Source organism: Chlamydotis macqueenii, chromosome 4, assembly GCF_036417535.1.
Source record: "Chlamydotis macqueenii isolate bChlMac1 chromosome 4, bChlMac1.mat, whole genome shotgun sequence".
Classification (NCBI taxonomy): Eukaryota; Metazoa; Chordata; class Aves; order Otidiformes; family Otididae; genus Chlamydotis; species Chlamydotis macqueenii.
The window spans coordinates 13,664,982-13,737,070 of NC_141559.1; the positions used below are offsets into that span (position 1 = coordinate 13,664,982).

The 72,089-nt window shown below is 40.1% G+C and overlaps 1 protein-coding gene across 4 annotated transcripts; it reads right to left on the reverse strand.

The window, feature by feature from the left end:
- Window positions 1-3,850: 3,850 nt before the first annotated feature.
- On the reverse strand, window positions 3,851-55,120 carry TBC1D9 (TBC1 domain family member 9). 4 transcript variants are annotated; one of them, XM_086747194.1, is made up of 21 exons: window positions 54,913-55,120; window positions 40,418-40,528; window positions 35,168-35,286; window positions 33,295-33,523; window positions 31,936-32,197; window positions 30,611-30,818; window positions 27,861-28,067; window positions 25,981-26,151; window positions 25,371-25,521; window positions 23,319-23,533; window positions 21,296-21,413; window positions 20,033-20,318; window positions 18,842-18,971; window positions 16,963-17,061; window positions 16,774-16,842; window positions 15,222-15,462; window positions 10,450-10,515; window positions 8,290-8,376; window positions 7,308-7,382; window positions 7,067-7,167; window positions 3,851-6,129 (listed from the first exon to the last, which is right to left on the reverse strand). In XM_086747194.1, the coding sequence occupies exons 1-21, from the start codon at window positions 55,037-55,039 to the stop codon at window positions 5,404-5,406; spliced, it is 3,798 nt and encodes a 1,265-aa protein (XP_086603320.1). In that variant the 5' UTR covers window positions 55,040-55,120; the 3' UTR covers window positions 3,851-5,403. The 4 variants fall into 4 exon arrangements, with proteins under 4 accessions (XP_086603320.1, XP_086603319.1, XP_086603322.1 ...); XM_086747193.1 differs by having other exon boundaries at window positions 7,067-7,170; window positions 54,913-55,119; XM_086747196.1 differs by lacking the exon at window positions 7,308-7,382.
- Between the last annotated feature and the right edge of the window lie 16,969 nt (window positions 55,121-72,089).

Here is a 72,089-nt window from a genome sequence, read left to right on the forward strand (position 1 = left end):
GCTTAGATAGCTGCATACTAATAGACATTTCCGTTTACCACAGTACAAAAGCAATAACGTAAACTGTGATGTCTGTGTAATAGAAAGATGTTTACAGTTGTAGCAAATAAAGAACGAATTATTCCAAAATATTGTTAACATTAGTGTGTTGTGGCCTGCTAGAAAATGTAGCCATTTCCAGTTAGCTGGGCTTTCAAATTCATGCACGTGCACTGTGATGTAAAAGAAACCTTTATCCTAGCTTTTTTTTTTTTTTTTTTTTTTTTTGGTTCTCCTTCCTCTCCAGTTCTGAGAATTTGTTTAGCCTTCTCTGTGGTTCTTGTACTGGGCTTGCGTTTGTGCCTAGGAAAGGCATAGTGGGAAACAACACTATAGCACAAACTGCAGAACATCCGTGTGTATGGAAGCTGAACCGGAAAACATGACAGCTGGAACAAAGGCTGGCTGGCTCACATTTTCTAGTTTTTAAATCATCATCCAAGAGATGTGCCTTGATACAAACACCAGAAGAAAGGAATACGATTTAAATCTGATGCTGAGATCCATACAAAAAGTGTGGTTTTTAACTCTAAGAGTAGTCTGATACCACGCAAGTCCACTCGAAATCTTTCGTCTGTTGTAACAGGATATCGCGCAGAGGGACAGTTCAACACACATTAGGAGTTTGTGTGTATTATGGCCTTTAACGCTCTCTCACTCCCCTGACCTCCGTCAGCCTGTCGCTCCGGACTGAAGTCACAGCTACCGTGTATCGCACAGACCGAAGGCGAAGCCAGAGGAAAGGCTTCCTGCTTTATGAGCCAAGGGGCTTCTCTGGCTGTCAGCTCCCTTTGTTCTACACCTGACATGAAAGGTCGCAGCATCCCTTTTTTCAAATTCCTTTGGTCCAAACCACAGGAAGCAGACATCACTTCCTCGATATATAACATATACAAAACACATGTTGGGCTGGAAGGGGGCAGACAGTAGTTTTGCCGAGTTTCTTTAGCTAGAGCGCTGCATCACTCTCTTCAGCAATGGACTAGAATTTTGGTTATGGAATGTAAAATATTACACAGGTAGGCTACCATACTCTGCTGCAAATGGTAGAGATTTCTCACTGCTTTATTTCAGTTGCTCTTGAAGTCCTCCCTTTAAAAGAAGCTCTGTTTTAAGCTTTAAAATCAAAACAAAAAAAGCCCCAACCACACACACAGCCAACACAAAAAAACCAACCAAACCCAAAAAACCAAGAATTTTGTTTCTAGGACCTGAACATGAACTCTTGGAGTTAACTCAAAGTGCAAAGTTCTCCCAGTTTGGGAGGGCAAAACTCCAGGAACAAAATTGAGAGCTGGAGAACACCGTAGAACTCTTCTGAAGAAAGAAAAGAATTCTGATGTGTTTTCATTTTTTTTTTTAAACCAAGAAAATATTTTTACCTCCATCTTCCACCATGCCTTCATCTCCATAGAAGCAATGATAAATAATTCACTTGTTTTTTCAATTCTATTTGTATTTCTCAGGTAGTCTTTATTTCTGTTCCTGAGTTTTGGAGACCAAACACTTCTATTAATGTACCAAAGTGCCACTACACGTAAACTACAAGATCTCAGTGGTAGCAATTTTTATTCAGAAGCATAGAACAAGCCCCGCACTACAGAAGCATCTCACTCCTCCAAACCCCACGCTGGTCAGTTATGCAAATACCAGTTATTTAGAAAATGGGATAAAGAAGTAGCTACTCCTCAGCAAATTTAAATTGAGATATTGAGTACTGCAGAAAAGAGAACCGGAGTTCCATTCTGATGTGACATGCTTTGAGGCGTTACCTGCCAGCATTTATTGGGAGCATCTTGCCCTGCAGTTAAGGCCAACAACCTGTATTTCATCTCTTGTATTCCCAGCACTGAAACTGTCTTACACAGCGCCGCCGCCAGTACCACCACGTGTCACACGTTCCTATTATTAGCCATATTCCTATGTAACCTTCACTGCCACAGATTTGTTTTAATTATTTGCTGTTGGACTAATTTATATTTTCACTATTGAATAAATCAGCATTTTAAATAAGTACTAAAAGTCACAGTTGCCTCTTGAAGTACATAACATTTGACTCAAGACTCCAGTGTAAAAAATAGAAATAGAAAAAGAAATGTTTTCTTCCAGCCAGAGGACAAGGCTCAGCAACAGACGCGACTGCTTCACTTTCATTCTTGCTGTAACGTTACCCCTGGCCGTGTATCTAGACTGGTGAGCTCTAGGCACGGACCAGCCCTCTCCCACAGCATTGGGCGTTGATGCCAGGCTGTGACAGAAGCTGCTGGATGCTGGAACCTTGTGCTGCAGCTAAGCAAAAGGCCAGGATCTAAAGTACGCTCCACCATAGGCTGAGCTAATCTACTGACCCATACACTATTCCTCAGTATTTTCTCATTTTTTCCAGACGTTTTAGTCTAAGCCCAACTAGTCCATTTTTCTTACAAAAAGAGAATACAACAGCATCAAGTATGGTTTACAGTCCATACCTCATTTCTCATAAAAGGCATCTTCTAGATATGGTGTACCTCATTATTACCAAATTACCAGGAAGAGACAAGAGATTACATTTAAGTCACTCACAAGGTTGCCAGAAGCTTGCAGAGTAGCAGCACCAGATCTCCTCAACATGCCTACGACCCAAACCGGTGGAGACCTGGTGAGCCGTGCTCCCTACCTGGAACGCACTGGTACAGCCACAGGTGCCTTCTCTGACCTGTGGCTTTTTCACTTAGTCACACTGCAGGCTGATGGTGCTTACGCACCAGCTTCCTTTTGTTTCTCTAAGCATCCCGATGGAATTAGAACTCTTCACAACAGTTCTTGTTGGTTTCTCTCTCACACCTACTGTTGATACCCAGTTACCACAGTTTCAAAATGCTGCTGCAAGATTAAAGATTAGCAACGAACACCCTGTGACAGGAGGGACCCAGAAGCTTGGAAAGCACCCAGCTGAGGAACCAGACCCAGCTCCACAGCTTTCCAAGCGAAGGCACTATCTCTTTGCTTGACCAACTGCTTTCAGGCTATTCCCTTTCTCTCCCACAGACCCCCTACATACCACACCATATATACCATACCAGCCTCTGCCACCTTAATTTATGACACAACACCTGATACGTGACATCTACTATAAAACAACCTCCAGCACCGCTGTGTAAGAACCCCTAAGGTGCTCTTCTCTTTACAACAGTTTCGATGTCAAATTTTCAGTAGGTTTAATAAATCCCATAATGAGCTTTCTATCTGCTTGCCCAAAATTAATGCAAGACAAATATTTACAAGTGTCAAACACAACCCTCAGGTCTAACACCTAGAATTCAGGAGCTGAAAGATGCTACAATGAAGAAAACAAGTACCATTGAACTTTTACGTGCTATCAGCAGCTGAAAGACAAATTGGAAGAAAACTTGAAAAGAATATTTCTTTAAGTCTTTCTTTCTTTTTTTTTTTTTTTTTTAAAATAGAAAGCTCTGTAAAATAACCTCCCACTCCTCTATAATCTGCTGTTTGTCTCTTGGCTGGCTGGCAACACCAGTGCCTTAAAAGCACGCCTAGTGAGCTATGGCAAAGCATAGATGGGGCATAAAATATCTGGGAGTCTTAAAAAGTAGTGACAACTCTTGTCACCAAACATGAGCAAAGTAGGGAAAACTTTAATGAAACTGGGGACCGTGAGAGAAGCCTGCATGGGTTGCTGGTTGCAGATGGAATTAAACACCTTCAAGTGTTAAAAAAAAAAAAACAGGTATGGAAACAGCAAATGGTTTTGTTCGGAAACCTGGTGTTGAGGATCCAAAGTCATCTGTCTGTGTAATAAAACACAACCACGTACTTTTCCCTCTAGCATGACTTTAATAGTTAAAAATCAAATCTGTGCAGAGTGTACTTTATTTGTTCACATTACCTATTTGTGGTTAAAAACCACTTCATCTGACAGTTTAAAAGCATTCTTTTAAAAGAAAAGAATTAAACATAGCTTCTGCTAAAAAATCTGCAAGTTACATGGATGGAATATACAGGAGTATAAAAAAACCAACAGTATTCTACAGAAAATATTCTCAAAACAGCAAATAAAGATTAGGCATGTAGGTATGATCCTGAACAGAACAAATAAAAGTTAAAAACCAGCTAACAAAATTTAAAAAAAAAGTCCTGAATATCTGTATAAAAGAAGCAAGGATTCAAAGTGCAGGTGCTCCAGTTTTCATTTTAACATATTATTCAGTAAGTTGATACAGGATACTATTCATTTTATATAAAGTGACAGTGTTCTCAGTAAGACTTAAATATTCAGTTACATTATCTTGCAGATTTTTTTCATTACTGCTACTTTACACTGCTGTAAATGAAGACTTACGCAATACAGGTTTTTATTTTCTTAATCTAACAAGGATATAATAGGTTGGTGGTAAAGGTTAGTTTTAAGAGCTAAGCTATATATGCTGTAGATCCAGCCTTAGAAGTATATATGTATTTTTTTAGCTTTTAAAAACAGCTTTCAATTTTTAAAAAGAGACTCTGCCAATCTGTTCTGGGACCTGCACACACTGTCTTTTGCTGGAGCACACCAGCAAAGCTTCCAAGTCCGCAGGCACGGTCATGCTGGAGATCTTTCCTTGGTGGCCACAGCTGGGAGCTTTCTCTCTGCTGGGTGTGGGGCAGAGAGAAGCCGCTGAACGGAGGGAAAGGGAAATGAGCTCTGCCTTCTGTCGGAGCAGAAATCGTCACATTTAACTGCATTCGCCTGATGTGCCAGCTAGGTTTGGGATGGACTTCTCAATTTTATTTGAGCATACCAGTCTCAAGCAGAGGAAGTTAGGAGCCAGGCAAGTGTCACTGAAGTGATCTTTCATAGATTAAAAAAAAAAAAAGGCAGCATATATTAAGTTGCATTATCCTCTTTGAAAAAAAGTTATATGAAATAAAATTATCCTTCAGGAATGTTGCCTGGAACTTAATTTCACCTGAGGTCCTATTCAGGTTGACAGTGTCCTTTTACATTTTAGCTGCTTCCTGTTTTGTTCAATTTTTTCCCCAAGAAGCAGATCTCCATATATGTCTATTTTAAAAATGCACATAAATATTGGCATTAAATTTACATTTAGAAATTAAGAACTAATCTTTACCATCTTATATTGACAGCAAGGTTAATAATACACACACTTCACTGACAACTGTTATTTTTTTTTTCTGCATTTTGAATAAAATTTGCATTTGTGTAACATTTCCCACAGAAAGAGTGATTATACTTCAATATAGTTAAGTTTGCAGCCCCAACATTTTCATGTTAGTGAAAACAATCATATTTTGAAAATACCAGGGCCTGTGCCAGGTACTAATAAATACAGAATAAAAAAAATAAATAAAAAAACCAACTGCCTTTTATCCCGACATAGTAGAGATTTCATAGTCACTGGCCGAGGTTATCGGTTTACCCATCATCCTTACGTTTTTAGCATTGGTAATCCTAGCCATCATGGACACAGGCTTGTCGAAGTACCTAACCAGCGCTGGCTCAGTCAAAAGGGAGGCTAGAAATTGTTCAAAGGTAATGGCCCAGTCTCTGTCAATGCTAGTGCTTCTACAAAGAGAAGTGGCGTGGTTGCTCCGTACCAAAACGGTGTCTTCACCGATGTCCTCGCAGTGGAGCTTTTCTTCCTCATGCGAACCCGCACTCAGTACTGAGTAGGAGGACATCGAACTATCATCTTTTGTGTCATCATCAGATATGAGCATGGAAGAACAGGCTCCGTTGTCCCTGGGAGAAGAGTCTTCCAGCTTAATGTCTTCCATCTGCATGCCCAGGGTGCTGTCGGTGCAAACGGCCTCCTCATCGTTGGTGACGAGGCTGCTTTGGAACGGCTTGTGCTGTTCGAGGGGGTACTGCTGGTGCTCCTTCTTCTGAAACAGCTCACTCTGAATAGCTTTGCTGCAATTGTTACTGCTGCTGTCTGTCTCTTTCATGGGCTGCACACTGAAGAGCTTACCAACTTCACCTATCTCCAAAAGCAAGCTTGTCACAGCAGCGGTGGCGTGGTACAGATCTTGTTCATTGGGGTCTTCACTGAACATATTGTACATTGTCTTGCACAGTTCAATGAACTGTCCCTAAACACCAAGGGAGGAAACGTTACTGAGAGAGCAGGAAACAGATCAGGCTGAGATCTACTAAATCAGTTTTAAAAGTCTGGAATGGAGGTATGACACAATAGTTTATGTGATTAAACTGAAATTGGAAATAATCGAGGTGCAGTCTAGAAAGCATTGTCTGTGACTGGGCACCCAGATGTGTTGCCTCTCTCAAAGCTATTCAGAATAAACTGTTGGATGTTTCTTCCAACATATGACGACTTTATTTCTCTGCAGCCACAGGAGGGCAACAGAGGGTGCACAGTGAGACACTTAACATTCATTTTGGTGGACTTTCTTGTAGGAGTAATGCCAAGTATAACTAGGGGTCTGACAAAACTAATGAGAAGTAATGAAAAATGAAATAAGAGAGCTGCAGCACTCTCTCAGTTAACAGGGGGAACTTAGTTGGATGCCAGCCTTCTGCAACTCAACACTCACGAACTAAATAGGAAGGAGATTTGCTTAGGGCTAGCTTAAGTAAGAAGCATTGTTCTACAGGGAATAAACCTTTCCTACATGCTCTGGAGGAAACAGCTGTCCCAATGGGTCTCCTCCTCCTTAGTGGCTATGGATCGAAGGGGAATGAGACAGACAGTACAAATCACAAATCGTAAAATGCTTCTTCCAGGTAATGTGTATTGGACATTATGAACTAGCTGGTGATATTCAGTATCGTATCACCCTTTTTCTAGAGATCAAAACAATACGTCATCACTCCTATATGTGCGTATGCCATTTTTAGGGTGTTTCAAGAGCTGAATGCCAGTTACAGTATGTTGAAAACAACTAACTTCTGTAATCGTAGTAAAAAAAAGTATCTGCCTCAAAATAAAACCTTTATTCAGTGTTAATGAATTGAATATTTATAGGTATGTGAAGAAAGTTAATGAAAAAAAAGCATCAGTAGAAGTACCTGATTCAGTTTGGGCAACTCCTTTGCGTTTTTTGCTTTGGATTTACTCTCTTGGCTCCACATTCTCAGATAATTTCGATTCTCTTGTGAGCTCTTCTTGCCTACTGTCAACAAATTACCCAGAGATGCAGGAAAAGTCCATGAAGCAACCTTAAATTAATACTTTTTTTTTTTCCATTTTCAAAAGGAGCATCTTTACAAGACATGAAAGATGTAATTGAAATGGAGACACTATGCATACCTTTGTCTGTTTTCAGACTCACTGTAACAAACCCATCATCTACTCCTTGTTTGTTCCTGCTGTCTAGGCCAACAACTAGGAAGTGGAGGGGCAGGGGGAGAGAGAGATCAGTGTGGTTTTAGATACATACATACTTTTGATGTGTACAGTGCAAAATAAAGAAAATGCTTACACTGCAGAAAATGCAGAGTAAAAAGGACAGGACTAAATGACGATTTTTGCTTATTCTTAAATCTAATGACAAATTCCATATAATTAATAATGTAAATACTAAGACAGGGACCATCTTAGGTTTTGTTTGTGTAGTACGATGCTTAGCCTGTGTTACCACAACACAAACATCTTCTAGCATGATATATGTTTGGTGATTATATCAGCGCACCTTCTTTTGTCTATCAGGGCTTAAAATTGCCATCTCTAGTCTATTAGTTCTCATCTGTATTCTCAAAGAACCTTCCTTCCCCCTGTAATCTGAAGGGCAGACAATATTTTTCACAAATGGGAGAGAAACATCAAATATCTCAAGAAAGATATTTAACGCCATTTAAGACAACAGCGATGAGACCCACGTTCTCATTAGGGCACGAAAAAGATTTCCAACCGCTGAACTACATTTTAATATACATTTTGGCTTCAGTTTTTTTAGAATCTTTTAAGTTTTGATCCAAACATCTTGAAAGCCAATATATTTATTTTCACTCTCCATCAAAGTATATATTCTGCACTTATCACAAAATTACTTATACTGCAACACACTGATGGCATCATTCTGAAAGTACTTCTGCAATGCACAACCCAGGGGAGTTCTCAGTGTACATACATCTGCACCTCTAAGGATATTAAAATATCTACAAAGACTACATACCTCTTTTTACAGAGAATACTTCACTTACAAAGTTTAATCCAATAAAAAAGTAGCTTCCTACATGTTGTTTGAAATGCATTACCTCATCTTTTCATGCCCAAGACAAAAGATGCCTACCGTGTGTACACTCTGGTGTGATGTCTTCAAAAAAGTACTGAGTAGCTTCAAAAGCAGAGTCTGGCTCTTCTTGCTCAGGGGATGGATCTAAGCAATATAATAAAATTATTTCATTAACAAGTCGCTGTTTGCCTTCCGAGGCTGCCCTGCCCATCTTCCCATGTCTACTTCCCTTACTTTACTCTGTGCAGCTCAGCATGTCCTAAGCAGGTATGATCTCTTCTGTTACAATTCAATAAAATTAACTCTTTTTCCAGTTAAACTAGTGAATCACTCAAGCCTACCTTCAGCAAAGCCAGCTGGGAGCAATCAGAGACACATGTTCAAAGCACATGAGGTGAACGTCCTCTCAAAGCTTTTAGGTATCTTTACCAGAGGATGCAAACGTGCACAAGAATTAAACTACCCAAACAGCTGCAACATACTTAAATTGCAGATTCAGTGAGGACAGGTTCTTTATAGCACACTGTTCTGGTTTTGTTAGTGAGGGGGGGCCTAAGGTGGTAGCTTCCGTAGGAAGCTGCTAGAAGTCGCTCCCCTCTGTTTAGTGGGGACTTCGTCCGGGCCTGATAACACCTCTGTGATAATGTATTTAAGTAGGGGAAAACCGGAAAAAAAAAAAAAAAAGAGAAGGAGAGAAGATGTGAAGCAGCTGAGCAGGGGGCAGAGAGGGGGAGGCGCAAGCCTTGCAGGCCTCACCCTCTGGCCTCTCGCCAGGCAGCTGACTGGGCCTAACTCAGCCCAGCCTGGCTGCAAGGAGTGGAGAGGAGATGAGAAGTGAATAAGATGTAAAAAGGATCCTGAGAGGCATCTACCAGCCTGTTGTGAGAAACGGCTGCAGACGCCAAGGTCAGTTCAGAAGGAGGGGGAGGAGTAATGCGGCTCCTGGCCAAGATTCCCCTGCAGCCTGTGGTGCAGCCCATGGTGGAGCAGGTTGTCCCCCTGCAGGCCACGGAGGCCCACGGAGGAGCAGAGATCCACCTGCAGCCCGTGGAGGACCCCACGCTGGAGCAGGTGGAGGCCTGAAGGAGGCTGTGGCCCGTGGAGGGCCCTCTGGGACAGCTTTTCTGGAGAGACTGCACCCCATGGAGGAGATGACCCACGCCGGAGCAGTTTCACAAAGGACTGTGGCCCGTGGGAGGGACCCCACGCTGGAGCAGAGGAGGAATGCGAGGAGTTCTTCCCTCGACCATGATACAGCGGCATAAAACAACGCGTGATGAACTGACCGTGACCCCCATTCCCTTTTCCCCCACCCTGTGCCGCTCAGGAGGGGAGGTAGTAGAGATAATGTTAAGCCTGGGCAGAGGGAGGGGTGGGGGGAGGCTATCTTGTTCCCTTTTCTCATTCTCCTGCTAATTTTAGAAATAAATGAGTGTTTTTTCCCCAAGTCGAGTCTATTTTGCCCATAACGGTAACTTTAAGGATTTCTCCCTGTCCTTATCTCAAACCTTGAGCTGTTTTTCTTATATCATCTCCTCCTATTCTCTCGGAGGGTGGGGGGAGCGAGAGAGAGACTGCGTAGGCTGGTCCCGATCGGGGCTGAACTACGACACACACGTGTGACAAGCCAGGGAAGATGTAGTTCCAGGACACCATGTCCTTCAGTGGAAAAACTGTTTTGAGATGTTGCCATCCGCTTCCCACCCTAAACTGCCATTCTCACTTAGCTGAGTCCAACAGTTTGTACAGCTCCCTGGAAAACACATCTATGAAACAATCTGGAGCTTCCCTCTGCAAACAGTTGTACCAGCCCAGAACGGAAACCAAGAAGAAAGCCTGGGGACAGAAAGCAGTAGCCAGGGCATGCAGAAACGTTTTAAGCTAGCTTCACTGTAAAACAAAGTGCATTATGGTAACAAACGCTGAAGAACACTGCATTTGTTAGGCATGGGGGATGACACCAACCCCAGCTAACCAGGCAAGAGACACATAGAAATGGCCTGTTTGTGGCTGGAGCAATACAGGGCTGCATGAGTGCTTTCAGACCTTCCAAATCTTGTTATGGTAGAAGCTCTCTTATTTTACTGCTGCACAGACTGCTACAATAGTCCCCAAAAATTAATTTTTAATTGGGAAAGTTAGTCATAAACAACTCTGCTCCAAATTTCCGTTCTCAACAAGACAACAGGTCTTTTAACTTTAACATCATTCACTTACCAGGCAAAACATGCATTTTATACAGCAGCTTCAGCTTCTCTGCAAGATCTCCATGGCATGCTGCACCTAAACAGCATTACATACAGTACGTTAATACTCAGCATTCAATGCCATTCTATTTATTACTGCTACAATATTTTGGTTTAGAAGCTGCTGCATTCATTCTGGCAAGCACTGTACTTGCTTTACAGCCTGAGATCATAAGGCAGTCACTTGACTTCTAAGATCATACGATCTGCAGTAGAAACAGTAAGAGAACACAGACCACCTTACCCTGAATTTTGTACTTCAAACTTGGGTCTTCATTAAATGTCTATTTTATAATGCTCAAAACCAATCTATGGTCATCACATTACCACTCAGAGAGGCCTCCAGCTGAAAGTTAAGACAACCTTTTTGTGTGGACTTCAAACTTTGTGATCTGAGGATCCAATAATAACATCACATAGTTTAGAACAATAAGGTATTTACCAAAAATAAGAGAGAAATTCAAGTAAACAGCATTTATCACAGCTTAGCCACAGGCTAAACTCATGTTCAGGCAATACTTTCTAGTGATTTATCCACCTCAACCCCTATTCCTTTTTGCTCTACACTACAATGAGCTGCATGAAATCCAAGCGGTCTATTGTAGTCTCTCCTTCCAATTAATTAAGTAGATTTTAGTTAATTTTAAAGTATTGAAATAACCAATAATCAGACTTCTTCATAAAACTTACTTGTTAGGACATGTAATTAATAAACAAATGAATTAACCTTCATTAATTAGGTTAGACAGATATTTATTTTACCTTACAAACTACTGTGCCAACTTACCTCTGCTATGCAAACTACAAAGTGTGGTTTGGCAAATACGAACAATCACAGTCTACTGCAAAGCTCAAGACTATGATAAAAACAGATGTTAGGCCAAAGAATTAAGTACATCTAGATAAGCCATTTTGCTTTAAACTTGGTTCTTTTTAAGCACAAAACCTCCTTATGTTCCTATCTGGTGTACAACACCATGCAGACAACGCTTTCTTTTCTGGTGAAACTACGTCTTAGGCTATGCACCCAGGTACCACGTGAAACGCCCCGCTGCTAACGGCAACATGAAATAACCAATGCACAGAAAGGGCTGCAGTTCTGCGTCCTCCAGCAACAGCTAGGGATGCACTCACCAAAACAGGATTCAGAGCACAGGATATCTGGTGTCACATGTGGGCTTGTTCCTCTCGTTGTCCCCAGGAGTGAAGAGCACCGAAAAAGCTCAACTGCTACTGCTTTTCACTTTTTGCCTGAGTTGAATCTGTGCGTGCTTCCTAACGCCAAGCCCTTTTCCCCCTCAAAATGTAGGTGAATGAAGACAATACAATACGGGACAAGTCTACCAAAGATGTTACCTGGACTCTCTCAGAGACAACCCTCTGGGTCTCCTCCGGGAGAGGTCAGAAAGTTTTACAAAGGGAAGAACAACCTACTGGTAATTTGCAGGAACTGCCTGACAGTTAGCTGCAGTGAGCTACCCAAGATCTGAGGACTAACGCTGTATTAAACAATTAAAAAAAAAAAAAAAAAAAAAAAAAAAAAAAAAGGATACATTCAGAAAGATAATAGAAGAATAACAGACCTCTGATAGATGTGCCCCTACTATGGAATGCTAGGGAAAACCTTTGTATGGGTGGATACCTCAAGCTCAGGCCACCATTTTGACCTGCATCCTGGGGTATAGGCAAAATTTCATAGGAGACCCCAGAAAATTCAGTGGCCTCCTGTATGGCCTCTGCATCCCAGACCAGCAAAGCAGATGACCCTGCCGAGGGACTGGGAACAGCATCAGGAAGGTGGCAAGACCATTCTTAGTCCCAACTAGAAACACTTCCTTCCTGGCATTCTGGAGTCACAAGTCTTAAAACCTTCAACAACTTTCAACAACTCTTGTCTTGTTGCAGTATGAGTCTCAGATGATGCATCACCAGTTTTATCCAGAAGTTTTAAATTTACTTTGTGGTGAGAGAAGAAACTGCGCTTGGAAGAGAGGATGACTACACCCTTTGTACCTTTCTACTTGAAACAGCAACAGTGAAAGCTGTCACCTTCACACTAAAACCAGTGTCCTCACACACACCTGCTGTTACCCCTCTCAGGGCTTTACTATCACAGCCCTTTTCATGGCACAACTAGGAACGAGCTTCACCAAGCCCCCTTTCTGATTGCTCTCCTTCTGTCAATACTATGTAAGTGTCCAGTCTTTTCTGGGCATAATGTCATATGTGCAGTTTCCCCCTTGTCTTCTTTGAAGTCATTGACCAAGTAATGAAACAGGTTAGAACTTTATTCTGTTAATATAAAATTCAGTAGCAAGAAGTGTTGGCTTCAGTCACCCCTCTCTTGAACACAGGTGGAGGAGTGTGGAGTGTTTGTACAGCATTTAGCTCCCTGAAAGGATGGCAGGAGTAGTGAGATTAACACTCCACTCTCTGAACATCCTCCTGCAACCTACGGTTGGAGAAAAGCTGCTTTCAGAAAAAAAACAAAAAAACAAAAAAACCCCTCCATACACTCAGGTACTCCTTGAAACACAGTTATCACAGTGCTGACTTTTGCACAAGGCTGTGGTGCAGTCACTGGAGAGGTGGAAGAGCTGCATGCTCTGAGAAGGGAGTATTATAAAAACATGATGGGAGGCAAGGGGGCCACTGTGAGTCTGTGTGGAAATCTCTCTAGCTTAGTGGGATCCTGAGCCAATAACAGACATGCTATTATAGCCCAGTGTGGTATGGGGGTGCAGGTGAGCTTCTCCATGAGTGAGTTCCCCAAACAGCTCATAACCAAGGGTGACCACTTCTCTGAGCAGCACAACTCCTAGAGTAAACTAATCACGATCACTCCTTTTATTTGAACTTGCAGCAACATCACACAGTGAAAGTAGAGAAGGACCCTCTGATCATGCCTTCCAAGACAGCCACAATGAAGAGGCGAGACAATCCCCTGTTGAGCAGATGTGTCTTGCTCCAGCACAAGATACTCCTTATTTAGGAGATTTTCCTAGCCAAGGCATATTGGGCTGGTGGGGCCGAGGGGCAGCTGATGTTCGTGGAATTTTTAAAAGTCCTGAGGAATGGTAAAATATGCTCAAACAAATCCCACGTTGTTTTTGACAACTGTGTTGTCCTTGCTACTATTTATGTGCTTCTTAAATACAAAAAGGAGTTGCGGGGTTGACTTAAAAAAAAAAAAAGTTTTCAAGCTATGCCACATCAGGCTCAGTTTCTGAAAAAAAAATGTGGTTTTGCAGAATGAGCAGTTTTGCTTGTTCAGCCCATTGGATATTTTAGTTCAGTCATGTTGGTTTATAGCCACATTGGTGCATTTTACGTTCATTTCTGTTCACAGTGCTCACACTGTTCCTTGTTCTTATTATTCGTTCTAAAAATGCTGTCTCAACCAATAACTGGTTTGTTGTTACTAACAGCATCCTGTAAGCAGCAGGAATAGTTAATCCATGGGTCACATCTCAAAAGGCCACTAAGTGTTACCTGGCAACAGACCCTCAAATACCATTCAGAACTGCATCACAGGAAGCACTGCTTTTTTGGGTGGTGCGAACAGGAGGTATGCAATCAGTTTTATTGCCACATAGCTGTTTTGCACCTGCAAGAGAACAGGTAGCACCATAGCTGTACAGAGCCCTAATACTTAAAAATACTGTTACAAAGAGTTGCTGAAAGCCAGATTGGGAAAGCTTTTCTTTCTCAAAAAGGATCAAAATGTAAAGCTGGAGGAAATATCAGGTTGCCACGAAGTAACACATGATAGATGGCGAGATGTTGGTCACTTACAGGGAATAATTTCTGCTATATTCAAAAAAGGAGTGGCCAGCTCCTGCCCCATCTTTAGTTCTTCATAGTAATCCTGGGGCTTGCACATTCCCTTTGTTGAGATACTGGCTCTCATGTCTTGAAATCTTGCTTCTTCAAGATCTCTATTAACAACACTCAGCCTCCCTAACTGACCCGCACCTCCACTTTCTCCTTTCCAGGCGACTTCCATCCTGCTCTTCTCTCAGTTTGCAGTTGTGGTTACTGATTTCAGAAATAACACAGGTAGCACTTCTCACTGCATACACTGTGAGAAGTGCTTCCCCTCACACACAGCATCCTCACTAGCATCCTCACTCTATCCTTCCCCTGCCCCTTATATAAATTTCTCAAAAGTCTCGTTCCTGAACAACCAAGGGAGTAAATGCTGCTTCTCTCCTCTTTCCAGAGCTGGTAGCACTGACGAAAGGTATAAATTCCCAACTTTCAGAGGGAGTTTAAGGAGCAGACAACAAAATGCACTGAGAGAGGAACACTACAGAAGAACATACAAAAGACCTTCCCAAAGAAAATACTTTGATTAGAAGTAATCACACCATTAAGCACACAAGTTGCAGGTCATTTTCATGTTGAGAGTCAGCGGTCGGGGAAATCCTCAGCCCCTACTACATGGATGTGTAGTTCATGTGTGATCCTTTTCCCTCTGTGATACACCACTGGCTCATGTACAGGCACCTACTGAGCCCAGCCTAAACCCCAGTGGGAACCACTGTCACAGGCCTGAAAAAATTAACTAATGATAGCACAAACAGCTCTTAAAACAAAGATGACTTACGCAAATTGTCATACATCAAACAAATTCATTATCTGATGGGTAATATAACATCTGTGCTTCTGAAGGACTGGATTGCCTTTAGAAACAAAAGGTTTCGGTTAGATTATTTTGAGCGTGCTGTGAATTCTCCTTACTTAGCCCAGAGACGAATTCACGGAAGTTGATGAGCAAGTCTCCGTTTTCATCAAGAAGCCTGAATAAACGTGCAGCTAATACATCTGAATGAGTTCCACATGCCCAAGGAAAGAGGAGAGCAAACATCCCCTTGAACTGCTCAAAGTCAATACGGTACTGCTCCAGGTAAGGCAGGCTGGGATCGTGCCGGTCAATAGCATTGCTGTTTCCTCCCCAGTAGCAGCTAGTCAGATGTTCTGCCTGAACAGAAGGCAAATGCTGTGAGATTGTCATCACTGCTGTAAACAACTCATTGCTATCAATGATTAAAAAAAAAAAATCCAAACGACTTATACACACACATTCTTAAAATAAAACGAGACTAGCAGGTGTACTTCCATCTACCTAGCCCTCGCACTTCTGCAAGAGGTCTTTCTTCCGACCAGCACAAAATCCCTCTCCAAAAAAAGATGATAAAGCAAAACTTTTTCTGCCTCCCAGGCGGACGAAACATGAAGTATCATTTTTTAACAGAGCAGTAAGCAGCTGTGACTTGCATATATACACAGGCTTGTTGTGCTTAGTCACTCCCTTCAACCTCACCACAGTCAAGTTCAGAAAGTGGACTCCCAATAAATCTTTATATGCATATGAAAAGTGTTTACTTGAAATATTTATTCTTGAACTGTATACTCTCAAAAATACCAAAGTCCTACTCTTTCAGCCTTACTGAAGTCAGTGAGAGCTGATTTTGGTGGAATCTAATTAAAAACTATTCAGAAGCTTAGAGAAAGAGATCCTAGCACTGCACTGTGATCAACCAGGGTGGACTGTTTCACCATCTCACTCCATGGAAAACTGAAAGAAGGCCCTGCAGGATTTGTATAATTGTAAGACCCACCATTACAGACACGAACCTGAAAGGAAAGAAATTCTTCATATTATACCAAAAAAAAAAAAAATCTCTGTTATAAAAAAAGCAGAGGAAGAAAGTACCTTATATTAAGGCACTGTGCATGAAGGTGAAATTAAAGCATTTTAACTGATCACCTTTACGTTTGCGATCTAATGGTATTGCTGTGCAATCAACTTACAAAGACACATCACTTTGTGACACAAGATTTCCACGTAATCTAGTGCATTAAAGCCCTAACAATGGCAGAAATCAGCTATTATGATATGGAAGTATTAACTGTCTGAAACAATAGAATAAAGGTGTTTCTGTGCTAAATTCCAAAACTTGGGTCATGTAGAGAGAAAGGTAAGTTTCTAAAGACTGCTCAAAAGCCTCAACTATTCATTTTCTCATTATAATAGCTTTCATTGGTATATTCAGTTTTTCCATGGACAAATCATTTAGTAAATTACTTATTTCATGAGCTTTTAAAAACTGGTTGGGGTCTTTTTGTATACATTCAATAATACAGCAGTTAATTCAAGTTTTTATTAAGATACCTCATAGTAACTCACTCAGATACTCAACCTGGTCTTTTCTAAAAGACACAGTCCCATATCAAAAGTAAATATTTGCATTTTCTGCAGTCATATGATCTTATCTTCACTTAGCTTTACCTTGAAAAGAGCATACAGTTCCTCCAGCTCATCGATAGTAAAAGAAGTCTCTGTCACAATAGTTCGTACCTTTTGAAACATAACATTAACAGTTACAGATTTGAAATCCATGTCTCATCCAAAAGCTAATTTAAATTTCAGAAACTGACTGACCGTAATCTTTTCAAAGAACATTATTTCAGTACTTACCACGTTGCGCTTTGTAGTATCTTCAAGGGTTTGGATAACTTTCAGCCTCTGTTTGAATCTCATTTGTTCAATTAAATCTGCTCGGATACTTCCAAATTTCTTAAAAAAGAAGTACAGGATAGTCTGTGTATTAATATTTGGAATACCTAGCTTGTCTTTAATGTATTTGAGAAATTAATTTAATTATGGGATATACCACAAGCGGAATATTTTAAAAACTGCTGTTAAGGCGTTTCTCTAACACATGACAAAGTTATGAAGACTGTAGGAATGTATCACTAGATTAGATTTTTCATTTAAAGGTCTTTATTAAGTCACAAATCCTCACATTTCAAACCATAATCTCGGTAGTTAGAAATTTCTTGCTTGGCAAATCTCTATGAATAGATTGTTTTATAACCCTTCCACAGGGTTTTATTTCAGCTTGTCCTGGAATAGATCTTAATTGCTACAGAGAGAGAAGACATTTAGACTAACTTGATCTCTTAACGGCTGAGACAGTAAAACAGTCCTTACATTCATGAGGATCTGAAACGAGCATCAAGAACGCAACTTTCTTTAAGGAGAAGATTCTCTGAAGTACCCAAGTTCAGAAGTTTTTTTTCATAATGCACATAACAGTCTCAGGGAGCTCCTGCATATACTACAGAAGCAACCTAGGGGAAAACCTATTAGGAATAATATTCCATGTTTTCACATGTAAAGGAATGCCCAATCCCCAAGATATATCTTTATGAACTATAAACAGAAGGGTTTTTTTCCCCATCAAAAAAACACTTGTAACATACTGAGAAACGCATAGATGACCAGCAGGAACAATGACGCCAGACATCAAGTATGTCACATGTAAAAGTAAAAGGAGGTGGCAAGATAAGACTTTCATATAGGATGGATTTATGTTTCCAGTGCAAGTGCATCTACATAAGCAAGTCATAATTTGCTAGCACATTCTTGTGTGAGCAAATTAACACTAAAGCTGTGTTCATCTGTAAAGTTGTCCACCTTTATTATGATCCTCAGGAATAAAATGTTGTTTCATGCACTTGGAGCATTTTGCAAATAAAGAAGTCTTGTGAAAATTCAAGGCCAAGTTGGATGGGGCTCCGAGCAATCTGATCTAGTCAAAGATGTCCCTGCTCCTTGCAGGGGGAGTTGGACTAGATGGCCTTTAAAGGTCCCTTCCCATCCAAACCATTCTATGATTCTATTGTATGACTCTAAAAAAGAGGAAATCTAAATAAACATCCATGAATATCAAGCATCACAGAAGTCACAAAACCTTGAAAAGAGAGGTCTTTTGTGGCTCTGAGGTCACATCTACTCCAGCAATCAGAGCTTATTCTCTGGTCCAGAGGCCAAATGAGATGGTCTGTTCACATCCACACAACTAAAACTCATGCAGCCTACAGAAAAGGAACGTTGCATGCAATTACCTTCTGGGAATGGTCCCTTGCCCGTGTTAACTTGCAAATAATACAAGGAATTGTTGGAAGCATGTCACTTGTTCTATGTCAAAACTGTATCAAACCTTCTGAAATCATACAGATTTCACTAATATTTCAGTTTGGAAAAGCATGAAAAAGCTTAGATGAAAATTAACCTTTTTGAAGTTCAGCCTTTTGCTTGTAAACCACTTTTTGGTTGTGGGTTGCTCTCCTTTGATGCTGTGGGCTTCTACACAAAACAGCTCCAATTAAAAGTTTTGGTTAAAAGAAAGACTAAGCCCTCTCCCCTGCCCCATTTCAGATGTTTGAGATGAGTCCGGTTTTCTTTTATGTTCTTTCAGTTCTAAGCAAAGCTAAACCGTAGAGTATCAAATTCCTCTGTAAAGCAGAACTAGTGCGCATCGGCAAGTTCCTGTTAAGAAATCCTACCTTACCTCATAGGAAGACCTGATTAGTCTGAAGATATCCACCTCAGGATAAGGCTCTACATCATCACTGAGCAGTGAGTGAAGATGAGGAATGGGTGGAAGGGTGCTGTCCTTATTAGTTACGCTGTCCAAATATCTGGTGGGGGAAAAAAAAAGAAATGTGAAACCCAAGATGCATTTGTACCCCCTCCCTTCTGCAGGTTAATAGAGTTACATACAGATTAGTAAATGTAAAAATGATCAAGCCACTCTCTATTAATGAACTATATGATTTTTGACATCAGTAATTTGACAAATCCTAACACTGCTTTTTCTCAAAGAATGCTAAAGTAACTCCGGGAATTCATTATCCTTGTCAAGAAACAGCTCAAATATAGCTAGCCACAAATGAGTGGCTTACTGAACAGGTTTGTTGCTTCTGGCCATTTAAATATGAGAAGGGAATTATGACACCACGGGAACAAGAGTCAGCGTATTTCAGTCTACATACCCCTCTGTCCTACTACTGCCCAACCTTGCTACAAGGGGCTTTAAGGGCTTGTTCCTCCCACCGGTACAGCTGCTGTAGATCATCTGTATTCTACTCTGCAGCTGCAAAACACAAGTCCTCAGCAAGCACTGGGGCTTATTTCAGAGAAAACACAACCAGTCATCTTTAATCCCCAAAAAATTAAAACCAGAATTCAGTAAGGCTATACTAATGAAACTTATTAGGAAAAAAAAATCCAAAGTTTCAGCAGCATCTTGAAAACTAAACACTACTACCAAACATGAGGCAATCAGAGGTTATACTCAGCAGTATTAAATAACTCAATCCAGTCTATTTATCAGCCTCCTGTTTCACTGAAATCTACTACGCCACAAGCCTACCTAATTCCTCCGAGCTCTGTTTAGTCCATTCCCAAAATAATTTCCCTTGAGATCAAGGCTTTTTCTTAGTGGTATTTAAAAGGTAGCAGGCAAAAGATGAAGGAAGTTTATTTGAACGTCTTCATATAAGAATTTGTATCTTGTTGGTCACTTAACATTATGAAGATAATATGAAGAGTACCTTACATGGATGAAAGGGGACTATAAGTGTGTAAGAGATTTACATATATTGTACCGGTTTAGAGTATTTCAACGTAGAGGAACACAAATCAGAAAAGTAAGCAAAAAGCAAAATAAAATGAAGAGACTACTTTCTGTAATAAATACCTTCCCAAGACTGTCATTGCTTCTCCATCATCTTTACAGTTAAGCAGCTTGTCTACATTAGCATCGAGGACAGCCAGCGCTAATTGAAATATCACCTTTATTCCTTCACAGAAGAAACAATCCACAACCACCACTGCACTTTCAAACGGCATTACACTGAGGAAAAGAGTGAGGAACCAGGACAGGGAAATGGTGGATATTACACCCAAGTCTTGCATGCAGTCATAAAGCTGTGGAACATAGTCACGAGCCAACTCTTCAAAGACACCCTGATCCACCAATGCTCCTGGTGAAAATAAATACAGTTAGATGTCCATTAATTTGGTAGCAAATAAGCACATCACTATTTAGGGGAGAAAAATATACACACATATATTCTATACACATAAACACAAAACCTAAGAATATTCTACATGATGCTTACACACATTTTCTCACTTTCAGATAAATAGCAGATTCTATTCCACTACTGAGCTGTACATACAAATTGAACTGCAGTAAAGTTTTTTTGTTGTTTTAATTTTACACTTCATAAGAGCTAAAAAAAGAATCAGTTTAGTCTAGCACCTACAGAAGTTATATGATGGCTTAGTATTTACCATTACTAATTAGAATAAGACTTCCTAGCATCACCTGTTGAAGGAGGCCAGTGTGACTGTCTGTGAGGGTCTGGATTTATTTTAAGAGAACCCTGCATTATACATATCTATGCCATAACATCAGTGTCTTAAGCACGCCAAGAAGAATAATTTCTAAGGCTGAATGAGCATCTCAAGCATTTGTCAGCTACAGTAAAGACAGTTTCCACGATAAATTGCAGAGCCATTCACTTCCACATACACAAGGAAACTGTCATCTGACAACAGCAGCTTTCAGATACTTGTGCCCTCTCAAATCAGTGATAAACAGGCACAAAGACTTCTACTGCAAATTGCCAAAGCTCCTGTTTCCATCTTACCTTAATTAGATAACTGGATCATCTAAAATTTAAGTCTTAGCCTCCTATCTTTTATTTATTTACTTTGTTTATGCCCACTTTAAAATGCTATCTAATCCTAAGTAAGTGAAGAACTATCGACTATCACAGTATCAGTTCAGGGAATTGCTTCTATGCTCCTAAGCAAGCTGTCTTGCCACTAGCATTCACAGTTGTATCTAAGCCACACATATATCTACACATACACTTATTTCAATACAAATAATACCAATTAATTTGGTTAATTTTTTTTTACTGTCATTTTTGAAAATTTCCCCGTAACATACCAACAACTCTTGTGTTGTAGTAGTCAGGTAGCATACGTTCACACAGAGCCACCAGCAGCCAGAAAGCTTCCTCCTCTTTTGCGTACAGTAGGAGTACTGAAGTGACAATATTCATAGCCTAAAAAAGGCAAACATAAATTGCTAGACCCATTTATTCAATATCTAGCACAGTAACTGGGCAGATAAGTGGTTACTATGGTTAGGATATCAGCTACATCTCCCCCTGCAGACCCCAAACTGTCCAACTATTTTCCTGCAAAAACAGCAGGCAGTGTTTTTCCGGTGCTCAAAAAAAGTAAGGCTTAAAAGCCTCAAACAAACCACCATATTTTTTTAAAAGAAAAAAAAAATAAATCAAAATTTCTTATCATAGTCAAGGGCCTACTCAGGTGTGCAAGCATTCAGTTACACTGCTGCGGACATTCTGCCAATCGGTGCTCTGATGGAATCTGGGTCTGACGCAGACAAAACGCCTCCTACAGCACTAACGATGGCTGCTGCTGTTCCACTCCTTGCAGAGGCAGTCTGCCCCTATGAAAAGGTCCAGAACTTCTATGCTCTTACTTTCTGCTCCTACTAAAAGGTCCAGACAGCATCTGTGAGCTGAGACAAATACTTGCAGCAGTGTCAGTCATGAACAACCAGAGAATAGTGAAAAAAAAAATAGTTTCTTGCTGTTGCTCACTCTCTCTGTTTGACTGTGTACGCGACAGCTTTTTAAGGCCTGTTTCAATCAATTTCAAATATCACTGCATTGTACTCTGAATTGCTTGCTTATAGCCTTTGGCTAGACCTCTGTTAGTCTGAAGAAATGAAGTATTTTGGCACTATTATCTTCTCAGTTTGCCTCCTACGGAATAAGCTGCTCATTTCAGATCCTGCAACATTTTAAGACTCCAGCTTGATCATTACCTGGTTGAAAGAGCAACTAAGATTTCCACTGAATCAAAACAACATTCCAACTCTGTCAAACTCTGTGCAATTCCTTTTTATCTTGTCTACCATGTACGAAACACTTCAGTGCCTCAATTCCCACTGTAACTGTGAATCAGCATTCTGAATACCATGGACCAAGTCCCGAGGCTATTACAATTACTGGGATAGCTTTAGGAACAAGAATCACAGTGTCTTTCTACTGTTCCTCTGCCAAACCATCTTTACAAAAAGTTACTGCAGCTATTACTAAGTGTTATATTTGTTATTAAATAATTGATGATGGTATCTGTTAGAATTGTTTGCACGTTCACTTTCTTGTGTTGTATCTAGAAGTCTTAACAGTCAGACATTTATCAGGCTTCTTAATACTCATGAATTCAAGTTTCCTTTTTGCAAAAATAGGTAGGAAGGCAAAAAAGGGGCCCAGGTGATAAGTGAAAGTTACACAGCAAGAGAGAATGAGTTGAGAAACTAAAGTGATCTGAATCACAGGCATGAGAACTCCAAAACCATGCACTGGTCAGCACTAACTCCACCAATATATGGCTGCGATGCACAGGGATATCTTCTAGGGTGCTTTATGTTTTGTGGGGTTTTTTTTTGTTTTGTCTTGAATGATTGAATGTCATCGTTGAAAAAAGTAAAGGAGGTTTTGGAGGGTTATTACAACTAATACATTGAATAAGTAGGTAAAAACTTAAGGCTGAACAATAAAGTAACGTTTTCTTCCTGCTTAAAGAAAAGAACCTTTCTTCAGCGTCCACTTGTCATTTTCTGTAGATGAACTTCAGGACAGTTGTGTTACCCTCTGTCCAGTCTCTGGATTTACAGGCAGAAAATACACTTACGGAAAACTATGCACATCTCTCAGCACGCACTGCTAATACTTCTGTTAGACTAGGTCCTTGTGTCAAATCCCTCTGACCTCAGCATCACTGTAATTCTGTAGCACTGAAGCTTTACCTCACAGCAGTAAACATGTGTACTTTAGGCAGCCAAACACTTGTGTACATGACTGAAGAAACAGGAGTTTAAGGAAAGAACTGAAATTCCAGAAACTGAAGGTGTGCCAAGGTATTTCAATTACCTGACAATATCCTATGTTTGGATTTCTAAAAGCGTAAGCTGTCAAGACTCTCCTTAGAGCAGCAATCCCCATCTCATTCTGGAACGCAGGGTGTTCTGGAAGGGAGCGGTGCAGATCCCTCTCTATCTCTTCTGTAGCAAGATTATACTTCCCCATTGATTTCTCCACTAGGTCCTCGTAATAACCAGGATGAGTGGCCATTTCATTAATGGCTCCTAGTAGTGGGAGAACAGTATTAAAATCAGAAGAAAAAGGCAAGGGTTAGCAGATACAGCACCCCAACACGATAATCTTCTGCTCCCTTTCATCTTGACTGTCACCAACAAGCATGTTGAAAGCAAATATGAAATATTATTTTTGTAAAAGTGATTAGAAAAAAAGGGATGGGCTTAGATGACTGAGGTATCATCCCTTCTTGTCTTCTTCTCTAATGACATTTTATAATGAGGTTAAGGAAAAAAAAAAAAAAAAAAAGGAAAAAAAGGAAGAGGATAAAGCCTCTCTTGCTTTCAGTCAGAACAAAACAGGAGGCATGAAGAACAAACCAGCTGTGCGGTCACATGGTATCATGAGCTCTTGATTGTCCTAAATAACTCAACACATGCCTTTGAGAAAGCTACTTGCCCTGAGGAGGGAGTAGATAATGCTTGGCTGCAGAAAGTATGATATCCCAGCCAAAAGCAAGAGACAGGGACTCCTGAGCTCTATTCCTGCTTCTGAAAATGACTCTGTAATCTTGGGCAGGGCACTTAGCCTGTCTTAGAGATTCTATCGCACGCTCAGAGTTGCTATGAGATTTCACTGCTGAATTCAAAACTTCTATTGAAATGAAAATCTCAGCAGCAAAGGAAATCAAGTGTCAGTAGCACAAAGTAATGCACATGGAAAATACTAATTATACACACACCATTAAAATGGGCTGAAACTAACTATCAGTCAGACACAGGACAGATCTGTGTATTCCTGTGTATATTTTCTGAAAACATTTGTTTAATGGTTAGCAGCAAACAGAAGATACACAAGATTAAGTATTATTAGGGAAGAAATAGAAAACAAATCAGAAAGCATTAGGCCATCATATAAAGTCCCTGGTGTGCTCATATCCTAAATGGTGTGGGTAGCTGCTCTGTCTTGGGAAGGGGCAGAGCTAGAGAAGGCATACAGCAAGCGAAAGGTTATGAAGATGCCTGAGGTATGAACTGATTTCCATATAACTAGCAATAAAATGAATAAAATTCTTCAACTTTGAAAAAACCTTAAGGAGACACATATCTAGAAAATCCTTGATGGCACAGATGGACAAAAATATTTTCTCGCTATTTTTCACAAACTGGGGGCGCTTAATAAAATGATAAAGTAATTTTTAAAAATTATTATTAAAAGAGATAGTAATTCCATGCAACATGCTTAAACATTGGAATTCCTTGCAACAATTTGCTGTGAAGGCCAAAAGCTTAACTGGATTCAGAAATGACTGAACAAATTGATAGGACAAGAAGTAACGGTTTTAAAACGGAAGGAGGTAGATTCGAACTGGACATAACGAAGAAGTTTTTTACAGTGAGAGTGGTGAAAGATGAACAGGTTGCCCAGAAAGGTGGTGGATGCCTCATCCCTGGAAACATTCAAGGCCAGGTTCGATGGGGCTCTGAGCAACCTGATCTAGTTGGGGATGTCCCTGCTCCTTGCAGGGGGGTTGGACTAGATGACCTTTGAAGGTCCCTTCCAACCCAAACTGTTCTGTGATTCTAAATGGTAAGTAGGCCTGCTGGTGGTTTTTGAACATTTAGAAGCTCCTAGACTGCTGGCTTCTGGTAACAGAGCATACATTTTTATGCTCTTCTCTAATTATTTGAGCCTGTCTGTGAAAGGGTATTTACTAGCCTAAACAGAACTCTTGTTTAAACCAGCCTGATGCCTGCTAACAATCACAGCCTTACTTGCTCCAAATATTTTTACATGCTTATTATCTGCAACTTTAAACATCTTGAAATACTTTCTTCCTTCATGCTTTTGCTTATATCCCACAGTCACATTCAAACAAATACCTACCTGAAAATAGTAGCCAGAGTTCCCCTCTCATGCTTTCTGGAATGCCCTTGAGTACAAGGTCTCTGGTTTTCTCTGTACGATACATACAGACTCCTTGGCCATATTCAGCAAAGTGAATCTTCCAGGCCTGTTCTTTCAAAAACTCTTTAGCCTAAAAGCAAAAAAAAAGGCAGGCATAAAGATGCAGCTTCTTTTTCTAACACTCTGCCCCACTGAACTGCTAAAGGCTAAAAAGCCGACAATGTCCTAACTTTCCAAGTGAGCAAGAAATTACATGGCCACAGTCTAATTCTCCTCTTAATGGGCTGCCTCCTCCCATTTCTTAGTTTCTACTATGCCAGTAGACTTTGCTGTTAAAAGAGTGTTGTTGAAGTAGTTGTAGTTAAGAGCAGGTACATGATGTCTCCTTGATTTACATCCAACTTTGCTTTTTTATGTAGTGAAGTCGTTTGTATTGGTAAAATGACAGCAACACTTTATTTCTGTGAAAAATATTGCCTCTTAACTGTCTGTGGCAGAATGAAACTGCTGGGTCAGAAATAGGGATTTTAACGAAAACATCATTTAACAACTTTTTCAGTGAAGTACAGCACTCTGAGGTGTATTTTACCAGCTTGGGATTGAACTCCTCAGGCGACCTCCGCCGATACATTGTCATTAAAGCTTGAGTTGCTGTTGGAATGCCATTGTCATTGAGATTGAACTGTCGCTCTCCCTCCGACTCAGAGCTGAGGCTTTTATGAGGGCTGGCAGAAATTAAACTACTTGATCTTGTAAACACCTGTAGAAAGCAGTCACAAAAAATACAGACACTGAGCTGAGACAGAGCCTGGACTTTTTACTTCAGAATTGATACACGCTAACAGCTAACACAAACTGACCAAATTACATCACCCAGGTACATCCACAGGTTGAGCATATGACAGGAGAAATTAAACCAGTACAGAACAACGAAATTGTTTCCAGTTTCTCAATAGATCGCCTGGCCCAAAAAGTAATCAAATCCTGTAATTAGAATTGCTAAGGTAGTCTTAACTTTAAGTAGCCCTGGGCAATTACAACAGCTCTCTTGGTCTCCTGTCAACTTCGTAGGACTGTTGACTCCCCAGGTTGCTCCTTGACTATCCAGAATATAAGATTTATATATAACATATATCTGTATATATATAAATATATATATTTGTACAAACATATATAAAATAAATTATTTTGTTCCCCTCACTTGAAATAATATTCTACAGAAAATTCAACACCAGATTGTGATTTAGAAGAAAAATATTTTGAAGAAAAAGGATTTTCTGACTTCTCAAAAGCTTTGAAAATTTATCATGGTAAGATCTCATATAGTAGTTCATATCAAATGCCTGAAATTGAGATTAGTAGTCATGCATGTCTACATATGTAGTCATATTACTAAATGTAATAATAATGCTTGCAATTACTAATTTGTGTTTATAATTCAGTAGGTAGAATACATAGACCCATTTAGGGCAAAAGGCAAGACAAAATTCTGCATTATACATATGTATATATGTGCTCTGGTATACAAACTATAAAAACACACTAGTTATACCTCATCATCAACAAAACAAGTAAAAACCAGACTTTTAAGATCCACATGGCAAACAGGGTAGGCCTACTCTGCGTAATACTAAGGTATGGCTTAGTACATGAGATCTGGCTTGGAACATGAGATCTATCTACATAAAACCAAAATGCTACACCACAAAAGTCTTTTGTGCTTTGAGATCTGAACTGCTAAACTTTGTTGGGTTTAACAGATCTGATGAGGTTCTGATATGAAGCACCTAAATTTCATACATAAAACCTAGGAATTTAGCAGAAGCTTTGATATTTAAAGTGCCTGAGAAATGTTTACCTAATCATATCTTTTAAGAACCAATTACTTTGCGTAGGTAAATAGGGAGGTGGTTCAGAATAGGGCCATCTGATGTCCAGGACAGGAAGGGTTTCTTGTTAGTTCAAACATTCCAAAGTTTGCTAGCAGTGCACATGCAAACTTGCTCAGTTCAGACATAATTTTCTGAAGAATAAAAGGATGAGATTTGGCAGCTAAAGTCTTGAATAAGAAGAGTTCCATATCAACTGATAATTTCTCCAAATTATTAAAATTCCACAATTACACTTTGACTTGGACAAGTTGATAGATACTAAACAATATTATTCAATTAATCAGTTAGTTAACTATGACACTAACTTCAGGATGTGGCAGCAGGAATTACAGTAGTTTTTTCACAGCAGTGGTGATTTCTCTTAGGTCTAACGTGAAAAAATAGACACCCTAATCATAACATTTTAACTGTTAAGCTTAAGGAAGCTAAAGACATTAAAGACATTAACACAAAAGAGGTAATATTTCTGTGTATGAAGGTTTAGCTTTACAAAAACTTAGAAAGTTTTTCCTGGCTTCTCTCTCCCCACACCAGTTAAAGTCTCCTTCTAGTAAATGATTCATGCTCCTCCACATACCTCATCATCTGAGCTGATATAGCTTCCAGAAATATTTTTTTCCAAGTATATTTTTGAAGTGGTTTGCTGCAGAAAGTCTGAGATCCTCTGTACAAGAAAGTCTCTATCTTTCAAGTTGGCAAAGAGGAACGTCATTCTGTTTTTCGTGCTGATTGATAACGGGCTGGGCAACACACTGGAGCTGTCTGCCTTTTCCACTATTGTTACCTAGGAAGAAACAGTAGCTACAGCTCAAGTTCTTCAATTAATCAAGTTGCTTGGTCTAAAATATCATCTTAACACAATAAACCCACGCCCCTTCCCCCCTTAAATCAAATCACTATGAGCACTCCTCTGTGAGAAAACAGGATTTGGACACAAGGACATAGAAGTCTGAAAGATGAAGAATGCCAACCCTCAAACAACTGGCTTCAGTACATTCTCCAGCAAAACTCCTTTGCACTGCTTAGTTTATTTTCCTCAGGGTTTATTTTAAAACAATCAGTAGAACAAAATTTCTTCTATGGGATGCAGATCTATGGGCTTTTTTTTCATCATTTTTCAATCCCTCTCCTGCTCCCCAGAGCAGGGTGAATCAACAGAGAATTTTGCTTACCTTTTATTGCCAATATACTTGAATAAGCCATTTTTGAGATAACACTCCTGTTCTACTATATTATAGTTGTATACTGTGATAGCAACTGTTAGTAAAACTGTATTTTCATGGTACATAGAAACCTGCAACAAAGGGAAACTAACCCCATGTCTTTCCATATAAAGGAAAACGTCTAACCCAGTGAGGTGGAGGTTTCTGTTTGGCCTTCAACTGTCAGTGAAATAGTCACTAATCCAACTGAACTCCAACCTGTAAACAGTACTCACACCCCCGTCTACTGAGTACAGGGCACTAGTTCGCTGAGCTTTTGGTAAAGCACACTAACACAAAGAAATCTCAGGAATAAGTCATACACTGTGGATGAATTATTTAACAGCTGTGTGTTCTAAACATTACCAATTATTGCCTTAAAAACAAAGAAACCAATCAAGTCTGTGCAGTTCATACATTGAGCAAAACACAAATCACAATTCTAAGTACTTTTAACCACTGCTTTTGTGACTTTAAACAATTTCCTAGGTAATGAAAACTGCCTCTTAACTGCCTCCAGAATAGATGAGGGCACATTTCAGTTTACTAGGACCTTTACTGTTGCTTTTTTAACCCTTTTAAAAATAGAGATCAATAGTAAGACATTAGTGCTATAATATTAGTAGCTCTCTAGCTAAAAGGATTGGATAACGATTTTTAACATAACATTTTATTTGAAGTTGTATTTAAAGACTGCAATGCACGGCTCAGGTGCTAACTAACTTCTTTATCCTTACAAGTTCCTTCTGTTTGTAACTACAAATCTATTAGTTATTCATTAACTTAACGGATCTTCACTAATAGCATACTGAAATTAGCTAAAAACTGTTTCTACGTCACTTTTCTGTTCCACTTAAAAATGAGTGTAATCAGCACAAAAGACAGACAAGTTCTAGAGACACAGGACAGACATTACAGCAAGCACGCTCTGCTATAATGAGAGCCAATATCCACTTAGTTCCTACTGAAGTACACACACACATGTATCTGAAGCTTTAATTAAACAGAAAGCTTCCCTTTGATTATTAAGGGTACTGATCAGTTGTTCTGAGGACTGGCACTACCCAAGTGTGTTACTGTTCTCCTTGCTGGTGCTGAGACTTGTCCACACAAAAGCACTTACTCCTCCAGCTATTTCTTTCTCTTAAAACTTAAGAGCTGCTTTGAATCCCGTGCTGCTGCAAGCTGTGGTTATTAAAGGCAGCTGCTGAATCTGCATCCAGGAAAAAAAGTCTTGTTAAATGCAGATTTTGTTCTCCTACACCACCACTTTACCTGGAGGACCATTGTTGCCTTGGAGTTCCAGATAAACAGTGCAGCCACAACCAAACATCTCTTCTCAAATAAACAAAGTCATTGCAACACATTGTGGAGAAGTTGTACTTCAAAGTTTACAAACAAACACCACTTGTTTTTACTTTTAATGATTTGTGGGGGAAAATAGAGTCTTGAAATATTCCATGCTTCTTCAGTCAAGCCAAACTGTCCTTGGTTACATCAGCTTCGCTACTATTTCCAAGACTTACTTTACACATTTTTCCATTAACTCACAAATCAATTATAGAAAACCTCCTCAATGTAATTTTTTTTTAAATTAGATCAAACAAATTACTTTTACTGAACATCTGCTTTAAGCAGCCAGTTTTAAATGGGAAGCACACCAATTTGTAAAATGGTGACAAATATTTTCCACATATGCAAGACTGTGTGAACCTTAGGATTATGAATCTTTTTACATTTGACAAAAGCAAATCTTATCTGACAAATTCTTTAGTAGAAGTTCCACTCATCAATCTAGGAAGTTTTATTGTCTGTCCCACCCTATGAGGCACAAAAAAAAAAAGTGTACCGTGGGGCTGTAAATCAAAGTATAAGAGAAGGGCTCAGAAAGGTTGTAAAAACTGACAGAGAAAACTCCCTGTGAATTTTAGTAGTAGGAACTTTGAACTAAAACACACAATCATTAAATATTACTTCGAACACATCAGAATTGTATGCTTACAAGAGATTAAAGGCATGAAAATAAGTTTTTCTCCAAAAATGAAAAAAATAAAGCTAGGATGCAATTTCCAACAGGATATTGCTTTATTATTTGCCCTATAAATGTACAAATACAAATATTTACCTCTCGAAGAGGGATAATAAGGCTGCATAAGTTCTCTTCTTTACTAGTAAAGCAAATGTAGTTTGTAGAAACAAACATCTGACCCAAAATATGCATTTTGTTGAATGGAGTCCAGAGAGTACAGTCTGTGTGTCCATCCAATTTCTCATCCTTGGGAAGTCGGAACAATGCACGGTATCTCTCACTCTTTGCTCTGGCATCAAGATCCCTAAAGAAATCCACAGAATGCTTTTCTTATTTTAAGATATATTTTACACAAATCTTTGCAAGTTGCCTGCAACATACAACAGAGTTAAGCACTAAGCGTACAGCAAAACAGCTGAAATAGTTTGCATATGAGGATGTATAGTCTCCACTGCTGGAAGATTCTAAAGCTACATGGAAAAAAAACATTTCTGCCATGAATTACTTAAATACATTGATCCTGACTTCTCAGAGGGAACAGGCTGGGTGATCCTTTCACATTCATCCCTACTTTCTGCTGATACATACAGTGAACCTATTATTAAAAACCACATGATGCCATGTAATATTACATCAAAAATGCTTCTTTGAGGCTTATTTATTAACATGATGGAATCCTTAGGGCTACAGTTTGTTAATAACTTCAAGACTTAGTCTTGACAATGCATTCAGTGCAGTTAGAAACACAAACTCAAGTGACACAACGCATGTCAGATGTCACTAAGTAATGGAGAAATATAAACAAGCACTGGTTACAATTCTGTATGGTTCACTATGGATCAACATATAAAGCAATTTAAAAAGTAACAAGAAACTATCAAATTACAGTATCATGTACATAAAAAAGCTGAAATATTTTCCAGATTATTTTTCATCCCTTTGAAGTTTGTCATTTTTTGTATCTCTGTTACCTAAAATAAGTTCTAGATATAATTCATCATGTAGAGTAATTTTTCAATGTCAGTTACAGGACCAAGTATGAATGTCAGGCACATTTCTTAATAACACTTAAATTGTTTTATTACCTTCCCCTGGCAACACAAAAGGACCTTACAACAGACACCCAAGGCAGCCACTGTCAAGAGACATGTTTAAGACCTACTGAACAAATGAGAATTTGACTCAAATGTGTTTCTTTTATTTTTGCAATATGATCACATTCAAATGTTTTCCCTTTCCTATTTCAACAGGAGACCCATTAATTATAGTTAAATAATTATATTTTGCGACTGCTGGAAAAAAACAACTCCTTTTGGAGCACAGTAAATGGCAGCAACATTAGAAAACTTCTGGAGAAAACACTGCAAGTAAAACAATTGAGGAGAAACGTGACAACATGACTAAGAGCCAGTGCTACCTACCGTTTTAGTGCAGATACTTTTTTGGGGGATTTCTTTTTCAGTTTGGGTAATGACCTGTCTTGTTCAAATCCTTCATTGTCCAAAAGCTGTCGCATAGCTATATTGGCAAGCTGTTCCATTAGTTTAAATGTCTCACTGATATTAAGGAATACTGAGAAGAAATGTTCACTTGACCTTGTGCTCACTTTGATCATATCAGGGAAGAGTAGTGTAGCATTCTTCTCAAGTTGAGTGATATCAACCCAGCGGATAACTAGCTTTGCTGAAGAGAAGCAAACAAAAAAAAAAAGATTGAGTACAAAAATTGCTTACTCAAAAGTATTTATCTTCCTCTTCCTACAAAATGTATTCAGTTGAAATTTTCTTGCAACTTGAAAAGTTGGAAGGACAGCATAAATAGACCTATCTTGTACAAACAACCTATGATCACCTGACAAACAGCAGATAAAGGAGTTTAAATATAATTTACTTCTGTACAGAACATCACACAGAAGCATTACAAAGCTAGCTTGGCTAACATAATTTATCATTGCCACAGCACTTGCTCAGACTCTGATGTCCTCTTTTCCTATGGAAGCAAAGAAACACAGTCTAAACACATCAGAAAGGCTTGTGTTATTTTTATATATTAACAAGTTTCAAATATTACAGTAATGATAGATCTTCGGCTTTTCTTGCAACACAATCACAGGTTAAGATACTGTGATTACTGTCCCTTAAAACAGGGACTAAATCTACATTTATTTTTATTTTAAAAAAATTAAAAAAATAAAAATCAGTCATTCAGTAGGGTATGTCTACACAGCTAAATAGAAATGAGACTGATCCATCGCCCATAACCAAGTACTGCAGACCTGCTCACCTCCACACTGCTTAGAATTAACTCCCTCTAAGAGAATGAACTCCCTCTAGAGCAGACTGCTTGCATCCACATTATGTAGCTCTTGGTCCTGGGTCTCCTCTGAGCCCTTTGTGATGCTCTGGTGTTGTACAAGAGTAAATGTGGCATTTGAGGTTGCAAAGTCTGCCAGAGTAGTACTGGAAGATTCTATAAGAGTAGAAGGAGCCAGAACTGGTGTGATCTCATCCCTATTCCCTTTTAAGCACAGTCCCTGAAGCGAACCGTGCCTCTGAACAATGCCTAGGTATGGTTTTACAGAGAACTGCTTTGAGAAATACAAAACAAGGGAACAAGCACACAATTAAGTGGCGTGACCATCAGGGAATTGCTCCCTGCTCCTCTTTTCCTCAGCCGTCTCTTTGCACACCCAGTGGTTCACCAGGTGAACAGTAACAAACTACAGAAGACTTCCTAACAATTCTTAGATGCACAAACCACCGTTCCACTGTAAAACATACCTTCCCTGCCCATGAGGAAAGAGTAAAAACAAAGGTGATTAATGCTGAGATACACCCAGCCCTGACGAGGAACCTTCCCCTTCCAGTAACTGCAGGAGTAGTAGTTCACTAATTTCTCTTCTTCCGGCATCCCAAATAGCTTGTGAAATTTCACTATGGCTTCCTTAAATTTTTCTGTATCATCATCCTCCTTGATGCCATTGATTTTGTTGTACTCAGCAATGATGCCCTAGCAGGGAGTGAAAAAAGTACATAACATGTTAGTTGCCATGGGGTATCAGGCATCTGGGCCAGAGGCCACAACGGTTACAGCAATGTCAAGAAAGTCTTTTGCTTATCTCTTATCCTTCTGCTCATTCTTTTGCTTTATATAGTTATTTACTTTACTCAAGGCTGTCTTTCTGATGACCTTGCTCCTTACCATGCCTATGTCAAAAGCAACCAAACCCCAACCACTTGCCAGTAACCTGTTTTAAATTAACCAGCCTATCTCAAATACTCCTAGCAACTCTGTAAAGCACCTATGATTTGTCATATTTTCCCCTTCCACGTAAATATGCTCCGAATCTGTTATGCATTAGGGAAAATATCAAACAACTTTTACGACCCCTTTTAGTGGACCTTGAGGAAAAGAGAAGAGCAAGAGGGGGGAAAAAAAAAAATAATTAAAAAAAAAAAAAAATATATATATATATATATATATATATATATATATATATATATATATATATCTCCTGTAAGATTAACTGTCAGGATGGAAAAACCATTCACAGTTTCAGGTGCAGAAGACCTTCACCAAATTTGAAGTGGCAGTAGCCTGGTGAAAAACTGCTTTTTGATACCTTAAAGACTACACTTCCTTCTGTTCTATACTGAAGTTCATTCACTTATTTTCCCAATCTCTTTATAAATCTTCTCTATTAACTTCTTTATTAAAGTTACAAAAAGCAAAGGGACTTCTTGCCTTCAAATTCCTTCATATTTACATAGAAAGCAGAGAATAAGACGGTGAACCATCATTCATATTTGATATTTGTCCAACTCTAAAAACTAACAAATTCCTTAAAAGATTATATTTCACCAGACAGACATCATCTTGCATAAGGTGTCTTCCATGATCATCTATAGCCCCCATACCTGATTCACTTGGGAAAACACAAACAACTACGGGATTCTTAAGATAATTAACTTAGTACATGGAATATTAATAGAGGAATGAGACAAAGCCAAAGCTTAGAACACATGCCAAGTTCATACAGTAATTCAATTTACAAACAATCTTTTACCAAAATATTTGTTTTTAGATAATTCTCAGTGTACATAAAGTACTTTTTACCAGTATAGCTACTATCTCTCCTATAAGGAGAAAAGAAATTCTGGTAAAATATATAAAAAAATCAAAACCCAATCAAACAAACAAACAAAAATCAATCAACCAGTAACCGCTAACACCTATGTGAAGCATAGATGTCAACACTACAGGATTTAACTACACAGAAGAGGGTAAGGAGACATTATATGATGAGTGCACACACACACACACACAAAAATTAAAGCTTTGCACTGGAAAAAGCAGTTACATAGAAAACTGTCAAAGTTTAAGACAAAAGCAACAGCGCAATTAATTTTAGAACACAATGTTTGAAGTCCTGCCTATGTATCTGTATACATATATTGTTATGCTGTAGTTATATATGCTAATCCCAATTTCCCCAATTTTTTACAGACCTGTTGCTACTTCAAACCTAGTTTTTCCTCAAAAAGGTAGAGCAGCCTGGGGACTACCAGGTCAAATTTGTTTAGAACTCACATCAGTTTTCCTTCCACAGTCACATTTATCATTAACAGCATTTATAATAATAGATTTAACTACCTGTATTTTTCCTCTGACAAATGTATTTATGTCATTCTCATTTTCAAAGATTGAGAGAGTCTGCAACAAATTCTGTTCAAGCCATTCCCAGTGTTCAGTGATTTCCTTCCTTGAGCAACCTGTATATTAAAAAACACCCAAAAGTCACAAAATAAGTAATTCGCCAATGTTAATGTCCTCACAATCACAAACAAAAGGCTCAAATAAAACTCGCCAGTAACTGAAGATGCAATATTTCACCAGATGCTCTGTCCCTGGAAATTCCAAAATTTTCTCCCATAGTCTTTAAATTCACCATAAATAGGCAGCAATCTTCAAGTTTATTCTGTAAGGAAGCACAAGCTACTTACTGCTATCATGAGCAAAATCCTGCTACATTTAAAATTCTAACCACAAAAACGACACCGAGCCGCCCAACGTCACATTAGAGTTAGGAAAGGTATCACCTGCATCTGTTAGGAACTGAAAAAATCCCAACAGTTGCATATTTTAACATTAGTCCCTAGTGCTTCACCATTATATACTTCTATAAATTATGAAAGTGATAAAATTTCAAGAGTAAAAGCTGAAAAGGATCATTTTCCTGACAAGTCTATTACAATGTCTCTTTCTCAAAGGAACAGTGCTGAAAGACCTCTAAGCAAGCTGTATCTTTTTATGAGAAGAGGGTTGTCAGAGGTTGTTTCACCTCCAACGATGAAAAAATAAACCAAACTTCAATGACCCTGCTTTGCTTAGGAGACCAAAAGGGGTCAAGTGAAATATCTCTGATACTGAAGAATCGGCATACATGTATGTAGTCTGTGAAGCAGTACAGAACAGGGGTGAAAAAGCTTCTGGTATGAACCAGAGTTTATTTATGCAAATTTTTGCTTCCATTTTACTTGACATGGATTGCAATAAATATAAATTCCATTCTGATTCCACTCTCAACATCTTGCAAAGTGAAGTTGTTGGTGTTCTTCAGGACCTCTCTACGCTCACCTGGAAGGAAGAACAAATTCAAGCACTCACAAGAAACCTGCTCCCCCCAAAAAAAGGATGTTGAGGTAATTATGTCAAAACTGGGAATTTTAAGTAAGCATTTTCAGAAAACAAAGATTACATGTTCATATAGGAACATCTGTACCCGAAGCCTGATTGAAAGTATCTTAATCCAGGCAGGAAATAGTATCAATATGATACCACCTTTTTGTTCAAATAACAGATTTGGTTCATTTACTCAGAACTAGCAAGTAAATGTGCCTACCTGTTAACTAATGCCTACAGAACCCGATGAAGTGATGGGGCACATGTGAAGTAACCATTAGGAAAAGGTTAAATTACAACAACCTGTTGCTAATAACTTCTTCAGCTTCACTACAGGCACAAATTATCACATCTGCACATAAGTGTTTCCATCGTTTGTAGAAGAACTCAATGCAATCATCTTGTATACATACCAAACAATAATTTTTCTTGTTGTTCAGCAACAAATGATGGGAAAAAAAAAAAAAAAATCCTTTCTACAGTATACAATCAGAGCTTTACACAGCTCCAATGAAAGCAACAGGACACAGCATTCTGTGCACCTTCCAGGGGAAGTTCACAATTCTAGTTGTAGTACGGATACATAAATCATGTCGCAGAACAGCCTGCACATGTAATCAATATTTCAGAACCGCACGCGATTGCCACAGCTGCTGCTTCTTAAAACTACTGGATGCAACCAGACCTTTCTGGAAGTCAGGAGGTGGTCTGAAGACTAATTTATTTCTTCTTGGCTTTTACACTGCTGTTAAAAGCAGTAATTAAATACATGAGGTATGTATACAAAACTAGACTGTCATCAGAAAAATCACTCATCTCTTGAAGAGCAGCAACAAGCAGTGCAGATACACTATCACGATGAACTATTTCTTAAAGCTGTCTATTTCTTGTCTGTGGTTCATCAATTATTTTTCATCACTTTTTATAAAACGGCTTTGGTTGATTATGCTCTATCTGTAACAACCTATCATTGTTTCCACTGGTTTTTGTCTCCACTGTCTTACTGTTTACTCTCCCAGTTTCATCTGCAGCAGATCATGGAATTCGTCAGGCCAAAACCCACATTCTCATCAATTTATCATCACAGTCTAGATCTTTCTCTTTGCTTTGCTCACTCAGGATTACAAAAACCCCACACTTTTGCTGCGATGTTTTAAACTACAGGTCTATTTTAAGCTGGCTATTGGCAAGTCTTTGCCAGTCTTAGCATATTAGAAGCATTCACCATTCATCATTGATCTTTTAGGTAATTAAGCAATATTTCTAACTCTCAGGGAATGGAAAAAAAACATTTAACAGTTAAACCACTGCACTTGGGATACTGAGCCCTCAAGGCTAGCAGGAAATAAAAGGAAAAATAGCTACAACACATACAGTAGGTTACTAATCACTACTTACTGAAGAGGGAGATTATTGTTTTATGGAAGGCAGAGGAGAATATGACAAATTTCTCTAAAAATTAAGAGATTACAAGTACTGAATGACCAACAATCTACCCCTAAGCAACAGGGAGGGACTGCTGCACAATGTAGAACAAATGAGAGCTGCACAGCAAAATGCAGCCAAATCCCTTAGTAACCTGTATAATGGTAACAACCCTTGATCAGTTCAGAAGGAATTGCTTTAGTTGCAAATTCACAAAATAAGCACAACGCAGAGCCTTAGGCAACACTGGGCTGCTCAACTTCAAGGCTGCTTAGATAAATAATTTGCTCTCTGCAAAGTTTTACCTCCCTGTAAGAGCCACAGTATTCCCCTCAGGCAACAAGACTAAGCTAGTGCAGTCTTACAGTTTAACAAAAATAACTAAGTCAATCAACCAGCTAGACACTAGGAGACTAAAAATTCGAGAAACACTCCACAAAATGGAAGCACAGATATATACATTAACTACTTTAGCAATTTCAATTAGGGTTAAGGTTTATAATCAAACAGTATGTTTATAAAACTAGCTTAAATGTAAACAGAGTACCATATTTATACATAAGACTGCAATATCTGTCATAGAAGAGAATAAACCCTCAGTGCAGCAGCAGCAGATTTCCATGCATATGGTACATTTCCTTATTCTAGGGCCATAATTAACCTGCCTTCAAGTCTATGCCCCTGGTTATCCAAGGACATCTATTGTAAGTATAAAATTATAGTAATTATCTACAGATGTCATGCAAAAAACCTGCAAATACACTTAAAGAAAAGTCACATGGCATATTCCCGAAGTCTTAAAAATTCATTTCTGAATATGTGCACAGTACAAGCATCTTTGAAGAAAAACTATTTTGTTGACAGTTTTATGATATGTTATTTTCTCTGGAAGGGAGACTGCAAACAACAAGAAAATTTGTGCCCTCAGTTGCTCTCTTTCAATTTTATGGGACAGAGGTGCTTCCTAATTGCTGGGCACTGACATTTAGATGAAAGGAAGAAGGGATTGTATGTGCACTTGCAACTACCTCTGCTTGTGCACAAATAGTGTAAACAAACATATTGGCAAGTACTTTTACCATTCTTTCTCATGACTGAGAACCATGGAAAGCTGATATGCAAAGTCCCATTACTTACGGTCACAGCAGAGTAGCTCACAGTGCAAGGCAAGCAGTTATATGAAGATTTGGAAATAATCTTCATAATATTGACAATTTCATAAACACCTGTTTTTACTATTAGCTGTCATTAAAAGAAAATTACGTTACACAAATTTTAAAATCTTCAGTGAGTTGGTACTCATAGGTGTGAGTGAAACACAGTTGCTTAAATTGATGTCTTCTTTCAGGTCCGATACAATCACAAGTAGCAAGAAATACTTGTGCTAAGATGAGCTATTAAAAAACTTCCTATTGGATTCAGAACATGACATAGCTTTGATATCACCTTTGTTAGACATACAAATCATATGCTCGTAAGCATGGAGCCTGCTTTAAACTGCTAGATTTACTAGATCCATGGCAAGCTTTCATCCACTCCTCCTCCTCTTCCCTTTTCCAAGAGACAGGATTTGTCTGGAGGAAAAGTGACTGAAATAATCTAACCGCCAAATTTTACTGGGTGAATGGGCACGGATGGGAGGGCACTGTTAGGCCAGAAGAAGTCTACAGCTTCACTAACCAGTTTTTTTTTAATGTCAGGCAGCATTGGGGTGCTGGAAGTTACCAGTCTATTTAAGAGATGACAGGCAGGTATTCACTTCTCATTCATTCTCTTTCTCAATTTGCTTTCAAACGAACAATTTGGCCAATCAAGGCTAAATAACCTTGACCTGCATTCAGCTTCCAACATTATTTTCAGAGACGGCAAGCAGAACCACAGGTTGATTTACATACTGCTGTAGGCTACTTCCAATAGGTACCTGACCACAGAAATGAGCATTTAGGATTTACAGGATCTGATGCATACAAAAATCCTACTTAATGTACCAAAATATCAACTTCATTGATTTAACCAACTACTATAATGACACAAGAAACAGTCTTACAGTTAGATCTGTCAAAGTTTGAGTTTTAAAGACCAAAACTCTTAAGAGTTGTTGCATCTGCATGAGAATATATGCTTCTGTATTGAACTCTAACCTAGGTACCATCTTGCTGAATTTCTAAGTGCATCATATTTAGAGGGACAACACACACGGAAATAACCCCCCAGGAGGTGTATATCCCTGGGATCTAGACAGCATTTATCCCGGAGGAGACCGAGCTCAGTAACCAGGAAATACCGCACCGATATTCAGTACTCAGGTGACAGCTGGGGTTGCACTATCTTCCCAGTTTCTAATTGGGTAATTTTTGGGCTATAACTCAGGTACTCCTCTTACCATACTCTTTAGAGATATCCCATCACCCAGGAACGCTGCACTTCAGAAATGCTGTAAGAGTGAGCCATGGGGATGGAGAAGAATATGCAAGGAGGAGGGATGGATACTAGACTGCTTGTCTGGGAACATCTTTGGGAGATGAAGGGTGGGCAAAAACAGAGGCTTCTGTCCCTGCTCCATGGCTATTTCTGGTTTCAGTCAGTTATTGTGCGTAAAACATACACCCATGCTGGCACTCAAAGTCCGAATATTAGAAGCTCTGGAGCTTCTTCATTTAACCACTAGAGCTGGTTTTCATCTTGACCCATTTATTTGTCCTGAAACGACTGCGCCCAGCAGGCAGGATGCTCTATTAGTTATATGGCACAGTATCCAGGAAAAATAAAACTCCACGTCAGTATGTTTCTTCTTACCACAGGCGATAGTCCAATAGACCAAGGAGTCTGGTGCTTGGTAGAGGATTCGATATGGTGCCACTCTGGCACTGGAGTCCAACACGACATCAAGAGTACCCACAAGGAGACCTATGGAACAGGAAATTCTGATGAATACACAGTGATGGATCATCCAAGATCCCTCCTATTTCCCCCCCTACAGCAAAACATAGACTTATGTATTCATCCTCACACTTGTTGCCTCATGTTATATAGAGGGAAAGTGACTCAACAGTGACTCAACAGGCAGAAATCTTCAGCTTCAACAAGACTTCATCTCTTAAATATACATCGATTCTAGCATAAAGGCAGACAAATTGAAGCAAAGCAGAAGGTAGTTGTTTTACAAAGCCATGCTTAAAAGTGATTTCATTCTTTCCTGTTTTTCATACACTGTTGGAGTCCTGGGGGGAAAAAAAACCAAAACAAAACAAAACAACAAAAAAAACCCAGACAATACACCCTAGAAGGGTCAAAACTCAGATGTCAGCCAGGAAAAACTAAGATTTCCAGCAAAAATAATTATGCTACTTAATAATATAATTCTTTAGGGTAGAAAGGATCAAGATGCCTAACAGTCAAGCTGTTTTTTCAGCTGGAAGAATACCGACAAAAGACAAAGCCATACTATTTTCTGAAGTGGCTTTGAAAATTCTTTGCTACTGAGAGGACCATCAACAGTTGCATACCAAATGCTACCAATGATTCCTAACTGTAATTTCACAAATTCTAGACCCTATTTTAATAGGAAATCACACACAAAACAAAAAACTCTAACGCCCTAAACCCTTTCCCACAAGAAGCCCTATTTATTTTTAAAAAGATGTAAAAGTTTTCCCCCTTTTCACCTCCAAAAAGAATTTTAATTTCCCCTGTAGAGATGTCAGATTTAAATTCTCATGTTGAAGTTCTCAGCAAATTCACATATTGAAAACAAAGGGATGAACTTTCAAAGATTTTTTTTCTGCAAATACCGATTGGAGTAGAAATTACATGTTTTTAAACAGCAAAATAAATGGCATGCACAAAAAAAAAACCCCAAACATTCTAAACCACTCCTGTTAAAACCATTGTCTCCTTTCAAGTGGCTGTTTTCATATTTACTGTCATAATTTCTTAGTTCCTCATTCTGCACTGTCATAATTGGTACAGAAGACTGCTTCCCTTGCTGTCGTTCTTTCAGATTTGCTTTATGCATAACAAAAACATAAAACCACCACTCATTTTCCATCTTAGTAGATCCTTTAAATCTGAACTGAAACTGATATTTGGAAATACCCCACCTATAAATGATTTTGCATTTCCTCCATTCTATTTTTTTTTTCATTTGTATTTTGTTTTATACAGGTCAGATCAAATGTAATCCCTTCCTGCCTGATGCATCAATATCCACCACTTCTTAATCCAAGAATTCTGAAATACACGAGAAACAAGTCTGAACACAGCATCAGGTGATCATTAAGCAGTGTTAGAGAGCTATCTGCTGATTATAGGATATGAATACAAAATATTACTGTAAAATATCCCAATGTTCATTAGCTTAACTAGCTTTAGTTATTCTTATTGCCATCTTAAACTCTCTTCTCTCACGCATTTTGATTACTGCCGTACACTGACAGGCTGCCTTTGATCAATCCCCCACCAGCTCTCCTTAGATACACCTTGATTCCTTTCAAACTCAGGAGATTGGAGTAGGTTATAATGTTCCCTTAAACTTTTTTTTCCCCCTGTTAAATAAAATCTCCACTCTAGCTTCACAAAGCCAGTACGGCCCTGGTCCAGAAAGCACATACATGTGTGCTTCAGCCACGGGCAAAGATCCTCAAAATGCTTAAAGCTGCTAGCGAGCTCACCAGTATTGCTCAACTGGAGTGCAGACCAAGCCAGACACTACGCTGCGTTAATCACCTGGGTTTGCTGCAAACACGATGCAGGGCTTCCACCAAGGCTCCTCATGCTTTGCAGCTTCACATGTTCACTGACAGTACTAAATATGCAACAGCCGTGACATAATATCTAAATAAAGTTGCATGCTGGCCAAACGTAATCTCTGAGGTACAGATACACTGTCAGGTCCCTGTAATCTTTACAAATATGCTTGTTTCTTTTCTCCTGCTGTATTTCCAAATCTTGGTGTGTGGGTGGCCCTGCCAACCACTTCTGCCACTAGTTCTAGCAGGGCACTGCAGCTGGGATACACAGGTAAGGTCAGGGACGAGAACAAACCTACTGACTTCTGCAACATCAAGCTAAGAGGAGCTGCTCATCCTACCTCCTTCTCCCTGAGATGTGAGAGATAGGCAAGGAACATCCCCCTGTCCCTCCAAACAGAAATAATGCAAGACAGAGTAGTGTATTCAAGAAATGTGAAGAGTGCTATTAAAGAAAAAAAAAACCAAAACCACACAAAACCAACCAAACAAAAAAACCTCACCAGCATTAAAACAGATGGGAGGTAGGTAAGGAAGAGAAAAGAAAATACTTTCCACTTGTGCAGTAAGTACGAGTTGCCCAGTGCCTTTTCAGCAATGGAAATAGGTTGTTGAAATATCCACACAGTGAGGTTAAAGGAAGAAAATTCACAGAACTCCGTGGAAATTCAAAGTCTAGCTTACCAAGATAATTGCAACAGACAGTTTATCAGTAAAATTTTACTTATATATGAAATAGCTGTTTTGATAGATGATACATGCGATATTTAAAAAAAATAACGTATGTGTTTTTATATACCTTAAAGCCAATTAATATCTACTCTTGCAATCATGGAACTATCCCTGACTGCTGTCCTTCAGTAACTATTCCATTTTGGATTGTAGGTCAGTGTTGGTTTTCTGGGTTTGGTTGTGTGGGTTTTTTTTGTAATGCAGACATGTGATGCAATCAGAATGAAATCACAGCAGTTCAAACTGATAATCTCCCTGAGGAATTTCTACATTAAGTGATGATATTTTTTTTAAAATATTTTAATAGTGTTCATTAATATAGCAAGTACCTTTTGAGACAGGATTAAGAAATAAGTAACTGAAAGTTTCTATAGAACAGAACAAACAACAAAGAATCATATTCCTTAGATTAGACTGGTCCTTGGGCAAGAGCCAGTGAATTATCCAGGCACCAAATCACGTAACTACACTGATTACAAATTTTTTTCCCATTATTTCATCAAGTTTCTGACTACATCGTGAAAAAAAGAGAAGGAATTCCAAATATAAGAATACTAAATCTGCAAGCCCTTGTTCAAGCAAGCAGTTTTCATGAGCTAAGTTTAAGGCATGTGTTAAAGTTTGTGGGATTAGCATCTGGCTAACTGATGATAGCCCAGATCCTGACAGCACTCAAGCACAAGCAACCTTATATTGAGGAACAGTACCATCAGACACACGCGCCAAACCTAAATACAGGGCAGGAGGGGAAAAGGGAGGGATAACGCCTTCATTTTGTTCGATACAACTTTTTGAATAAAGTCAGCTTCCTCTTTTGCAAACTTGAATTCTAAAGCAAAGGTCCAGAAAATTGTCCCGTGTTTTACCTCTTTTCTGTAAAATACAGGTATTAGCAGAGGAAAAGTAGTGAAACATAATATCTGAAACAAAGGAATACAAAGCCACAACTGGCTAGGGGAGCCAGGCAATTGCTCTTGCATGTTGTTACTGGAAGGACATACAATGTATTAGAGGGTATTACTGGAAATGGGTTCCGTTACCTGATGCAATTTATGCTGAAGGAAGAAATTATACTACATTTTTATTTATCTGATCACTGTGCCTCAGATTTAGTTGTAAACTGGAGAGCAAGCCTACAGCCATTGCACAAAGCATACAGATTAGTAGTCTGTATTCACACATTAAACTATGACGTGCTGTACTTGTATCCTTACACTAGCAACCAATTTTCAAACTCTTTTTTGCTAGAAGGGATTATTACCACATGAAGCTTGACCTCCTGTGTAACACAGACCCCATTCAAGCCAAATGATTTCTATCTGACCAAAGGACATTTTCCAGAAAGGTCATCTTGGTTTGAAAACTACACCAAATTGATTCAGCCAGTTAAGACCCTTCCAAGTACCACTGCACCCTCTGCTCTGTGGAGACCAGCATTCCAGATGGCTTAAAGTCCCAATTAATTACAAATTGCCAACAAATGGTATTGAAATCAAGGGATGGCCTCCAGCAGAATCAACTTGTTGCACTGGAAGTTACTACCATGGAAAACACATACTATAGTATATGGACTCAAACAACTATAACAGGCCGCAATGTTTTCAGCTGTTTGGATATCTGTGGCATGGATCTTTGTTGCAGAAATATTTATCCCTCTTTTCTTTCCTTTAAAATATAACAAGTTATTTTTTTATCTTTCATAGGAATTTGTAAGGATTTTTTTGCAAAACACCAATTACAGGTGTTTTTACAGGAAAAGCAAGTTTATATGTCTTACTCATGAACAACCTTTTCTATTACTAAAGGATTTTCTTACTGACAAACAGTAAACTCTCTTTCACAAAAAGTCACGTCTTGATTTAAATAAAACATACACAAAGATCAAGTAGTCTTTATCACCTTTCTGCATTCCCCCTGACAGCAATCCTATGATTATGTTTGTGAGCCTGTGGTGTTTTACTTGCTAAAATACACAGGGTTCATAAACTAAATTGGATTACACATTTAAGAATGAATATCTAGATTATACATTCCTTTAGCACACCTCATTAAAACACCAAAGCAAATTTATTTACTGCTTATGAATGATCATAAATAATGACACTTCAGATCTTAAAAATTACCAGCAGCCACGGCTTTGTTGCACAGCAAACACTATCAAAAAGCTCAGGACAATATCAGACAGTGACGCTTCCCATTCAGCTTCAACCACGCAGTCCTCAGACTCAAGGTGCTTTCAGCACACACCGGTGACCTGTGATACATCCATTCTTCAGTGTCACAGGCAACTTGCCTAGAGCTAGAAGGAAGTCACCTCGCAGTTGTTGCCACTGTTGTGCCTGGTACCACCACCCAGGGACACCCTCCCCTCCTCCAGTTTGCCAGACAAGGATGTGGTATTCACACGGCTCCGGAGAGCCAAGCCCTGCCCCGCCACATCCTTCTCCCAGCTATACACTAACACAATCTACAGCCTGACAGTCTCTTAAGACACCTTCTGGTAAGAGAATTTTATTTTTTAAATGCCTAAACAAAGAGCATCCATCTTTTTAGCGTGTAGAGCAAATACAGTAGTACACCCTCCAGAAGACCTAAGATTTAATACAGGTCAGACTGTGACTCTTGCAGTCATGCTCATGAGCTGTCACTCAAATAGTTCCACGGATGTCAGCAGCCTATTTGTGTAATTATGCAATTATGAAAAATTGCAGTGTCACATGTGTCATTAGTAAGAATTTTTCAAAACAAGCATCGTGACACTCCAGCAATCAATAGGGTCATCTGAAGTCATGTTTGCACCCTGAGCATTCAGTCTTATATTGATTTCATGGACAATGAACAAACCTTTCCTAAAGTTTAAGTGTTACTTCCTGGACTATAAAAACAATAACTCATAACAACACATAGCTAAAACATACAGTACAAGCTATTGTTTTTCCTAGTAACTATAATGAATCATTACTCTTCCATTCTTTCTCAACACAGTCCACGTGTTTATGTGATTAGCACTCTCATTTGTTATTACCGGATGAGGTCATCCCACCACTTGTCTGTCAAAATTCAACCTAGAGCAACAATCTGAACTCCACGGGTAACACTGCAGACAAATCCTTTTAAAGGGGAGGGTTAATTCTATTTGACTTCATTTCATGGGAGAGCCTAAATGCATTGCAAATATTATACACCACTTAAAAGTAATCACAATGTTAAACTTCCAATCCTGGTAACTGTATCCACAAAAGTATGAAAAGAACCTCTTCATTGTGAGCATGATCCTTGGAACTTTATGAAAGGTTATAAGGTTCTGTTTTACAGTTGTTCATTCATACAAACAAAAGCAAAATAACCTCTAAATACTTATTTGATAACTGTCTTCCCGTGTGGGTTACACAGCATTGGCTTATACAGACAAGTAATATGGTATCAAGAAAAATAGATTCTTCTCTGAAACGAAGGCCTAAGATTTGTTAAGTCTTCCCCAATGCAGGGGGGTTACTGCAGGATAAAACAGTAACAAAGGAAAAAGTTGTCATTCCCCCTTAAAGTTTAACAGTTGTGACCGAATTAGATTATCTTCCAAACACCTTAATTCAAAAGCACTCAGCAATTGAACATCTACCACAGTACTTGTCAAAGTGTCCAAGCAACTCACGACCATCCCTGTAAAAATCTGTATCTTAACTCGAACCTAAATCTGACTGGGTTTAGACTCTCAGCTTTTAGAACTTTCTGTAACTTCATCTGCTAAGCTGAAGGACCCTATCATTGTAAGGTGTAACCACATTTGTCAATGTTATCTACTAAGTAACATTTAAAGTATTTTAAGGTTGTAAAACTTTGCTGTTTTTATCTTCAACAGAGAGGAAAACCATAGTGCGCAGTACAATCTATATCTATCACTACACATAGATACATACACACGCAGTAAAATAATTGCCTTTATTTCCACTGAGGCCCAGTTGTAGATGGTGAAACGTCCAGGCGCAGAAACTCACACAATAATACACCCAAGCAATAAGGTCGCAGAAACAAACCCACTAGACTTGATATGCAACCAAACCCAAGCAGAAGTAGGAAAAGGCTGAGTAGAGAGATGAGCACTGACAGGACATGCTAGATAGTTACAGGTACGTGAAGAGGAAATCGATATTTGGACAAAACCCCAAACAAATAATCTCACACATCTGAAGAAAATAAATTTTATACTACATGTCATTCACACCAGACTACATCAAATTATGGAGAAAGCGAAAAGAATATACACTGAGTTAACAAATGCCTTCAAGATATGATATAAACATTTACTCATAAGTTTAAAAAAAAAAAAATTACCCCTAGGAGAAGTTCAATCAAGTACCAAAACAGCAAGGAAGTCACCGAATTTCACTCAAAACTAATTATTTTTAAGTATCCCATTCTCCCAGAGTAGCATCATCAAATTAAACGGATTTCATCGAAAAGCAAAATTTAAATCAACTACCATCAACTACTATCTGCACCAACATAAGATTCAGATAAACTATGTAAGATGAAAGAACAAATCAAGAAAGTATGATCAATTGAAGGGGAAAGAAAAAGTCAAGAACCACCACTAAAGTAAGAAAAACAATTGCAGACTGAATCTAACCAACAAAATCAATGAGTTCTCACTTCAGTTCTTAAAACTGAGGACTGAAGTGCGCACAGTAAATTCAGCTTGAACTAAAGAACAGCCCCGAAGCACAGCGTGGTCAAATAGAAGCTAAATCTGAAGAGAAGCAATAGTTTCAAAAAAAAAAAAATTACTCAGTTTCTAACTGTTCTGACTGAATACCTGCGAACAGATCAGACTTCAATAAACTATCAGAGGAGGCACTTTAGCAGGGAAAGGAAAGATGCTGAACAGAATCCCAAGAACTTTGGCTAATAAAATACTGGTAAATACAGAGAGGAAGCACAGGACAGGACTGTGAGAAAAGAACCAAAAATACACTAAGAACTTACTAGGTGAAACTAAGACTGCTGCTGTAGTAGGAATTCATATACCCCTATCTGAAAACTTCAGGAAAAAAAAAAAAAGGAAAAAAAAAAGAACAATCAGAAACCAGGCCTAGAAAATACTTACAACCTTTCTTTTGAGAATAAAACAAGTGTCTCTGAAGAAATCCTCCAGAACCTAAGCCCACCTCAGCACCAGATTTAAAGGCAAAACGCAAATGTAGATAACTGAATATCAGCATTGATCATACATCAGAAGTAGGATTAGCAATCAAAGAGCTAAAGAAGAGTAAGATTTCAGTCAAATGCTTAATCTTTTACAGACCTTGTATCATCATACTTTAGCAAAGTCAGTGGCAGCAACAACTCCTGTCTATTATAGGAAAAAGCCATACACAGTGTGATACTATGAAGGAAAAAAAAAAGTAGAGGTTTCTTATGGAAAAACAGAGAAAGTGGAATGGATTCTGCCTATGCCAAATATTTACAAGAACAACAATCATATGAGGATATATGTTTTAATTAACTTTTAAAAGCATTTAAGACTGTATACCGGCATACCTTGTGGAATTGTTTTTAATTCTACAGAACTCTAAAACTGTCAAGGGCCCAAAACTCTGAAATACGGTATATTCTTACAAGGATGCATAACTGGACAATGGGGTGATGGAAATACAGAAATTGATGTGAAGAACTGCTACTTTCTCCACACCTTTCAGTGGGGCACCAGACAGTAACACCAAAAACCCAGTAAGCAATACAAACTCGGGTATAATGTAGAAAATTACTAAGAGGCCTAGATACCTATCGCTTACTCTATTGTGATCCTGCGTAGCACTTCCAACAGAGTTTCACGCAGAGATCTCAGGAAAAACAGCAGGTCACCCTTGAACTCCACGAGCCAAGCAATTACACTATGTCGGAAAGCAAAAACGGCAAACAACAGAGGCCCTACTCAAAGTGTAAAAGATGAAGTAGCATCAAAAAGTCTTTGACTAAGAAGCTTTACAGTACAGAAACCAGAGCTACACCAAGCATCATCTCTGGCACTGCATCTGCGCAGCCACTGTACTGCCTGTAAGAACCAGCGATCAACAGAAGTGTTATGCAGGAAATGAGACACCTTCCAATTAAACACCCGTGAAAAGCATCTGGGAATTCAACAGAAAGACTGGTGAGTAAATCCAGAGAATCAAACAGCAGCCAACCCTAGGCATCTGTACATCCTCTTGAAGTGGAAATGCACTAGTGTGAAGCAGGAAACGCACCCACAGCAGATCCTAACGAGAGGCTCAGCAGCAGCAGAACAGACTTGGCGTAACACCAAATGACAAAGTGGAGCAGAAGAGACTAGTTCCCACCCCAGGAGCCAAAACGAACATGGAAAGCTGATGGACAGGCTGACTGCTCATGTCAGTTATGCTAATGGCATGTGTTTTGATAAATGCTGTATTTCCAGTATCAGAAAGCACATGCTTTCTACTCAAGTGTACCAAGTTTGACACGCAAAATCCTAACTGCTTGAGCCAACAAGGTCAGATAACATCAAGTTTGCCAAAGCATGTACCATCATTTCATCAGGCAGATGATATACTGGCCAAAAGCTTTTATAAATCTTAAGTATAAACAGGTTTTCAAGCAACCTCTTCTACAGTCCTCTGAATTGAGAGGTTGAGAGTAAGATAGAATCTAATCTCCAAATCTGAGCTACTAACTGTGTTGTCCAGCAAGGCTGCAGAAAAGTGTTCCGAGTTAGAACACTGTCACACTATTAAAAATTATATAATATTTGGCATTGAAGGATTGCATCAGGCAATCGAGCTCAAAACCTCTCCCTTCTGCCCTTCCAATGTGGAGATTACATGATAACTCCTTCTGCAAAAATATCTGGGGAGAAAGATAGTACTTCATCAACTTTGCTTATCATCAGAAGTCAGCAAAATTCCACCTGCTCTCCCCTGCTTAAGCATTTGAATCATCTTTGGTAACATCTCATGGATTTACAAACTTGTACTGAATCCCTCACGCATGCGCTCTGTACAAGTTTTAAGCATAAATACCCTATCTGCAAAACAACTCACCCCTAAAAACAGCTACTGCAAACTAAGAACAATTTATTTGCCTTGAGATTCAAAGGGATCTTACAATAACATTTAAAAAAAAAACCAAAAACCAACAAACTTAGAATTTCATCCCCACTTCACACACAAATGTACACATGCAAAAGGAGCACAGCAGCCACCAGCTAATTGCTCCACATCCTCAATCTCTCTTCCCCTAAGCTCTAAAGTGCACACATTACTCCGCCATCAACTATTAGTTCCACTCATTCCTTGCAATATCGTTTCCAAGTAAGAGTTTGGCAAGCATTACCACAGTATAACAGAAAGCAGTGAGAGACTTTTAAAAAGTTATTTGCTGCATCAGAACTGAAGATACGCTTAATAACACAAAAGCATGAGCCTTTTAGTCATTTGTAAACTTTACGCCATGTTCAAAGTCTTTACATCCATGAAAGTATTATGGTCACACAGGGCCCAAACGATGAGAGAGGTCTTGGGCTCGCGTTCTCTCCAAATGCCTCTGCTTCTTGCTATGTAACACACACGGATCTCTCTGGAGAGGGAAGTATTTCACACAGGCCAAAATACCAGGCTGCCCAGGTAAGGGAGCTGACAAGCAGGAAGCAGAATAGGTATGAAGGAGGGGGAGTTTAAAACACCTTTGAGAATGCTCAAAAGAGGAAAGAAAATACTTTTTCCCCTGTTGGTAAACAAAAGCAAGATTAAACTTGAGTGAGGGTCACACAGAAGCAAAATTCAGGCATGGCATTATGTGCAAGGCATGAAACAACTTCATCATGGAAAAAGCTCATCAACCATCAAATACTTCTAAAGCAGAAAAGTACATTTTTTGGTCTTGCCGTGGAAGATTAATGCAGTGATGCAAGAGAATGTGCGTTTGCAGAATAGCTATGAAAATCCAATTTAAAAATCCCATTTATAAGTCTTTCCCATTTTTCTTTTGTTAAAAAGGAAAATAAAACCCAAACAACCCTTCAACTAAGTCATGCTTACAAAGGAAAGTCACATTGATGTGACCGGTACTGACATAGACACAATCATTTTCAAAAGACTCTAGGCCTTAATTCAGTGTAAAAAATGGATCCACACTGATTAGTAGAACGGCTGTACCTCTCAAGTAAACTATTAATCCGATACATTTTGTTAGCAAAGATGACTTCTAGGGGGTCACTAACTAGACACTGCCCTAACACATAACAAGATCCTAATGCTTCTGACTTGTTACAATCCAATATTAAAATAAGTGCAGAAAATGTTTCCAGTGTTCAGATGAGTATTTAAATAAGACAGCTTTCTCTGTTCAACTAAGCTACTTAAGTCAAGACCAAGGGGAGTAAATCGGTGCAGAAAGGGCTGATTTTTCACCCCTTCCCCCAAAGTGACTGGCACTCCTTTTCCTGCCAAGGGTTGCTGCACTCAGAGAAGACCCAGGAGAACAGGTAACACAAGCACTGCTCTTCTGCTTCAACATAAAGCCACCAAGAACTACTTTCACCCACTCCCAAGGCGATATAAGCTACTTGTTTTTAGACAGAGATGTTTCAGAAGACCTAAAAGATCCAGTCTTCTGGGCTTTGCTCTGGTGATGGTAACCTCCATCCACAGGAGGGCAGTAAGTGATGGAGGTCAGGTAAGACAGAGACCCTGGCAGCCACTTCGAGGGTGATTATCAGCCTTCAGCCACGTTTTCCACAGTCACAGCATCCAAGCACAGCATTTTGTGAAGAGGTCTGTCCCCAGCCTTCCCCTCCTCATTCCCATTCACCCACGGGGAAGCACTCTCTCTTTTTTCCGCCATGCCAACACAGCTGCATTAGTGCAGCCCCAACTGAAGTTCTTCAAAATCTGACATGTTCACAGATGGAGCGGAGGGCATTACTTAACCCCGAGCAGTTTGCTGACTGGTTAGTTCACAGCAAAGCTAGATTCGAGGGCAATGCCAGAGAATCAATGCTTCTCATGGTCCAACCACTGCTTACGTTACGTACTAAAGCCATCTCATGTCATCAAGCCCATAATCTCATCGATTTGAAAGTCAACTGTCATTCTACAATTTAAGACAAATTACTTCAAGAGACAATAATAAGGGAGTACAAGTCAGCAGAAGTTAGAGCTGTATTTACACCCTCTCTTGCATCTATACATCCAGACCACTCCCACCACAGTGAAAAATCTTGCACACAATACTTCTAGTCAACGTCAAGGACATACAATCTAGCTTCCCACAGAGCAACCAGGCTAAATTTTATACCACATTCATGGGTGGATAACTTTTTTTATTATATCTGAGCAAATCTCAGCATTACGTCACTACAGAAAGGGCAATTAAGGAAAAAAAAATACAAAACAAAACGAATGAAACCCCCCAAAAATACAAAAGCTTTTTTTCCCCGTTTCTTTACTTTCAACCAGATAACCTCCACCATCTCCACCTCTGTCACGAGAGCTGTACCATTATCATCTGCAGAACTTCCAGAGGGTCATCCTAAATGCTATCGTTATTGCAAATTACATACCCTGTTGACCATTTGAGGGTTCAGGTTTATAAATTCTGAACCCTCGGGATCAGCTAGGTCACTCAATATCTTTCTCTTAACCAGTCTCCTCTACCAAGAACAATCCATTGGCTTCCTTCACCTGCCTTGGCCCTCAATGAGCTGTAAGAAAAACTGGTCTAAAATTCCAGTAGTTCCATGAAAAACAAATAATCGTAAGTTCCACTTATTACTGTGCCTACCAAGCTGGAAGTGGCCTGGACACTCTACATCCCTTTCTTTCTTCCTCTCCCACCTTTTCTTCACCACTATGCAAAAACCCCATGTGCTAAAATGGCAAGGTCTGACAAGTTCCCATACAGCCCTTTAAATACTGCCAGCACTAATAACTTTCTGCACGCCAATAATGGGTGTTTGTTCTGTTAGGGTTCTGGCAACACACCAAAAAAAAAGAGAGAGCTATAACTTTTTTCCAGCCCTTCCCCATACAAATAAAACCCCTAGAAACTGTTTAGCTGCTTGTTGCTACTATCTCAATACCACAGCAGCTGCAATTCCAGGCAAAGCACAGACACTAATAAAAGGTACATGGAAAGCAGTTTTCCAAATACACATGGCACTCCTGCATTCTAAATCATATTCACTATACAGACTGCATTCACATACTAAAATAATGGATACTGTGCACAAACACTTAAATTGCAAGGGAGAAGAAAATGCAGAAACAGAGACAACTATTTCTGTATTCTGAACCCCTACCAAATGCTGCCAGCTTATCTGACCTCCACAATAAAAAGGAGTGGATATTTATGAATCCTACTCAAGGACAAAATCTTCAAAAGCGATCTCTCCATCTGTACAGCGGTATCATCAACAAAACTGTTACACATACAACTGCAAGAGGGCTTAGATATACATGCACTGTGCAAGCAGGCTGAAGAGAAAAATCACAAATTCTTCAAATGCTTCCCCAATAGCTGAGAAACGTTTGGAAAATGGACTGGCTATCTCAAACGCTCTCTCATTCAAAGACAGCAAGGCCAGAAATGTACAAAAATGGTGGTCAGACCACCTACAGTAAGAAAAAGGAAGAAATCCTTAAGAGATCGGGGGTAATCCTTGACAGGGGAGTCTGCAAAGAATTTCTCCGTAAGTACAGCAAGGGTGAACTTTGAGGCAAGACATGCTTTTTATGGATTTGCCAACACTGTCCACAATTCAAAAGATTAAAAAAAAAAATTACAAAAATCTACAGCCAATGTGGAGTGGCTGCTGGTCACTTTCCACATGAGAATGAGGTGGTTACAACACTGAAGAAGACTGGAGGTCTCAAGAGCCTAGAGAAAAAAAAACACTTTACAGTGGTGCCTTAGTTTAGATTACAAATTGTTTACAAGTCCATAGAGCATTCAAAGGCTGAAGAAACACTTAAATCTCCTGGTAAATATGCACAGGACCTTGAACCAAACCACAGATGTGCTCCACAATGTTTATTTTGATTAGCCTGAAGAACTAGTTGCAATGCAAGTGGGTAAGGTAGAAACCACAGCTTTTCAGAGAACGAGTTTGACTATTTACTGCCAATTCAAGAAGGACCGGTGTATCTCCGGTTTCATGGAAATGATGAAAGGTCTTGACAAATGTATATGCACAGTACAGACCGAGACGCATATGATCCACACATCCATGAAAAGTGTCTCCAGTTGCCAGCGGTCAAAACCAAAGCAGTCAGGGAACACTGGTTACAAGGACATCCCGAAGAATACGGAGAGGCCGAAGCATATCTGTTCTCACAGCACGCCTCTGAGAACTACAGCTTGGTTTTATTTATGTTGGAGGGCAAAAAATAGAAATCCTCCGAGCACCTGGGCAAGTCACACCCCGATGCGCGAAGGCAGCGGCTGCAGGTGATCACCCGCACGAAGCTTCACCGTCCCTAAATCCCCAGGGACACCTCCGCGCCTCCCAGACCTGAACGCCGCCGCGGCGCCCAAGGCTCCCGCCGCCTCACCGCGCTGTGCGGGGCTCCGGCCGCCGCCCGGGGCCGCGGCAGGGAGGCCCGGGGTCCCCCAACCCCCCGGCACCGCCCGGGAAGGCGGCGAGGAGCGGGGAGGGCCCCCCGCAGCCCCAGCCCCGCGGGACCGTTACCCGCCCGGCCGGGACTCACCGCCACCCCGGCGTCTGGGGGGGTCGCTGACGGAGACGCGGCCCCGCTCCGCCCGCCCCGGGATCCCCGCGGCCGCCGCCGCCCTTACCGGCCAGTCCCCCGCCGCCGCCATCGCCTCCGTGCCCCTTCCTCCTCTGGAGGATGAAGTAGGGGTTGGCCCGCTCCGTCACCCACAGGGCGTTCGCCAGCAGCACCTCCTCGGGGTTCACCCACATGCTCCCAGCGCAGACAATGGCCGGCCCGGCCGGCCGGCCGCCTGCGGGGCGCGGTGACTCACGCACGCACCCTCCGCATCAGACGCCACCATGCCCGGTCGCCGCCGTGGTGGTGGCGGCGGCGGCGGCGGACGGCGCAACCCCACGGGCACCGACGGGCGCACGGCGGAGGGGCGGCAGCCGCATCGTCCCCGCGGCTCCCGCCGCCTTACCCGCCCACCGCCGGGCGCGGAGGGGCGGCCGCAGCGGCCAGGGGCTGAGGCGGCCCCGGCAGCAGCCGCCGCAGCGCTGACATCAGCGGCCGGGAGTGGCGCCCCGCAGCCCGCCGCGCGCTCGCCTCCCCGCACAAAGCCCGCGGCAGCCGCCGGGCACCCGCGCGCTGCGCGTCGCCGTTCGCTCCGCCTGAAGCTGGGGGGGGGGGGGGGGCGGGGGGGAAAGGGGCGAGGGCGCGCGCCCCGCACCTGCGCGCACGGCGGAGAGGAGAGGGGGCGGGGCTGCGGCCGCCGTTGCCCCAGAGCGGCTGTTGCCGCGACCAGTCCCACCTGCCATGGGCCCAGCGCCATGTTTGAAGTTCACCTCTGCTGCTGAAGGCCGTGGTGCCTGCTGCCTGCAGTCGGGGGGAATTTCTGAGGGCTTGAAAAGCCCTAAAATAAACCGGTATATTTGGCAGGTACTTGGAACACACTCAAAGGGTATAGCAGTATGTATAGATGACATATGTTTTGTACCCCCACAGCTCTGAATGCTATTTGATTTCCAAGTTGACAGGAAAGAACTGGACTTGCCGGCCTCCCTTCAATCAGAAAACTCTTACGATCCAGTCAGCTACTTATCTTTGGTTTGTTAAAGATGTTGAGTAAATTAACCCCCAAAGAAAATAAGAAAACCATGTTCCAGGCACAAACTTCGTACGCAGGCTGTAGCTTTACAGTAGAGTTCAGCTGGTGCTGGCGTGGAGCTGGATACCCGGTGCTCATCACGGAGAGATGGACATGTGGTCACGGGCGAAATGAGCCTTCCTCTGAGGCAGTGGTCATGCGGCTGTTACTGTGTGGGTAGAAATTTCAGGAGAGGGAAGTGACCACCTCTGATGAAAGCTTAAAAATTGACAGTACTGGTGTCAGTCCTGCTGCACCGTGGGGAATATTCGTCATGGTCACTAAGGCGCGAGACTGCGATCTGAATGGGAATGCAGAAGAGCTTCTTCACCCTTTTCAAATTTATCACAGAATCAGGTTATTTTGAGTTTTAGTGTTGTTAAAATGACCTCAACCTTTTTACTGGATGGGTGTTTTTAAAGAAAAATTCTGAACAAGCAATCTTATTGCTTTGAGAAGAAATTTCAGGAATTTTTTTTTATTTTTTTTTTTTTTAAACCAGCTCTAGTTAAAATCTGCATGCCAAGTATCTTGAAAGTTAAAGTCTAGCCTGGCTAAAAGTAGTGGCAAAAATTCCTAGTAACTTCCTTTAGTAAAGGCAGGATGTCACACGCACAAGGGTGGCCAAAGCTCCTGTGTTGTCACAGGAGTACTAATGATGCCATCACTGCCAACAACCTGCTATAGAACTACTGAAACCATACTGACATTTTAGGAAAGAATAACCAAATGGTACCGTGCTGCAGTCAGAGCTGGTGATGAAGTTCATTTTCTTTGCGAACAGTGTGATTGACCTCACGAAGGAAAAGAGCATTATCAGAGGCCGGGAATTCTTGCTTCCCATTCCTAACTTGGTTTTCAACAGCGAGCACAGACGGTTATGCACACAAAACTGTAAGCACTGAAAACAGCTGCCAGGCCCTATTAGTGCCAATTAGTCAGTTTTAGATGCGAGTTAGGGTGACATCTATTAATGGCATAAAGAACACCAGGAGCATAATTTCTAACATCCTTACTATTTATTTTCCATTAAGAGGTTCTAGAACATTTGAATAAAACTGGAAAGAAGTAAAGTGCCATCACTCAGGCAAATGGCATTTAAAATGAGGTTATATTGTGTCTTTTCACTGCTGTGTTGTAGATGGTATCAAGGCATTTTTACATGGAAACCTGGTCTGCTTTCACAGTAATGAAAAATAGGTGGTGTGCTATCATTTTTGTTGAAGCCAACACAAATACTTTCTCCTGCATGCTCGTCACATATTTTTATCCCTCATGTAAAATACTTACCTATGTATGTTTTTTTTTTTCAGATCTTAATGCTTCATTATAAAGTTTCTAATGTTTCTTTTTCATCATGTAGTTTGGGAACTAAATACAGAACTTCTGGCCAGTCCTGTGAACAGGAAGTTAAAAAAAAACCTGAAATGGAAATAAAGGAATAATTTCTGTGGGTTTTTTGGTAATATTTTGTTGAAATAACTTGGAAAAAACTGAGGTTGGAACCTCAGTGTGGTTTCAGCAGTGAATGGGACTGTTTAAAGATCTCTATGCCATTAGATTTAAAACTTCCACATATGCCATTCAGTTTGGAAAAATGAATTAAAGAAATCAGGAACAGATACCAATACACACTAAGGAGTTATTTCTTATAGTGCTGTATTATAAACCTCTCAGGGAAGGAAATAAACATGATTGTAGGACAGCCATGCTGTGCAATGTCATCAGACTAATGGACAATAACAGTACTCAAGTAGGAAAAACATGGAATAAAGCAAACATTTTATTCCCCGGAAGACCTTCTTACAATGGACCTCTTTTTTTTAGACGCAGCCAACTGGCATTTGCTAGTGGTTCAGGACAGCCACTCAGTTGGCTAGGAGCAGAGATAAACTTTGAGAATGCAGACACTGTTTCGGTTGGAACAATAGCCGTGTAGGTCCTACACGAGGACTTACCTGAGCATGGAGAAGCACCTAGTCGTTATGTAGAAGCTTAGAGGCTGTCAACTGCTCTAAATCAGTACCTTATTTGTACACGCAGAGGTGGGTGTTTAGATTTTGGTGAGAAGAGTTTTATTTTATAAATAGTACTAAAGCTTTAAAAGACTGGAGGACTTTGCGTTAGGTGTGATGTAGGATGAAACAGAAAGCGGGGAAAAAAATGTATCTGAGATTTCTTAGTGCGTGGGCAACTCAAACGCCACAAACCTTAGTGTTTGTATGCCCATAACACTCTGTATTGAAGAAACTCAAAGCATTCAAAAATAATGCCACTTTTATCATGCTCCTGCAAGTACGTAATTATGAGCACTTTTACAGGTGAGCAAACTGAATTATACACAGTATTTCTTGCTTTGGGTCATCCAGCAAGTCTGCAAGTAAAAGTAATCAAATCGCAGCATCCTCTACCGTGATTCCCTGCTTCCCAGCTATGGTCACAGTATTCTTCAAAGGCAGGACCAGGGTTAGACACGCTCAAGGCCTTTATCACCCCAGAGTAATTTTATACTCTTTGTGCCTCATCTCAAAAGCCGTTAATGAATTGGTTGCGTACATGAGTCTCATTTGTGTTGAGTGCCTGCTGCAAGATGTACGTTTTGTATGAAATTAAGATTCAACATGTCTCAGGTCTTTACTCGAAGGTGGAACACGACCTGCCTGATAGGAAGGAGTTAATTTCCGTAGGACTGAGGCAGCTGTTCAGTACCAGGCCACCAGAAATACCATTTACTATCCAGAAAGACAATGCCAAAATGTCTCCCAAGGGGATCTGGAAACAGGTCAAGGAGAGAGAGGGGATCAGAAATCATCCCAAACAAGCCCCAGCATCAAAACCGTTTGCGAGGACAAAGTGTGCCCTAACTGCTTAGGCTAGATAAGCATCTGAGCCCCATTAAAAGGATGTTGACAGAAGATTTCTCTAGTTTTCTGCTTTGCAGGAGAGCAAACCTTACCTTTTTTTTTTTTTTTTTACTATTTTCCTTTCTATAACCTTTCTTGCCTGCCTTGTATGCCATAAATGAAAACATTTATTGGCTTCTGCATTAGTTTAACTCAAGTTAAAGGTGATTTTGAAATAGCAGGCTAGCAGCAGGACATTCTGTTCTTATCAGTGTGGTGATTCTTAGAAGGGAAATGTTCATCGTTTCTTCCAGGTACCTACAGAGCATCAGGGTGGATCCTCACTGAGCTCTAGCAGCTCGTTTGGAGCTTGGCACACCAGAAATGGAACAGAAGAGCAGTGTCTGAGTGATCTCAGGCGTGCGGCAAGGCAGCAGGGAGAGCACCTGACCTCTGGCAGGAGCTTTCCACAGTGACTCTCTAATTTACCCTTACTCAGCAAGAGGCTTTTACTAAAGCTGCCTACCCACCAGGAGGTCTGTTACAGCTGAATTCTTTTATGTTTGCGTATCTGACAGGAAACATCAACTTTAAGGATAATATCCAGTTGTCTCTTTCTCTTCCCAGAACATTTTCCTTGCCTAGGAAGACTGTCCTATTCAGGACACACAAACTGACTGCAAGGCTTTCAGTCTGGATGAGGAACCTATATTTCCAAGGAAGGTTAAATAAAACAGTTTAATATTCTGCGATGCATTTTTTGTACTTCCCTATAATTATGACAGCTCTTCTTGAATATGACACTTACTACTTTTTCTCTCTTTGTGAATGACAGCTATTTTAGGCCAGTCTTTTGTGAGGTTCTGCCATGGCAAAGGGACAAGTCATTGCAGCTTGATAAAAAGCAGTTCCCTACTTTCCAGCAAGATGTGATATTTAACTACCCTTAGGTGTCATAATAGCTACTTTACTCTTTATAAAGCGCTGTTGGCGTTCCGGGCTCTCTGCAGGTAAGGCAGCCACCTGCCCACAACCCACACGCCTGTTTGTGGCCTACCTTGCTTTGTGAGGTGTGTCAGATAAGGCTCACAGTTTCCAGCTCTCCTCTCATGTCTATACTATCCTTTGAACTCTGATAATTCCCAAAAGTGTAGGTATCAGAGTTGCAGAGAGTATTTTAACAGAGCTTTACCATTTTGTTTTCTTTCTTTTAGTAGAAGCAGAGGCCTTGCTACTTCTGTCTGAATCATCCTTTTTTGACACAGCGCTGCACTGGGAACACATTGAGCACTTTATCCAAAATCTTCACACAGGAAGAGCTTTCCAAAGCAGCCACCCATAATTTGGATATAATTGGCGCTCTTTGCCTTACATCTGGTTTATGGACATAAGCAGTGGGCTGTAGTAGAATGACCTGGGTCCTGATGTAGCTGTGACCTTACATCAGTATTTATTACCTTGTCAATCCCTATGTGATTTGGAAACATTGCCATTAAAGATCCTTTAGCACAGGATTGATCATGTGGAATACTAAAATTACGTATGAGCTGCTACAAACCATCCCACTCGCTATTATCCCCTTGTTCTGAAATCGCTCTGTGGGTTCTTTTTATATCCAGCTGTTATGATTAAGTTAATTCCATATATAAACCATCTCTACAATTAAAATGAGACAATATAGCGACTGTTCAAAATAAAATACCATCATATTCTCATCCTGGAACTATTTGTTAACATTGTGGCAGATTCATCATTCGTCATTCATCTATCACAGTTCTGTGATAGACTAACTAGTCCATAGTTTGTTACCTTTAACTAACTAATTAACAAAGCTTGTTGTTTTTAAATGTGGAAACTACATCAGCATAAGGATGAACGTATAAAAATTTCAACATCTGTTATTTTCCGGTGGAATGAAAAGAGAAAAAGCTTAAGAATTAAAACTCCAAGGAAGTTATTAAAATTCCCTGCAACAAACCAAAGCTATCATAATCATAAAATTGAGAAGAAAAACAACAGTCCTTTTGAATATGCCTTAGGAGGTTGCACACCGCTGAGCTAATGTTGCTGTCGTAAGTGGAGAGGCAACCAACGGTTCACGGCAGCTGATATTTTAAATGCAACAGTCCCCTGACAAAGGCACTGTTACCATACTTCAGTGAGACACTAGGAAAAAAGAAAAGGGGAAGTATACATCTTGGTAGCAGCATGATCTGCCCCTCTCTCTCAGATTCAGCGTTCCAACTTCATCTTGCACCTTCCTGTTGGCACCTTCAGGAGCTACCAGCAGTCAGACGGATGAGAAGTCACTGAACCAGTTCAGCAAGCAGCTTCCTTGGCGCTGCTTCTTCAGCATGACAGGAGTGAGAAAGTTGGAGGAAAAACACTGGCAAGGAATGAGGTTTCTTTTAAAGATATTGATGGGTTCATTACATGCTCTTGCAATTAATAACTTGAACCAGCTGGAGACGATAGATTTCTTGAGGTACAACGTAAGTTATGTTGGACATCGAGAAACGCTGCACTTCAGTTGTCTTTAAGAGTGTTAATACTCAGTAGTTACTTACCCCAGAACCTCTTGATTAATTACTTACGCTAACTATTTGAATTTAAATACTTTATTATGTGTCATAAGACTTAATTAACTTTGCCCGTTCATAAACTGGTTAGGTTTGTTTATCTTTAAATTCAGAATAAATTTTGTTTACCCTCCGATTATATTCCTTGCTTTTCTATGCAGTGTTTTTGTTATCTGTGTTACACTAAAATAGAGTGCACTTCTAATTGGAAATTACTTAGGGAAGCAGCATTCTATTGGAGATGGGGACTGAACCTACATTGGACCTATGGAAACACAAATAAAAGCCGAGTACTCATCTGTCCATTTACTCATTTGTGTATTGAGTGATTTACAGAGTTATCTTAATTTGCAGTTAGTTTACTCTAGTGCTTTCCTCACTGTTTGTCTGAGGTTTCCACAACATTTCTTTTTGCTGAGACCAGAAAACTGCCTCAAATCTCCAAAGCACAACTGGGCAGGGAGACACCATGAAGTAGAACATAGAATTTCCCCCCCTGGTTTGGCTTACAAACTTGGTTAATAAATAAGAGTCACAGTAATGTATTATAATAATTGCAATTCTTCTGTTTAATTGTGATGTCCCTTACCTTTTACCAAATAATTTGACGTGATTGTGGAAGGAGTAAATGAAGATGTTGATTTGGCAAGTGCTGACATAGAGATAGTAACATAATTTGTGAGTGTGGATGTGTCTGTTTGAAGAGCGTTTGTGAAGGGTGGTGAGATTTTGTTAGTGTTTTTTTTTTAATAAAGAAAAAGTTAATGTATTATTAAATATTAATATAATATTTAATAATATTAAATATTAAAATATTCTTTTGTTGAATAGGCTCTTCAGAAAACCAGTTATCTTTGGTATTATTTCTGATGCAGTGCCACATGTGTGATGGTCTTTTGAATATGGGTCAAACTGGGGGCATCATTTTTAGATTAAACTCGTTGGTGATCTTACCAGAGCTCTTTTTAAAAAAACAGTTGGGGAAAATAGGGTATAGTTAAATAATCACTACCTTAAGTATTTAGCAAATTATTGTACAGTGTATTTCTTTGTTATTTTAGCTTTTTTATTTTGGTCTTTCTTTTTAAGTGTCTCTGAGATGTCCTCTACTTACTTACAAAATATAAGAATATGTGGCATACACCAAATAAATTCCTAATACAACTCCAGTGCAATCAGTGAAGAATCTTGCTTTGTGTGATTAAATGTTTAAAAATTTAATATGTGGCAGCTGGTATCTGAATTGGTACTTAAAAATTTCTGTAATATGTTCTTAAAGGAACTCCTGAAATGCTGATAAAATAGTCTTGATTTGACATCTAAATGATGGATAGTAAACTGTTTACCGGTTACTTGCCTACTTATTGCAAATAACATAGACAACACCAAGATGAGTTAAGATACGGAAATTGGATAACGTTGAGATATTTTTCAGTTTCTTAGAGCACTGTTGCCTACATGTAATCACAGGCTTACAAGACTTTGTTATGTGTTTAGCTCTAAAAGAAGAAAGCATGCAAGTTTTTATTGTTGTTATTATTATTGGCTTTGTAGATTTAAAAAGAAAAGATACATTTCAGTGTTCACCAAAAAGGTGTGGCCAAAGGAGGCTTTGACAAGTGTGCCTATAACTTTGGGATGAGATGGTACTCACTGTAAGACAATGTGATGCCAACTGGACTCTTAATAAATCTTTAATTCTTAGGGCATTTGGAAGAGGATGTTTAGGTGGAGGGAGATAAAGTCTTTGATTACCACAAGAAAAGAACAGGTATGAAACAATTCTGTGAAGAAGCATGGAAGGCCCACTCTGCTTCCTCTCAGAACAAACAAAACCCAACTGCTCCTTGTCACTTGCTCGAAGTTCAGACCTACCTCGTCTCCATTCAGTGACTGGATTTAACCTACCTCCCTCCAAGGCGGCAGCTGAGGGGAAATGAGTTGGAAAGTGCCTGGCCAAAGGCACGCTGCATCCTCAACTTCGCACCTGCGGCCGGCTCCTGAACTATCTGGGGTTGCAGAGGTCACTACAGGAGGCTGTTACCATGCTTCAGTAAGCGTTAGGGAGGGGATCGAGTCACAACTCACCCCTCAGACTTTTTGTTTAATCTGGTCATTCTCACCTCTCTAGCCCCAGCTGGTAAAATTTAGTATTTCTTTGTTAGGATCCTCTTTACTTTCTTCCAACCACCTCTTCTCCTCATAGGCAGAAGAGAGCGGCAGTCTATTTTAGTATTACAATACATCCATAGCGAACAGCTCCGATAAGGGTGTCTACCCAAATGAATGTTGAAACCAAGACAGTAGATGCAGTTTCTGCACGGCTCCCTGCTGGCCAAGGAACGTGTTACCAGCATGCACATGTCATTGTGCGAGTTATAGGAAAATACAGAAGGTGATTGTTTGAATATAAAAATGTAAAACTAGTGGTATATTCCAGAATACAACTCACAGCCATGTGTCAATCCCCCCAGAAGAAATTGCTGCAATGGGCTGGGCAATTACTTCACGTGTTTGCTCGTAACTATGTCTCCTGTGGAAGGAGCTGCTCTGTTCTCCCTGTACTGATGGAGCTGTATGGGAAGTAGGTGCTGGTAAGAATAAGCTGCCCCTCAAAAATACAATGATTCTTCAGTCATTTATAACAATTTCCCTTCCATCCTACTGCCTAGGAAAACCTATCTACACTAACTCAAATGTTGCAGGTGACTGTGTGTTATTAGCAGGAGCTTTCTGTAGAAAAGTATGGTTTAGATCATTTTCAGGTGAATATTCCCAGCAGTGCAGACCTCAATAACCAAGAAGTGGAATTTCTTCAAATTTTCCTCTTTTGCTTGGAAACAGCCACTGACAGCAGTCGTGGAAAATATCAGCTCTAAAAGGAACCTGTTGAGAATGTCACACGCCCGACGAGTCACAAATGTGCAGAGCTGTGGCAATTGTATTACAACCTGAACTACAACATGGACTACGGCAAGAGCTTTCAGCACAATGAATATTTTACTTTGCTGTTCATTTGATTTGCAATTCACATGGACTGTTATGTCCAAGATGGTCTTGACAACAGCATGTGTAGTTTGTAGGAAATCCCACAAACAGCCCTGCTTATGGTAAGGATTCTGGGTCCATGAGAATGGTAATAACTTCTGGAAAAGAAAAAATAACACAGAAATAATGTGAACATTTGTAAATATATAGATATGTTTTATTAATCTATATGCATGTATTTATATATAATGTATGAGACATTTGCCGGGAATAAAGGGTGACAGTCAATATCTAGTGAACCATTTGCTAATTTTATAGGAAGTCATCAGTGTACGTACTGTAGTCACATTCCCATGGCAGAATTTCCAACAGTGCTGCATTGCAACACTTTGGAGAAACTTGCTGGTTTAGATCTCTCAGAAAACTGAGACAAAAGGAAGGCCAACATTCAGATGCAAGAAAGAAAGAAAGAAAGAAAGAACTGGGAGACTTCTGAGCCGTGTATGCTACTGATGTAACTGAGGTGCCTCCAAAGTAAAATTAAAGCTCTCGTTTTAAGGTAATACTCAATTAAAAGGCCAATATCTGTCATTTTGTTCTGCTTATAATCAGCACAGCTGTAGTCTCTGCTACCTTACCCTGCCCCCCCAGGAGAAAACAGCCCCCAATGATGTTTCTCATGCCGGATAAGGCCTGCTGACACAGTCCAGCTGCTGCATGGTAAAAGCTACAAGGAGCGTGTCTTTATTTGGGTTTCTTTGTTAGTTAAGCCCCAGTAAGTCACACCCAATTTTCACAGTGCAGACAAAAGCAGCTCTTCGGCAGGCTCCTGGCTGCTGCTCTCCCCTCTATCCAACTCCTCCTGCCTGCCTACCAAGCAGCTGCTGAGAATCTGAGATCCAGATTCCTGTCTTCACACAAAATGCCTACTTTTACTGGCTGCAGTGCTGGCCCAGGCGCTTGGCCAGCTTCTCCACCAGTCTCCTTACCATCACACAGCCAGCCTCTGCTGCAAGAGGTGTTTGAGCTAGAGCTACTAGCCTAAGTGGCCGTAAGATGCACGGCAACCTAGGCTCCAGGTTAGTTCAGCTCAATACTTGCCCGCTTTCCAAGTATCCATAAATGTCTTCCCACAGTTCCCCTCGAGGCAAAGACAGGCTTTCCCTTATTTATAGCACTGGATCAAAACATATTGGTATAAAGCAGCAGGGTACCTACTCCCATACGCATGTGCAGAAACAGCAAAAGCATGTAAAATCCAACAAAAATATGCTTGATGGAGGCTTGTCTGGCTGCAAATATGCAAAATATACCCTCATAAAATATACCCTCATAAGTCACTGATCCTCCTAAGTCACTGCTTGATAACATCAGAGCTCAGGGCAAAACCGTGCCTTTGGGCCATTCCGGTGATCTCTGCCAGGAGCCAAGAGGAGGAAGATGATTCTTCAGCCCACTCTTGGCGATTGACTAAGGAAAGTGAAAGAAAGGAATGAGAGAAGTAGAAGAAGAAGAATGCAGAAGAAAATGGTTTAATGTTGAAGAAAATAGAAAAAGATAAGGAAATATAGAAATAAAAAGCAGAGAAAGAGAAAAAGCAACTAATAGAAGTGTATGGAAGAAGAGATGGAGAAGAACCTAAAAAAGGAAGAAATAAAAGTAAGGACTGAAGCAGCATGTTGAACTATCACAGTGTTTTAACATTGCCAGATTCTTTCAGTGCCTTGGTACCTGCTTTCTCACATCACAGAAGAATTCAGTCAACAAAAACATCGTGATAATTCATGCCAAGGTGCATGCAAAGCCAACTCGGCCAGATCCCAGCAGGTGCTACCACAGCGATGGGCCCTGTGCTTTGCAGTGCCAGTGCCTCGCTCTCTGCTCAAACCATCCTTGCTAGCTCTTCTAGGCAGTTCCCTTCTGTCAGGGGTGGTTTCTTTCTGGCTGTGGCTTTCAACCTCGGCTGAAGGCAAATCTCTGGGTAATTTGGCTAGTGATTGCCTAGGCCCACAGCATCCTAGCAGTGCCACTGTCTTCTCTATCACTGCATTGTTTTCCATCTTCTCCATCATGACTGGATGTGCACGCAACAGAAAGGAACTAAAGCTCTTCATTTAACTCATTAACTTGTATTTTAATTTGCAATACATGTACCACTTATCCCTCTAATGAAGGCACAGAAGCAAACCACAGCATCTTGAACAAGATTTCTGCACACAAAATTAAAGGCATGCAAATTGAGATATTTTCTCAGTTTTCTGGGCCAATTTCCTCTTGCTCCCACATCAGTATGTGCTGCATAGCCTGACCTCGCTTTGCCTTCCTGTACATCTAGAAGATGTTGAAGCAGCACTCAGAAGTGTCAAAAATCCTTTGCCCAGTTCAGAAGCTGTTTCTTCATGTGAGTGGCAGACTGTGGGGCTGTACCTTGTGGAAATCTGAGGCTGTTTGCAGCTTGTGAGTAACGTGAGCCCAACCCAGGAGCCGTGCTCCACACATCAATAACTCTAGGTCTGGCACTACCAGCCCACCCAGCGGTATCGATCTGATCCACACAGGATCTTATTGCCATCAAATTAGTCTGAGCACAGTAATAATGCCAGCCCTGTGCTGGCTCCAAAAGGACAAAATATTTGCTCCAGCCCCAAGCCTGTCACAGGTTTTGGACAAGATTTGAAGAATCAGTTGTTCCAAAGGATCTTATCCGGTACAAAGCTCTAAGTTCCCAGTACCATATTGCTGAACTGCATCCCCAGAGACAACTTTTGCTTGTGGTTATTTTAGGGGATGAATGTGGATTCTGAAAATTGCCTGTGGAGACACAGATGCGACAAACTTCACCTGTAAATCACCTTTTCATATAGGAGCTGCAGGTTATGTGGAGAGGAATTTTAAGTAATAAGAAAAATGGTAATTTATCATAGGAAAATCATAAACCAATGTTGCCAGTACAGCTGTGGATCACCCAACTTTGGTTTGTGCCTGTACAAGCCACAAACCAGTTCTAGGTAAGTATGGGGGATGAATTTCCTGGGCTTATACCAGTGAGGTATCCAAATCCTGTACTGTCCTGGGAGGGCCGCTGAAATCGGGGGAACAGCCTCTGATATCGGGGGAACAGCCTCTGATCAAAGCTGGGTGCCCAGCTGCCTGTTAAGCAGGGTCAGGCTCACTCTGTCACAGCAGAAGTAAATTGCCTTCTTCCAGTGCACAATTACAAGGTAAAAAAACCCCACTCTGCTTCACACAAAGAAAGCCTTATCCCCATTAATCCTGCTGCTTAGCATCAGCCCAACTTGAGCAGCACAGTCATGTGCCCATTACAGAGAAGAGAATAAGAGACATGCTACTGGTTAAGGGAAAAACAAACTAACCCACCAAGAAGGCTAAAACTAATGTGTTCTGGAGAACATAAATAATTCAGGAGTTGAAGGAGAAGTATTTCAATTAAAGTGGGACACAAAAATAGAATGAATGAGGGCTTAAGTATGACTGAATGTGGTGATGAGGCACCGAAAGAACAAAGAATTTAAGGAACCAGTACGGAAAGGGTTTCATATCAGGAGGACAAAAGTATTGCTGGAAAGAGGAAAACAGTTAACAGACCAAAGATGACAGAGAGTAAATGAAAGACAACAACAACAATGAAAAACGAAGAGAGTAAAATATGCCAGTACCTAAGATTGATAGTGGAAGAATTTACTTAACAGACTCATGGAGAGAAGTCATGATCTCACAGCTAGTAAGTATGACAATGTACACATCATGGCTGTCTTACCAAAAATAATTATTATTGAAATCTCTATCTTGTCATGTAAAGAAAAAAAAATGTATTGAATGAATCTTTCAAAATATTCTGTCAAGAAATAAATATTTAAACTAGTATTATATTCTCCATTAAAACACCGAAAAGGCTGCTTCTGTGGGTTGTTTTTTTTTTTTTCTACGCAGAATCCTGGAAGCAGAGTTGTTAGTGGCACATAACCACAACAGGAAACCACTTTCACCACTTTCACTAATTTTTCTAGGTATGACTAATTATGAAACTGTTTCACAACAGGTAGAGCACTAGAGGCATTAGTCTTCAGCTACGCTGAGAAGTTAAGTGTATTTTTCAAAATAAAACATGTTTTTTGGAAACACTAGCCCATAAAATATCAGCTATGGGTTATACAGAGCAGTCCATAAACATACCACCATACGTAAAGATAAAACTCCTTTCTAAGTAACTCAGAACCTATCTTAAGCCAATTCCAAGGCTGAAATAAGTTTAGGTGCAAAACATTAAAGTTTTCTATTAACAACAACCCATGGCCTTTTAATGACTGAACATTTTCACCAGTTAGAAACTCTGAAATAACACACTCTGCTATTCTAAAGGTGTCCCACCTGTAAACTCCGTTAGTTTCTCTGTAGAATTAATTTATTATGTATTATTGTGTTTATTGTATGTGTATGCATTATTAACAGCTTTGTAAACCTGTGCTAGTGACTTTGGTATTGTCCCATTCCAGAAGCTGCCAGACGCCGATTAAATACCTGATGACCTGTGGATTTCTTTTCCCCTTCCAAAGAGCCTATGCGATCCTTTAGCCAGAAGCGGTGGATGACTTGGAGGAGCTCCTGTCCCCATCTTCTATGTGCTGGGAGTGAAAGGGCAGATGGTTTCACCAGGAGGGTGACAGATGCCTCATGCTGATGATCCCCGGAGCCCACAGGAGGCCCAGGAGGCCACAGCACACTGCCCTTTGCACACAGGGATGGAAGGTTGGCCTCTGCACCCCCAGTTACAGGGACTTGCGTGGCTGGCTCAGTCTATTCCCCTGTGATAAAGAAGAAGGCATCAGTCAGTTGCATGCTTTAAAATTAAAAAAAAAAAACAAAACAAAAAACAAAACTACTACTACTACCTGACTAAGGCACAACCCTTACATTCAGTTTTGTTTTTAAAGCATCTTTACCTGTCTGTGACTCCGATCCTCAGAGATGGTGGTGGTGCTGCTTATATCTCAGCCTGTGCAATGAGCCTGCTGTTTGTGTGGGCAGGGAAGAGGACACCACCTCTCCTCTCCACTCAGAAGCACTGATGTGCAGCAACTGTCTCAAAAGTCCACAGCTCATAGCTCTTTACAACTCAGCAACTGCAGGGAACAGAAAATTTGGATTGAAAATAATGACCGTAAAATATTGTACCTTCCCCCCCATGGAAGCACAGACAGCTTGTGCATAAACATCAAAGCCTGTGTCATTGCATATATCAGTTTTTTTTGGTGTGGGATCAAGGCTCAAGCATTTAATCTCCAAAATTTTACAAGTAATTTAGCATAAATGTTTACTTTTAATCTCAGAACTCAGTTTTTCCAACAGGTTATCTATGCACAGAAGTGATATTTCTGTAGCCATGAAAACCAGTTGTGGGAAATCAAGGAAGGTAGCCAGGCAACTTTGGGTTGAGAAGTATTGAAGGTAATCTGGTTACATCAACTACAGAAAATAAAGAATTTATTCAATTTTATGTAAAACAGTCATTAAAGTAGTTACAGACCTAACATACTTCAAAAATGTGTGTGTGTGTGTGTGTGTATATATGGAAAAATCTCAGAAGTCAATTTCTTGAAATCTGAGAGAGAAGCAGCCAGGAATACTTGTAGTTCTCCGTATATCAGTATAGCTTCATGACTTATTTTATTTGTGGTTTGCTCTGAAAAGATTAAGTGTAACTGCTCTCAAAGCAAGATCAGACACAGAGCTTTTCAGAGACTGGAAAGTCATGTGTGTCTTAATCAGACACTGACTTTTTTCCCCCCACCCTGAAAAAAGCAATGGGGTGGGGAGGGGTTGGGGGACAGAAAAAAAAAGGGAAGCAAACTCTTGAGACAGAAGGAAATTGCTATAGAAGATGAAGACAGGCTCACACAAACACACACACAAATTCTGGGTAACCGAAGGTCCTGTTGTTGCATGCGTGTTTCAGCAAAACAGCCACAGGCTTTCTTGCACATCTAAATTTTTATAGTGTTTTCTTCTAATTCTGATTATTTTTGTAAAAACCGATGATGTAGTTGAAAATGCCTTTTGGAGTCTACCCTGCAAATTTCAACAGTTTAGCTGTCTGTAACATTAAGTGCATTATATGTTGAACATGGCTTTGCCACTTGCTTTAGGTCCCAACCCTCTGATTGTGCCTACAAAAATATCTGACACCCTTGGCTCAAGTCTACGCGAGCATTAAGTGTCCCTGAAAATATAAAGGGAACTTTCCACATCTTCAGACATCAAAACACATACCGAGGCAAGAAGAGCACAGAAAGGATCCATGATTTACCACCACCCTCGTTGGTAATTTCCTGTTATAGGTGATCATCTACAAGGTAAATTCTGTTTAAACTTAGAGTTGGCTCTCACCTGGCTCGGAAGATGCAGAAATGTGCCTTTCTAAGAACGCTCTTCTGTGCAGGCCTTCGTCAGGATAACAAGAGGGTAACATAGTCCACAATTAACATCCACAAGAAACAGGAGATCCAGTCACAGGTGGAGAATGTGCAGAATAGTTACACACCTGTTTCCCCTAGCTTTCCTGTGAAAAAAAAAAAAAACAAAAGAAAAAAAAAATCAAACCCAGCTGATTTATAGAGAGGCATTTACCCTCAGATAGTCTTGATAATAAAGTGCCAGTACTAGTTTCAAAAAGCAGGAAAAAAAACAGTGCTAAAGGAAGATTGTTCTGACCTGGTGAAGTTTTCATGGGCTGGCTGCCAGCTGTAAGTCAGTCTATCAGCATTTCCTCGTGCTCTTTAGTAGCTGAGTAGCAAAGTAATTGGAGGAGGAGAAAAATAAGTGGAGGAAAACAAGAAAAATCAATGGGATCTGGGTAATCTGTTCAAAGAACAAAACTCCAATGAAATGAATAACCTGTGTAATCATTCAAAAATAACTCCCATGTTCAGACACATTTATTTAAGAATAATTTTGCTTTCATCAAGCATAAAATTGAAAGTGGATTATATGGATCTGGATTAAGGGACTCCTTCTTTTCCCTAGAATAAGATTATACTCCAAGGAATCATCCAGATGCAAATATTGCAGTATAAATCCACAATCTCCCATAGCCTACCTTAATTTTCTTGTGTAGACCTGTGCTTTGCAGAAGGACAAAATTAAAAATATTGCAATTATCCATATTTTCAAATGATACTTTAGTGGCTGCATCTTAGTTAATGGACACAACAGCAGGGATAATTTATAGGCTTGGGGATTTTCCATTGATTGCCAGTTGTTGCTTATTTCAACAGACCCAGACCAGGGTGAAACTGGAGTGACGCCACGGGGAAGACAACAGCAGCTTTCACCTGCTGCAAATCAATGTGCCAGCAGAGTTACACCGATGCATTTCAGATGTGCCTCCAGACTACGGGGATCTATATTTAATGACTTGGTATTTTGTTTCCATGCATCTCAACTTCGCCAGCCTCCCTTTAAGCTGTCGGCCTGGGCAGCAAGGGGTCCCCAGATGTTTGTTTCCAGGTGTTCACCTGGAAGATGGTCTGGGAACAGCCAGAATAACGAGGCCCATGATGGAGGGGATTTTCTTTCCCCTGAAATATTTATTTGATAAAGCTGCACTGCCTGCTTAACCAATCATATCTTTCAAACTTATTTATGAGGGATGGCAGACAGGGTTACAGTGCAGGGGAAGACTGATAGATGGTGAGAGCACATTACCACACCAAGACAGCATAAAAAACAAAAAAAAACCAAAAAA

Bases quoted from the DNA above. Each gene is read 5' to 3' on its own strand.
- TBC1D9 (XM_086747193.1), bottom strand. From the start codon at position 55,039: ATGTGGGTGAACCCCGAGGAGGTGCTGCTGGCGAACGCCCTGTGGGTG. The intron at 18,972-20,032 runs GTATTTATTACA...TTCCCCCACCAG, and splicing joins GCAATGACAGTCTTGGGAAG to ATATTTGGACAGCGTAACTA. The intron at 7,383-8,289 runs GTAGGCATCTTT...TCCACTTCCTAG, and splicing joins CACACCAGAGTGTACACACG to TTGTTGGCCTAGACAGCAGG.